General features: G+C 40.6%; 1 protein-coding gene across 1 annotated transcript; it reads right to left on the reverse strand.

The window, feature by feature from the left end:
• Nucleotides 1-16,577: 16,577 nt before the first annotated feature.
• Nucleotides 16,578-42,907, reverse strand: TGOLN2 (trans-golgi network protein 2). Its single transcript, XM_053718133.1, has 4 exons — nt 42,776-42,907; nt 29,018-29,712; nt 27,848-27,931; nt 16,578-22,680 (listed from the first exon to the last, which is right to left on the reverse strand). The coding sequence occupies exons 1-4, from the start codon at nt 42,864-42,866 to the stop codon at nt 22,675-22,677; spliced, it is 876 nt and encodes a 291-aa protein (XP_053574108.1). The 5' UTR covers nt 42,867-42,907; the 3' UTR covers nt 16,578-22,674.
• Nucleotides 42,908-72,089: the final 29,182 nt, after the last annotated feature.

The following is a 72,089-nucleotide window of genomic DNA, read 5'->3' on the forward strand; positions in this document are numbered from 1 at the left end:
GGCCACTGCAATATACCCAGCAGGCTGCATTAGCACTATAGTGTGCTTCCCACTGTGTGAGTATCCTTCCAAGGGGAGTTGTTAGTGGGAGAATTTAAAGCTAACTGATCTGCACTAGGAGTCGCCCTCTATATATCTTTCATTTCTACAGATTGCCATAACAATTTAACAGGAGGAGCTGCCCTGCCATCTGGTGCACAGTCAACTGGGACACTGCTGAGTTCCCAGAGTGTTTACCTTGGCATTATCTTTGCCTTCACAATTTGTGAGTATAAAATTTATATCTGATTATATCTGTCCAGTTCTATATTGGCTACACTAGGAGGCGCCCTTTCTTTTTTTTTCTTAATTTTGACTTTGCTATACATTATTTTCTAAAAATCTTAAACTCAAGGTTGAAACTCAAGGCCTTCGTGTTCAGTATTAGCTTTTTAACCCAATTAGCCTCTAGCCATATCCCAAGAAAGCATATTTTCCTAGTTTTAATATACAGAACCTGTTTTCGCTAGCAACCACGTAATCACGTGAGATTTATTATCCAATTAGCTCTCCGCTTTGTAAGGAACTGTAAGGGTATAAAAATGCATGTATATGAAAATGTGTTAGTTCTACGTTGCAGATTTTTTGCTGGGACACTGTTGCAACAATGTAATAAAGATCACCTCTCCTGGGGTTAGCCTTTGTTTGCTGAATTCCTGGTCTGTTGCGTCTTATTTCTCCACCTGAGACGAACACACTCACGACAGTTACTTGGCAACTCTGGTGGGACGTGCTTCAGGTCAACCTTCCGTGCCTCCCCGGCTGGGAACCAACATCTGTGCGCACCCATCTGATTCAGGTCTGTAGCTGACCTGTGGGAGGTTTTGTCTTGTTGGCTGGGGAGTCCCGGGGCGATAAGGGAGTACTTCCTGAGAAACAGACCACGAACAACGGACAACCCTCTGACATTCGCTGTACTCTGAGAGGAATCGGGCTTCAAAATGCTGAGAAGCGCAAATCAACGTAGAAAATCAAGCACAAACTTACTTCACCACCTCCATAGGAGGCAAAGTTTGTAACATTGAATTGTGGGTCTGGTGAGGGGTGTATTTATAGGCATTTTGAGGTTTGGGAAACGTTGCCCTTCCTGGTAGGATTTTATATCCCATATGTCACTAGCTCATGGACTCTTGCCAATTACAAGAAAGAAAACAGCCCTCCTTGCAGAGAAAGCACAGGAGCTTGTACAGGGATATCCTTTACACATTTATAAGCCAAACGCAGTACACAACATTTCTTAAACCAACGTCTCACTAGGTATGAGACATTGCTCCTTGTACCTTCTAATATCACTATCCTCCGCTGTATCCTCCGCTGTACCTCTCTCAACCAAGCAACTTTGTTACCTCTGCCTGATGATGGTACCCCACACCATAACTGTTAATCTGTATCTCTCTTTTCCTCCAAACCAAGGTATGACCTCTCTGATGTACCTCTACCTAGCCCGGATTGGACACTGTTCTGTGATGGAAGTTTGAGGATGGTGAATGGTTCTCGTCAATCCGGCTATGCTGTAGTGATGACAGATTCTGTTATAGAGGCCGAGCCCCTCCCATCTCACTACAGTGCCCAATTGGCTGAGCTCCATGCACTCACACGTGCTTTTTAACTGTCAAAGGATAGGGCAGTAAACATTTACACTGATAGTAAATATGCCTTTGGGATTGTACACAGTTACATGAATTAGCACTCCTGCATAAAAGACAAAATTCTGTATTCTTCTTTAGTATAAATGAGTGGGTGCTCAAACCTTCAGGGCCTCCCCCAAATTAAGGCCCAAATGAATATCCAAAAGTCACAAATGAAGGTAGCACTCCCAGATGGGAAACCTTTATTTGGAAGAGCAATGTTTCGGGGCAACTTGCCCCTTTCTCAAGCTAACACAAAATGACAAATTAAAACAATTTATACATAACACCTCACGGTTTCATAGGGTCATGTGCTTAAATTACATCATCATGACATCACCTAGCAATTAACATATTCTCTTATTTAACCCTTGATAGCCTGAATGAAAGGATGCATCCTTAAAAAACATGGGACGCAGCACATGAAATGAGGGGATTCTAAATAGAATCTAATGCTATCTACAGATAGTATATGTATAAACAAAGTATGTATCAATTTAAATAAGGGGCATGAGGTAAAACTCCCTATTTAGTCCCCTAGGAGCCATAATGTCCAAGAGCCATATCCACTTAGCTTCCCTATATAGTAGGCCCCTGATCCTATCACCTCCCGTTAACCTCTTTTTGGCATGGTCTTTGTCCTTTTTCTAGAAAATGGGAGGGGACAGGGAGATGGGCCATTTTATCGTTTCTGATGTTAGATCTGTGTTGGCACACAAGATCCTTGACTTTTTGGGTAGTTACCCCTATATATAACAGACCACAGGAAAATTTGAGCGCATAAACCACATATGTGGAATTGCAAGTAAAATAGCCTGGTATTTTTTACCACTTCCCAGTATGGGGGTGTGAAATCTCACCACCTTTAATCACGCAATTACACTGTGCACACCCCAAACATGGAAATGTGCCATTCCGGGGTTTGCCCAGAAACCGCTGGGTAGTGTCCTCACTAGTCCCTGTCTGACAGGCCTGTACTAGTCTCCTACTGGTAGTATTACCCTTCCTATAGGCAGCTCGAGGGAAATGCTCAAATTCCTTGATATTGGGGCATGCCTCCCTTAAAGCATACCAATTCTTCTTTAGAATTTTATACACCTGATCACTCATAGTGCTGAAGGTAGTGACAAATGACATCCTATTTGGATGTTGTTTCCTCCGTCTACTATTACTCTCACTGAGACTCTCCTGTATTGAGTCAAGTTCCTGTTTTTTATATCCCCTTTTGATAAATTTCTTGAGAATCTGCCCTGATCTTTCCTGTCTCCTCTCAAAATTAGAAACAATCCTGTTCACCCGAATCATCTGTGATTTTGGGACACTTTGAAACACCCTAGGTGGATGAAAACTATCCCTGTGTAATAGTGTATTGCGATCCGTAGGTTTTGTGTATAGATCAGTCTCTAACTTATTACCATTTCTGTACACTAAAGTGTCAAGGAACTCAATTTTCTGTGTGTCAATTTTACTGCTAAATCTAAGGAAGGGGACATCCCTCTCAATATCTTCCTTCAGCTGCATTAATGTTTCTGGGGTGCCCCGCCACAGGATGAACAAATCATCAATGTAGCGGAACCACCCCAGACAGAATACCTAGTAGAGACGATGAGGATACACAAACTTCTTCTTAATTACATCCATCACCAAACAGGCATAGGATGGGGCCACATTGGACCCCATCGCCATGCCGCTCTTCTGCAAATAGAAATTATTCTCAAACATAAAGAAATTATGGTTCAGAACTAGCTCTAACAGTTCAATCAGAAAATTACATTGAATATCATTATATTCCCCACTCTGGGCTAGGGCACCCCATACACTGCCAGCTCCTACAGAGTGGGGAATGACAGTATACAGGGATGTTACATCCCAGGTGGACAATAACACACCCTCCAGATCATCATATTGTTGGATCTTATAAATAAAGTTCATATATACAAATAGTCACCAGCACCTATTTTCTTAGTAGAAAGTTCTTAATTTAAGACATAAAAACAAGCAACGTTTCAGGGTTTAACCCTTTAGTCATGCTGTATGTTACATGTACATAAATTCCCTGTTTTTAAACACCATTTTTCGCGCCAGGCATCCCTGGGTACTTCTAGCACCATCTAGTGGTGATAAATACATATTCCACCTTAAAGTATACTTGTAACAATATTAAAAACACTGTTTATACCTATGACAGACAAATACAATTGTGTTATATTTTACATAAATTTGAACAGCAACATAATAAATTATCAACATCATGCTATACTAGTTATTACATTAAATACCTTTTAGATGGCATATTTGGTAAAAAAAATCCATTAAATTCTAACCCAAGTTTAAGCACATGAATCAATCTACAGACAGAGGTGATATCGATAAATATGGGGCAAAAACTACAGTAAGTTATGTTGATATAATCTATTAATTACCTCTTGTTTAGTAAACTGAGTTCATCATGTGTAAGAGTATGACCTGATATATTTACCACCGTTCCCTGGACATCGGTTATTTCTTTGTCCCCCTTCGTTGCGATTTCCTTGCCTGTTCTTGTTGCAGTGCTGTAGTTGACGATTTTTTGGCTGTGATGTTTGTGGCCTCCCCGGCAATATTGCTCTCGCCACCGCTCAGCTCCAAAGGGGAAGACGTTGCACCTTCCGATGACATATCTGATACGTTTGAACCACTTCCATCACGTGGTTGGTTGTTCCTCCTCTGGTTGGCTCTTCGCCGTGCTCCTAGTCTGGGAGCCGATCGGTAACCTTGGTTACTATAACGCCACTTATAGACTCTTCCCTGTCTATAATCTTCTTCATTCCTTTGGAACTTTGTCCTCTTGGTTTCCTTAATAACTTTTTGCTCAGCCAAAATTTTATCGTCAATCTTTTTTTTCCAAGTTTTCAAACTCGTCGGGTGTTAAAGCTGTAAGTAACTCAGCTTGATGCTTTTTTACGATATCCGCTTGTATCTCCATCTCTTTAAGTAAAAATTTGACGGTGCAAACCATCAGGTCATATGAACACTTATTTATGATCGCCTCAAATTTGTCACAGTAATCCTTATTTTCTTTTTATAGGGTAGGACAAGTGCTCATCCTTAGACCACAGGGTATTCTCCTGACTCTATAATACTCCGCCAGGGTAGTTGCATGCAAATCCCACTTCATTAGTTTAATTTTAAGTGCTTCATATTCCTTTCCAGTGGTAACCGTTCGAGCGGTTCTAAGGAAGTCCCTTGAACCCTTTGTGAGTGCCGTAATGCGCACTGCGTCCACATCACTATAGGCAAACATTTTACTACCGTCTGTCATGGTAATTTTGTCTTTTTCCAGTTGCATTATTGTAAATCAGTGTGCACGTATCTCGGCAGTAAGTAATATCCAAATTCAAGTATTGGGTCAGCACTACTGTGCAGTGCTCGAGTGACTGGGGTATACTGCCAAACCCCTCCTAATATCGATATATACAAATAGTCACCAGCACCTATTTTCTTAGTAGAAAGTTCTTTATTTAAGACATAAAAACAAGCAACGTTCCGGGGTTTAACTTCTTAGTCATGCTGTATGTTACATGTACATAAATTCTCTGTTCTTAAACACCATTTTTCGCGCCAGGAATCCCTGTGCGTACTTCTAGCACCATCTAGTGGTGATAAATACATATTACACCTTAAAGACGGATACAATTGTGTTATATTTTACATAAATTTGAACAGCAACATAATAAATTATGAACATCAACCCTTTATAGTACCCCCAGAGGCCCCACAGAATGTTGAAGTTTCCTTGCAACTCCCCTGTATGGCGGATCACCTACCCGATAACCCGGCTACAGATAAGAATTTACCGCCTATGGTTCTGGGATCAAGGGGCGCCTCGGCGCCTCAATGGATTAGACGATGCAGGCGGAGGATGAGACAGTTGGCCTTGAGGGCTCCGGTGTTTCACACAGTCACTGGCCGACAGAGGGGGTCACAAAGAAGGCGACCGGCTCAGTCAGGGGAAGCAGCAGTAAGTCGGGCTTCTCTTTCTCCCTGTGAACCGCGCAGAGCCCGACTTCCCTATACAGCAGAGGGTCACTGGCAAGAGTTTGTGAGTCGACCTGCTCTGAGGAAAAGAGCGTTAAGTACACGGGTGCTTACCACAAGGGGACATTCTCAGCTATGCAGGCAAGTTTATTCAGACCTTTATTGTGGCCCTGTATATCACCTGAGTGTTTCCTGTCTACATAAGCCTCCCGAGTATCAAGCCTCATGGAACATAGCCCCTGCAAAGACATGTGAGTTGCTTCAGAGACGCTCCGGTATCGGTTAATCCCGTGGAGCACTTTCAAGCCAAAACTGCTGTACTGGCTAGTCTGGCGTGCTATTTACCACTATACTCTCTGGACAATCTACTATTTTTGCAATTGTGGAGCTTCCTTAGATTTGATGCAGGTCACATGAGAAATGTGTTATCCCTAGAACTCCTTGATGTTTAGACTAATATGTTAACCCAATTTGGAACGCTACTCACTCACTTTTGTCTTGACTTTGTTCTAGTTCTAGAGTTTGCAGTGTTCATGCAATCTGTGTCTGTCCGTTTATTTTATAGCATCTGCACCTTTTAAGCCATAGTCATTGATTGCTGTATAATTAGTCCATCCCAATATACCTGGGCTGATCTTTGACTGTTTCTGAGCAGGATAGCCTCGCTTTTACTAGTAATGCTGCCATACAGATTATAGACACTTCCAATTTTATCCTTAGGTTATGATGGGTTTTATTTATGCTTGTTCTCTCCAATTGGGGAGTTATTTATATATGTGTTCATAAATAAGTGTGTATATGTGTTTATACTATTGAATAATATGTGGTTTCAATTTCACTTTTATTGTGTTTTTGCTGCCTGAGAACATTAGATCATAGTTATAACCCTTTACATAGTGCCCCTACAACCACTTCTTCATAGCCTGTAACCTATATATTGTGTACAAGATAATAACGGGATGTCTAGAGTTAAGGGTATACTCTGATATCTCTACAAAGTTAACAATATAACCTAACCGGTCTACAGATTATTCCTCTGCCCTCACCAACTGTTAAGTTTGTCAAAATTTACTTATATATAGTTAGATGCAATAGATTTACCTCAACAATATTTTATTCCTATAGCATTGGACTGTTTGCATAGATATCTTATTGTTGTATTACCGAAAAGGAGGTTAACTGCTAACAATCACTGTCCTTGCTTTGTTTGGAGTCTTTACAGCCTATTATTGTAATGCTGCCTAGCTTATCACGCTTCCCTATTCTCAGATCCCATACCATGTACTTTACAGAGTTATATATTCTACATATAATATACTAAAAGTTAGCGAGTACCATTTCTCTCCCTATTATATATTACTTTGGTCTTACTCAAATTAAGTCATATATAAATCCCCTTCCCAGAAAACTATAAAATCCTGAGGTGCACTAGTTGAGACCCAAGAGAGGTCTCTTTGTTTCAGATTACCTTCTATTATGTATATTCTTTTTTTTTTTGTACTAGAGGTCCAAAAGTGACCTATTGAGTCATGTTGGAAGGTTTTGCAAGGTACAGGCAATAAGTAGTAATATTGTTAACTAAATCTGTTAAATGTATCTTCTTTGTGCAGAAAAAAAAAAAAAATTATGAACATCATGCTATACTAGTTATTACATTAAATACCTTTTAGATGGCAAATTTGGTAAAAAAAAATCCATTAAATTCTAACCCAAGTTTAAGCACATGAATCAATCTACAGACAGAGGCGATATCGATAAATATGGGGCAAAAACTACAGTAAGTTATGTTGATATAATCTATTAATTACCTTTGTTTAAAAGAAACAGGTTAAATCAAAGTTCAGATTAAGGCCCTTTGGGATGAGAGTATCTAGCTTGTGGATCCACCACATCTCTTTTTGTTTTAACAATCTCTTTCTGTCCATACTGTTTCTAAGAATGTTTATTTGTTCTATGACCTGCCATCTTAATTGACTGATGCCATGGCCATGCTCTAGGAAGTGTTTGGACAGATGAGCTTCTAGATTCTTTCTCCTTGTTAGAGCGATGTTGGCTCATGCGTTCCCTAATCTTTTGTGTAGTCTCACCCAAATATATAAGTGAACAAGGACACTTAATTAGATACACTACATGTGTAGTTTCACAGGTATAGAACACGTTAATTTCATACCTTCTGCCGCTATGTGGGTGAAAAAAAAATTGCTCTTTTAATAATGGAGCTACAGCTCATGCAACCTAGGCAAGGGTAACTACCCTTTCGTTTACTACCTATGTAAGCTTGTTTGTTGCCCTTGCCTGGTCCTATATCTGTCCTTACTAGGTGATCTCTAATACTATTGACACGTCTATAGGCCATAAGAGATTAAGTACATACTGAATAAATCAATGGAAGTGGGTATTATAGATAAAAAAAATTGACAGATTATCTATATGTAGAGACACCTAGGAACCCCATGTTTTGCACGGTCTCCAAAGTCCACAAGGATATAAAAAAGCCTCCTGGGAGACCCATAGTCTCTTGTATTGATTCAGTATATACAAATATCTCGAGATTTATGGACAAATTATTACAGCCTGAAGTAGCTAAAATGTCAAGTTATTTGAAATACACTAGCCATTTTTTAAATAAGGCAAAACAACTAGAGTTTCCCACTGATAGATACCTGCTATTTACCATGGATGTCAAAAGCTTATATACCTCTATAAAACATGAAACCGGTATAGCAATCATTAAAAAACCACTCATGGCGAATGGCAGGTACTCACAAGCACATTGTCACTTTATAGAACAACTACTTATTCTCATACTCTATTGGAATTATTTTCTTTTTCAAGATGAGTGGTTTGTACAAGTTAAAGGCACAGCCATGGGTTCCAATGTTGCCACATCATAGGCCAATCTTTACATGAATTAATTCAAGGAGAGAATCGTGTATGAAAATAGTCTGTTTAGAGAACACGGAGAGGTGTGGTGGCGCTACATCGACGATGTGTTTGGCGTGTGGTGGGGTAACGTTGGAACCCTGGAGAATTTTGTTAATGAACTTAGCTCCATGGTTAGGGCTCTCGTACCCATCCCTCTGCCTCCTTCTACTCCTCTGGGCCCGCTAGCGTTGCATCTTGAGGTTGCTGAACCCCCCTCTAAAAAAAAGAGGATGTCGATGTAGCATCTGTACCTTGAGTCACGCCAGACATCGCATTGTCAGACCCTGTGGAGGATCCCGTATCTGAGCCGGCATTGCGTCTGGAACCTGTGTAAGGTCTGTGGACATATGTATTACCCGGTCGTCTCCTGCCTCGATTCAAGTGGTATACACTTCCGGTTGTGTAATCCTGTTCGTCGCGCCAGAACTTCTGGCGCTTGCGTTCTTCCACTTCCTGTTTGAAAGTTCCGGTCGCCTCCTTGATGTTGTGTACTGCCTTCTCATATTCCTCCTCACCTGCAGTATCACGGAGTTTATCCTGTTGTGCAGCTATCGAAGATCCCAGGGTATTGAGCTCCAAATTCGAGAATTCTATGTTTATAATCATAATGTCCATCAAGCTCTTGTTCAGTATCTGTTGATACTTTGTGCAAAACTCCGGGTTATCTGCAAAGGTTGGCTGGAGGGGGGATCGCATTCCTCTCGATATCCTTTTAACACGCCATAGTGGAGGACGGGAGTTGAAGGTTAACCTGCCTTTTCATAAGTCGCTACAATTCTCTCTTTTGAATTTCCTTATCAGGGGCTGTACTCTGGGTCCCACTGTGAGGGTAGCAATCCGTGCTGCTTCCTCCTTCATGTATGCAAATATGCCAGTTTCACTCGACATGATAAAGAAAGGTAAATCCCACAATCAATAAACAAACTTAGTTGCTAGCGGTGCTAGAATCCACAATGAGGGCACAATATATTAAAAGTTACATGAATTAGCACTCCTGCATAAAAGACAAAATGCTGCATTCTTCTTTAGTATAAATGAGTGGGTGCTCAAACCTTCAGGGCCTCCCCCAAATTAAGGCCCAAATGAATATCCAAAAGTCACAAATGAAGGTAGCACTCCCAGATGGGAAACCTTTATTGGAAGAGCAATGTTTCGGGGCAACTTGCCCCTTTCTCAAGCTAACACAAAATGACAAATTAAAACAATTTATGCATAACACATACACAGGGTGACCAATCCTCACGGTTTCATATGGTCATGTGCTTAAATTACATCATCATGACATCACCTTGCAATTAACATATTCTCTAATTTAACCCTTGATAGCCTGAATGACAGGATACACCCTGAAAAAACATGGGAAGCAGCACATTAAATGAGGGGATTCTAAATAGAAACTAATGCTATCTACAGATAGTATATGTATAAACAAAAAATGTATCAATTGAAATAAGGGGCATGAGGTCAAACTCCCTATTTAGTCCCCTAGGAGCCATAGTGTCCAAGAGCCATATCCACTTAGCTTCCCTATATAGAAGGTCCATGATCCTATCACCTCCCCTTAACCTCTTTTTGGCATGGTCTATGACAAGTCAAGGATTGTGTGTGCCAACACAAATCTAACATCAGAAACAATAAAATGGCCCATCTCCCTGTCTCCTCCCATTTTCTAGAAAAAGGACATCAGACCAATCAACTTAGGTTTATGGTCATAGACCATGGCTCTTGGACACTATGGCTCCTATGGAGTTTGACCTAATGCCCCTTATTTAAATTGATACATACTTTGTTTATACATATACTATCTGTAGATAGCATTAGTTTCTATTTAGAATCCCCTCATTTAATGTGCTGCTTCCCATGTTTTTTTCAGGGTGTATCCTTTCAATCAGGCTATCAAGGGTTAAATTAGAGAATATGTTAATTGCTAGGTGATGTCATGATGATGTAATTTAAGCACATGACCCTATGAAACCATGAGGATTGGTCAACCTGTGTATGTGTTATGTATAACTTGTTTTAATTTGTCACTTTGTGTTAGCTTGAGAAAGGGGCAAGTTGCCCCGAAACGTTGCTCTTCCAATAAAGGTTTCCCATCTGGGAGTGTTATCTTCATTTGTGACTTTTAGGATTGTACACATCACTGGTCAATTATGGAAATTAAGGTGTTTTCTAACTCGTGCTGGTACCCAAATTGCCAATGCACCACAAGTTTCTGCACTCCTTGACTCCATCCATTTGTCCACTTCCATCTCTGTCATGCATTTCACTTGGTAATAGTGTTGCTGATTGAATTGCTCAGCATGCAGCCTCCCTGCCACTTATTCTTCTCCCAGTCACCCCCACTCACAAACCTCACCCCCTTGACACTACATTGTCTTCTCTTTACACTTCTCTTCCTGAACAAACTGTTTGCCTTTGGACCAGTCTTGGTCTTACCTGTGACTCTTTCGGCATCTTGTCCACTCCTGATGGATGCCCTGGTTCTGCCTCAACCACACCTGTCTCTTATGCTCTCCTTTCTACATAACTAAACACACTGGGGTACCACACGGCTTGCTGAAACCCTTAACAGACACTGGTTTGCACCCAGTATCCATCAAGCTGCAAAACAAGTTGAAATTAATTGTGTGACTTGTGCTCAATTCAATCCAAGGGGGGAGCCTAAATGCCACCAGGCAGACGCCCATGGGCTTTTTTGTTGTTGTCGTCACTGCTAATCTTTTATCTGAAGTCATATGTGGGGATTTTTCTGACATGCCTCCCTGTAGGGGTTTCAAACATTTACTTGTGATAGTGGACCAACTTACTGGATGAGTCGAGGACTTTCTTACAAGAACTATGAAAGCCCAAGAAGTTGCCAAGTGGATTCTAAAAGAACTCATACCCAGGTTTCGCCTCCCCAGAGTAATTGAAACTGACAGAGGAACACATTTCACAAGTAATATTATTCAGCAACTGAAGGGGGACCCTCAAGCTCTCACTATATGAGCTGTTGTTTGGTAGGCCACCTCCTTTATATAGTGCCAACATCTTACACCTGCCTGACCTTGCGGTGGGTGATGCGCAACTCACTGCCTATATTTTGCAACTGCAAAAGCAATTAAATTCTCTCCACAGACATGCCTCCCTCTCACAGCCTTTGCCATTGGACGTGTTCTGCCCACACCTTCCAGTCAGGTGACTCCATCAAAAGAAGCCACTGCAGTCTCTCTGGAAAGGTCCCTTCCAGGTTTTGCTAACTACTCCAACAGCTATAAAAAGTTGCTGAGGTCGACTCTTGGATCCACTACTCCAGGTGTAAAAGATACAGCACAGACAAGGAAGCAGCCTGCAACAGACCAGAGCAAAAAGTAGCTGGGGCAACCAAGGCCTCTGAAGAAGGGGTAACCTAGACCCCAGACGACGAGTGGTTAATTCAGACCCTTCATGGTTTGAAACTCAGACTAACCAGAAATAGTAAAATCTCACTAACTGAATGAGTGAAACTGAAAGATTTCTGGAGGATACCATTTCCTTTGTCCTCTTTACTCTTATTATCATTGTCTCACTCCTCTGTTGGTATCTTGAGTAACTTTCCTCAATATGTCTCCTTTGTTTTGTGTCACACTTTTGACCATGCTCTCTTACCCTATTTCCCAATATGTGTCTCGTGGTCAGTGTGTTTGTCCTAACCCCTACTAAATACTCTTGTTCTGATAACCTTGTATCTGTGGCAGTTCTCCCTCCCACTACTAACTGCCTCCAACAGAAGATTATACTCAAAATTCGCAATAAAGGTCTTAAGGGTTTTGTTATCCAGTCTGTTTGCATAGCCCCCACTACTGAATGTGGTTTGATAATTTTGGGGTGGGTAGTTGAAAAACGAAAGTCATCAACACCTACTGATCCCCATGATTCTTTCCCCCATAATGATAGATTACCTAGTGTTCAATTGTCCTCGGAGGACTGTCCTTTAGGTGAATGGGGACTTAAGTCACATGTTGTCCTACTCCAAACTATAGCCAATCACACTGAGGGAAATTGTTATATTTCTGCTCACATTCCAACTCATGATAATGGGGGTATTCCTCTCATGGGTATTAATGTTTTGTTAACTTTTGATTCCTCTACTTTTATTCCTTCAGGTACACCATTGTTTAACCTATCAGGCAATTTTTTTCAGGCACCTCATATGGTAGTATCTGCAGGGAAATTGGCCAAGGTACGGTGCGGTTGGGTGCCTCCCTATGGGAGTATGTAATTTCCAGTAATGGCAATCATTTCTGGCTGGTAAATTCCTCTGGAATTATCCTAACTGTGAATCATAATCTCACTGCACTTTTTTGTTTCCTCCTGGGCGCCAATCGTACTTTTGTTTGCCCATCCCTTGTACAATCTTTCCTAAACAGACCACCTCCTGGGTTGTATTGGATATGTGGACAGACAGAGGTGTCAGTCCTCCCTGGTAACTATACAGCTATCTGCTTCCTGAGTTTGGTAACCCCAGCTGTCTGTGTTGTTGCCACGCTGCCCTTGGGCCCAATTCGCAATAAATGTGAATCTGGAAGCTCTCTGCTCCCCCTTGTCCAACAAGATGCTGGAGTCTCATGATGTGGTAGCTATATTGGATTGTACGATAATCACTATTATTGTATTCAATACTGACTCTTTTGTTTCCATTGCCCATAAAACATTAACTACTTATGCTAAACTCTTGAAATCAGGTATGCTGGTACCGACTAATACTGCCCTACTTTCTTTGCAACATTGTGATCATTTGTCACATGGTCTGGCAACCATATTGCTATTTGCAATAAATTTCCACAAATGTTTGAAAAGTGTCGTCTTTTTGTAAAGAAGCAATTTTTATATTGCTGTTTTTACGTTTACAATATTAATTTCAGGGTGTTAAACATAATATTATATACTAACGCATATAAAATATATTAAATTACTCATTTTTTGAGAGGGGCCTGGAACCTAACTCATTTACTTCCCTTTGACTTAATTTATATACCTGGGTTAATTTTACAACTGTTACTTCAGGAATAAGACCTCAGCATAAACTGAGAGCTTCCTGTACTTAGTGTAAGATTGTACTACTATATTATATCTATTGAGCAACAGAGTTATTGATGATGACATACAATTTATATGGAGCACACAGTGTTAAAGGGACAGTCTAGTCCAGAATTTTATTGTTTAAAGATAGATATACCCTTTATAACCTATTCCCCAGTTTTGTATAACCTTCATAGTTATATTACTATACTTTTTTGCCTCTGTGATTATCTTGTATCTAAGCCTCTGGAGACTGCCCCCCTTATTTCAGTTCTTTTGACAGACTGATTTTAGCTAATCAGTGCCCTCTCATAAGTAACTCTATGGCGTGAGCACAATGTTATTTATATGGCATACATGAACTAATGTCCTCTAGCTGTGAAAAACTGCCAAAATGCACTAGATAAGAGGCAGCCTTCAAGGACTTAGAAATTAGCATATCAGCCTACCTAGGTTTAGCTTTCAAATAACAATACCAAGAGAACAAAGCAAATTTGATTATAAAAATGAATTGGGAAGTTGTTTAAAATTGCATGCTCTATGTGAATCGTGAAAGTTTAATTTTGACTAGACTGTCCCTTTAAGTGTAGAAGTGGGTTACTATGGTTCTGTACAGGAGGCATACATACACACACACACACATATATATATATATATATATATATATATACAGGGAGTGCAGAATTATTAGGCAAGTTGTATTTTTGAGGATTAATTTTATTATTGAACAACAACCATGTTCTCAATGAACCCAAAAAACTCATTAATATCAAAGCTGAATATTTTTGGAAGTAGTTTTGTTTTTAGTTATAGCTATTTTAGGGGGATATCTGTGTGTGCAGGTGACTATTACTGTGCATAATTATTAGGCAACTTAACAAAAAACAAATATATACCAATTTCAATTATTTATTTTTACCAGTGAAACCAATATAACATCTCAACATTCACAAATATACATTTCTGGCATTCAAAAACAAAACAAAAACAAATCAGTGACCAATATAGCCACCTTTCTTTGCAAGGACACTCAAAAGCCTGCCATCCATGGATTCTGTCAGTGTTTTGATCTGTTCACCATCAACATTGCGTGCAGCAGCAACCACAGCCTCCCAGACACTGTTCAGAGAGGTGTACTGTTTTCCCTCCTTGTAAATCTCACATTTGATGATGGACCACAGGTTCTCAATGGGGTTCAGATCAGGTGAACAAGGAGGCCATGTCATTAGATTTTCTTCTTTTATACCCTTTCTTGCCAGCCACGCTGTGGAGTACTTGGACGCGTGTGATGGAGCATTGTCCTGCATGAAAATCATGTTTTTCTTGAAGGATGCAGACTTCTTCCTGTACCACTGCTTGAAGAAGGTGTCTTCCAGAAACTGGCAGTAGAACTGGGAGCTGAGCTTGACTCCATCCTCAACCTGAAAAGGCCCCACAAGCTCATCTTTGATGATACCAGCCCAAACCAGTACTCCACCTGCACCTTGCTGGCGTCTGAGTCGGACTGGAGCTCTCTGCCCTTTACCAATCCAGCCACGGGCCCATCCATCTGGCCCATCAAGACTCACTCTCATTTCATCAGTCCATAAAACCTTAGAAAAATCAGTCTTGAGATATTTCTTGGCCCAGTCTTGACGTTTCAGCTTGTGTGTCTTGTTCAGTGGTGGTCGTCTTTCAGCCTTTCTTACCTTGGCCATGTCTCTGAGTATTGCACACCTTGTGCTTTTGGGCACTCCAGTGATGTTGCAGCTCTGAAATATGGCCAAACTGGTGGCAAGTGGCATCTTGGCAGCTGCACGCTTGACTTTTCTCAGTTCATGCGCAGTTATTTTGCGCCTTGGTTTTTCCACACGCTTCTTGCGACCCTTTTGACTATTTTGAATGAAACGCTTGATTGTTCGATGATCACGCTTCAGAAGCTTTGCAATTTTAAGAGTGCTGCATCCCTCTGCAAGATATCTCACTATTTTTTACTTTTCTGAGCCTGTCAAGTCCTTCTTTTGACCCATTTTGCCAAAGGAAAGGAAGTTGCCTAATAATTATGCACACCTGATATAGGGTGTTGATGTCATTAGACCACACCCCTTCTCATTACAGAGATGCACATCACCTAATATGCTTAATTGGTAGTAGGCTTTCAAGCCTATACAGCTTGGAGTAAGACAACATGCATAAAGAGTATGATGTGGTCAAAATACTCATTTGCCTAATAATTCTGCACTCCCTGTACATATATATATATATATATATATATATATATATATATATATATATATATATATATATATCACACCCACAACATGGAAGCAATAATTGCTTATATGGGTTTAAAAACACACAGTGGAAGGAGGTATCATCTGCTGGTTGGTGTTACTACCCTTATATATATTTGTAAATATATAAATATATCAAATTCTCTTAATCAGAACCAACAGTAATATTAAATTAACATAAAAGTTTAACTAAGAAAATGCATTTTAAATCAGGGCACTGTTACTTGCATTTAACTATCTTACCCTCTGCAAATGGGTAAAACATTTACTTAAAAGGACAGACTAGTCAAAACTTTCATGATTCAGATAGGGGCTCTAATTTTAAACAACTTTCCAATTTACTTTATATTCAAATTTGATTTGTTCTCTTTGTATTCTTAGTTGAAAACTAATATATGCCAATTTCTAAGCTCTTGAAGGCTGCCTCTTAACTGAATGCATTTGACAGTTTTTCACAACTAGAGAGAGAGAGAGAGAACAGGATACTGAGGTGTAAAGACAAAAAAAAAAGGAAAAAAAGAAAGAGGGAATGAGCACAGGATACTGAGGTATAAAGACAAAAAAAAATCTGAAGTAAACCCTCAAAAAAATAAAAAAAATATCACTCCAAATGTTAATGACATACAAATTTGTTAACACAATAAGTACTTGGTTTCTCCTTTAAAAGGTGCAACATGGTGTTTATTGAGAACAAGAATAATAAAAAAAAAACATGTCATATAAACATTATAACCATTTAATACTTACACCAAACCCAAACTACTTTACTTCTGTATTTCTTCCCAACTTCACAATTTGTACTATAGAAATGACAAATAGGGATTTTTATAAGCTTGTATAATTTATAATAAAACAAACTATAAGCAGGAGTTGTATAAGGAAAATGGGTTGTCAGTATTGTTACAGAATATAAGGAAATACCTAGTTTAGATTACCCTCTGCTTTCATGAATCCAACACACCTAGCACACAATTCGTATATTCTGAAACCTTAAAGGGACATTTTGCTTTCCACAACACAAAAAAGCAGCAAACTGCGCAGCATTGCCCATGTACAGATGTGGTTTGTCTGCACAGTATGTGGAAATTTGGTACTTATCTAGATTGCTACCAATATTTTATCTTTTTCCATGTTTAACTGTACACAGCTAATAGGCAGCAATCCAGATAAACGGTAAACAGAGTAATTTGCAGACTTACTAACATATAGTCTGCCTGCAAGTGTGAGCGCACAAGAAGCACACCCATCGTCACATGGCGTGGTGAAAGCACATGTTAAGGATGTGATTGGGCAGTTCGTGATGTGTAACATAATTTCTGTAGAAGTCTGGGCCCTGAAAAAAAAAAAATTCTATTGCTGCAATACAGAAAAGGACAGCCAAGTTCCAAATTGTCTGCTACGCATTCAGAAAAGCAGGAAAATAACGGTTGGTCCCTTCTCTGGTTTCATAATATGGGCTTTGTTGCTTTACGCCAATGAAATCAAGAGTTCAGGTGCACAACAGCCCTGATTGGCTGGAAATATAAAAACCGTGAAGAGTAGGTTAGGGGATGGTTTAAATACAATGAATCAAATGTTTATAAACAACCAAAATATATTTTTTTGGTAATGATTAAACACCACTTTTTTTTTTTAGTTTTGCGTCCCATGAATCACTGTATTGTAGTGTGCTTGCAGCTCTTTGTAAAATAAAATAATTAACATTTGTTGTGCTAGACACATAAAACTTTTCCTGTCCCGCACTTGCAAAATAAATAATCTTTCTTCTATAAATAATATATAGTGGCACATTTATAGTTTCCTCTAATAATCCCTGAGCAGTTTAGCTCCTATAAATATATCATAACCATTCCCAAAGCGTCTTCATGCTGTAGGATTAGTTCATAAATGGAAAATAGAATCATACTCTGGACAAAAACCTGATGCCCTTTTAAATCCTCCTACGTCCTCCTCCTAACAATACTGGAAAAGTGAAAGGGAACCGTAGCTTTATATCGGTGCACCCTAGAAACACTCACCATTCCAATAATGAAATAGGACAGAAATGACACAGAAAACAGTAAAAATGAAAAAAACACTAAACTATAAATTAAATGTTGACACAGGATCGATACGTAGATCACAATACATATTATATAACATTTCTGCTAATAAAGGCATTAATTAATGCATAAACTACAGTTAAGTAGTGTCTCAGAAGGAAATTGATACATTTGTGTATCATGGATTTCAAGAGGAGACATCGGCCTCTGGTGGGATTTTTATCACAGATGGAAGGTAACCCCTTTTGATGATCCTGATGAATTATTAGAAGTCTGCGTCTGCTTTCTTTAGTTTTATATTAACTGGGAGTCAATGAACCACACAAGCAAAGATATTTGTGGTTCCCCATCCCCCCATAATTTAAAATGTTTCAAAATACCCAAAACAACTATTGACATGGATCCAGGAAACAGATGGAGAACCACATTGTCTTAATGACAAGCCTATATACTGTGATCAAAAAAAATGATGTCTGCAAATCATCCGCTTGAGAAACGTAAGTTATACCAACCAAGAATACAGTTTTCATGGTCTGGTTCTGCAGACATGCGTAATGTTCAACGATGGCTACATTAAAGCTTCAAGCACAAAATATATTAAAAAAAAAAAAAAAAAATCACACAAAATATGTATCTTATCTTGGCAGGAAATTAGGTATGGATTACAATAACTGCAGGATCACATATTTGTGGACCACAGCTAACAATGTAGAATCCTGCAGTTGTGCTAAAGCCCTTCAGAAAAGCACAACAGAGAAATTCCAGACTTTCTATAACTTCAGACTTTCTATAAGACTCCAGCCATTAGGAAAAATGTTCCAGACACAACAGTTGGTTGAAGCAGTTACCTTGTGGGCTTGTTAAAGGTTCGATAACCGTGCCAGAGAGCTTAGCTTTCTTGACTTAGCTAAATGTTTTATCAGTTGTCATGGTCAATACTTGTACATCCTAATGATTGATTAACTACAGTGGGCTTAAATTAGTATTATATGGACATAGTGGGAGAATTCAAGGAAAGACAAAATCCAGATTTTGAAAGCAAGGAAATAAAATCCATCATGGCTAGCATTACGGCACTGTGATGAATTCTGCTTTGTCTAACTTAATCTTTTGAAGCACTTCTGTGATAACAGGAAATGGAAAGAAAACATTACCCAACTGAAAAACCCACCAAAACATAAAGTTACCACGATAATTTATTTTCATTAATTTTGAAAAGCCATTATAGACCAAAAGTCCCACATATACAGACCAAGCATCAATGAAGTAGAATGAAATATTCACCTGGCTCAGATTGCATGTGTCGTAGAGGAAAGCCTTCTTATAAGACTCATCTTATGAGCAAGCTGGCATGGTCTGCAGAAACATACCAACCCTACTAAATAAGGGAGGCATTGATAACTTATGGTTAAAACAAGGGTAAAGTTTGCTTGTGAGAAAATCTGTGTCTGGTAGAAGAAAAACCAATGGTTCGTCTCCTGATTAAAAAAAATTATAAAAGCTCTGCCTCTACGTGAGCCAAAGAGTAATACTATGTAATGAAACACTTGTTTGCCCTTCACTCTAAACTGTAGTATTAGATCAGCACCTGTTGGCAAATAAGCAGTGATGAAAAGTAGGGAGCAGTGATGAAATGCTGTCACTTGAATATGCAGAAAGGCTTTCAACAGTGATTTCATCCTCAATTTATGAACAATTACTCTAATTTTAACTTGGCTAATTCAAAGAACCAATTTCAGGAACGGATTTAAAAAAAGGCACCTCTTTTTCTTGTTGACAAGGAATAGCTGTACATAAGAGGCAATTAAATAAAATCATGAAAGATACCCTGTTGGACAAGGCCAAATGGAAAAGAATACTTCATGAAATAATTCTATAGAAAAAGGGACAGAGCTCTTTATCATAACTTTCCTTAATTATGCACATCAACTGCACTCTAGCAGACAACTCCTTTAAATATAGTCTGTTAGGGTTCCTTAAAAGCGCCATTAATGTAAATGTTTGTATTTGTGCATCAAAAATTGTTCATGCATTGGCAAAACATCTGAATGCATGTTTTAAAGGCATGTATAACTGTCATTTTGTTATTCAGGCCTGTGGATACAACCTTTGAAAATCCTCTTGAATTTTTCAGTTTACTTCCCATGCTGTGGTCAAATAGAGCCAGCAATAGGGCAGGATTTAGAAGTGTCAAGGTTCTACATTCCATGAACTGCACTCCAGAATCTCTGATTTGGTGGTGGTGGTGTGGGGGAGGGGGGGGGGGGTAGTAGAAACACTAAATTTTTCTGACTTAAAATTTACATCCAATCCAGTTAGAGAGCAATCTAATTTGCTGGTGAGTGCTACTAGGATAAGCCACAACAAAAAGGTCCCTTTTTTAATTTAAAGGGACAGTAAAAGTAAAAAAATAAAGTTGTATGCTCTTTTTGAATCATGAAAGTTTTAAACAACTATCAAATTTGCTTTGTCCTCTTGATATCTTTTATTGAAGAGTAAAACTAGGTAGGCCCATAAGAGGAGTGTGCACGTGTCTTTAGTCCTCTATGGCAGCAGTGTTTTGCAACATTGTATAACAAAGCTACAAATAAATGTTGCAAAACACTGCTGCCATAGAGGAATAAGTTTTACTCTTCCATAAAAGATACCAAAAGAACAAAATTTGATAACACAAGTAAATGGGAAAGTTGCTTAAAACTGAACCAGACTATGGGGCCGTTTTAACAAAATGTCGGTCCGACTGATCCGCTTAGCGGATCATGTCCGACAGACATCGCTGAATGCCGACAGCATATGCTGTCAGCATTTAGCATTGCACAAGCAGTTCTGGTGAACTGCTTGTGCAATGCCGCCCCCTGCAGATTCGCTAGCAGGGGGTGTCAATTAACCCAATTGTAACTGATCGGGTTGATTGCTATCCGCCCCTCAGAGCAGGAGGATGAGTTAAGGAGTTAAGACCGCTGCTTAACTCCCGTTTCTGGCGGCGGGAACAGGGGACCATTTGGCCCTTGTTAAATCAGCCTCTATAATTGTGATTCTCAAACTGTGTTGCAAAATTTAAAAATGAATGGACTATGTGTAAGGTCGATACAGTGATGTATTTAGAGCATATTTCAATATCTGTCTTCATTTTGTAATGAAAATAATGCCTTAAAATATCACTTCCATGTCCCTTCAACTTATGATTTCCATCTCTTTTGAGTGTGGCAGGATTTGACACATTTACTACATCATCCGATTGTACCTTCACGGGTTTGTTGGGATATTAAAGTGGCAATCAAAAATACCAGGTTCAAAAATCATACCTGCTACAACTGGAAATATGTTTTAAAGATGTTGATTCCCATTTAAAGAGGTATTCCAAAATCTCTGTCATGCATTTAAAAATGTTAGTTTTTGACACAGAATGTTTGTTGTTTTGCAAAGAATATGAAAATGTACAACCCATATTTGTTATTTTTTAGTACAAATATAGAATTGCAGTAAGTCTCCAGTGGGTATTGGCTTCACGACTGTTGAACGCAATTTACAGCATAGAGTTGGAGGAGGGAGTGAATTCTTATGCTGAAATATGTATTTTATAACCATCTTCTATAATGTTACAACATACTCTTTAAAGGCATGACAAAAATTGTGATTTGTGTTGCTTACACTAAACAAAATAATCTAAAAAAATACACACATACATCGATGGACCTAGAGATATAACCCTTTTTCTTGAAACATACCTCAATTAAACTTATATCAGAATAGTACCTGAACAAAAATAATAAAAAATACAAATTAAGAAAGTGCTATTCAAATCACACCAAACATAACCAAATATTTTAAACCATACAACCACTTAAAAGGGACAGGATACCCAAATTTTGAATCACTTGAAAATTATGCAGCATATCTACAAAAAATTGACTATAAAATGTCTTCAGTACCCACATGCCATTGTAAATGGACTTAAGCAGCCAATCAGGAGGCTAGTCCCGGGACATGCAAAGGAGCACACTTCTGGAAAAAGCAGGCACATTCATGTTATCTCCCTTCTTTAAGGAAGTTTAGTATTAAATTTTGGTGAGATTTCTTTAAAATCCCATGAGGTCACAGTAAAGCAAAAGTGTGAACTCTGCACTGATAAAGGTGATTGGCTGTTTTTCAGCATGCAGATGACCGTAAAAAGGAGTAGCTCTGTTAAGCTGAAGAATATTTGAGGTACAGCATCTTCCTTTTTTACATATGATGTTCAAGCAATATTTTCTTTTAAAGTTATGTTGTATCATTTTCAAATGATGTAGCATATAAGTATTAAGTCCCCTTAAGTATTACGTTTAGAAATGCAGATTCAAAAGGTTCAGAGAATATAAGTGAGCACAGGAAATCAAGAATCATGTGATCAAGTAGACTCAGGTTGAAAAATATATCAAAGAGGTTTCAGAAGATAGTAAATTAACCTCTTAAGGACATATGACGGAATTTTTCCGTCATAAAACAATTGAGCAAACTGAAAGCTGTGTCCTTAAAGGGTTAAAAGAAAGGAATTATTTTGGTTACACATGCCATCTCTCATGTTTCCATGTGCATACATACAAACATACACACATACACGCTTGTCAGTGCAAAAACAGGGTTTCTCAAGACCCATGGAGAGGCCATCCTGTGATGTTAATCCTGAAGCAGCGGCCATTTCTCATTTTGTTGATTGGCAGAAGGAGCTCATATCTAAAAAAACAACAAAATTTGATGATTAAAAGGGTGCTAAAACTATCGCGTTTGCTTACTTCACCATTGCATGAACAATATCAGGCTGGTATTAAAACTTTAAATTATGCTTACCTGATCATTTTCTTTTCTTCAGATTGAAGGAGTCCACAGCTGCATTCATTACTTTTGGGAATTCAGAACCTGGCCACCAGCCAAAGGCTTAAATACTCCTCCCACTTCCCTCATCCCCCAGTCATTCTGCCGAGGAACAAGGAACAGTAGAAGAAATATCAGGGTGAAAAGGTGCCAGAAGAAAAAAATTAACAGACGCGCCACAGAAAAAATACAGGCGGGGAGCTGTGGACTCTTTCCATCTGAAGAAAAGAAAATTATCAGGGAAGCATAATTTATGTTTTTCTTCATAAATGGAAAGAGTCCACAGCTGCATTCATTACTTTTGGGAAAACAATACCCAAGCTATAAATGACACTGAATGCAAAAACGGAAGGGGAAACAAGAGGCGGTCCATTCTGAGGGCACCAGGCCTGAAAACCCATACCCAACAAAATCCTGCTGTGTCCGAAGCTGAGAACAACTTTGAAAAAAAGGCCCAAGGACACTGACCTGCAGATAGTCCACAGCCTTGCTAGAGACCGCAGGAATTAGACTCGACTGAGTCAATAGCCTCCAAGAGACACCGTCGCCCAGCAGTCGGTCTCCAAACAACACACCCCTTACTAAAGAAAGGGAACAAAACTACCGTATTCTTCCACCAAGAAGAAAAGGCACGGAGAAAACATGATTGTACTTGTAAAGCGTAGCTAATCCCCCTTAAGGGGCTCAAGGCGCTGCTCATTTTATCAACCTCGAAAGGAGGAAAGGCTGAGTAGACCTTGCCAGGGATCGAACTTGCAACCCTCTGTTTGCTACAGTGCAGAGTAGCCATGTGCATTAGTATGCTGAGCTAGCTGTCCAGCTAGCATAAGGAACTCCAGGAAAAAAAAAACTAAAAAGGGCACAAACACAGAGCAAAAAAACAGAGAAACCAGGTCAGGTTAACAGAGACCCAACCAGTCTCATAGAAACAAGGGGAGGCAATGCCCAGACCCCAGAAATACAGAAACCACAGGATAAGGACGGGAGTCTGAAAACAGAGAGAGGATCCTACCCTAACACAGTGCAACCGCACTCTAGAAAGCAACTGAAGACGGAGTTCCCCAAGTCGCAAAAAGGTAGCTCAGAATACAGAAATATTCAGAAACGAAACCTTGTGAAGCAAGCTCAGATAGGTCTGACAAACAACACCTGAAGCAAAAACACTGAAACTTAAATCCTTGTAGGGCAAGTAGAAAGCAGCTGAAGATAGGATCCTTCAGATTGCTAAGTATCCACTAACCAGCGGATAACGTCGCAGGCTATTGAAGAGCCACCAGTCCTACCAAAAAATCTTGATGGAGAAAGGAGAAACCTCGAAGAGGCTTACCGTACCTTGAATTCTCCAAGGACGAAATAGCAGAGCAACAGATCTCAGATCCTGCTCCAACACCGGACCAGCCCAAGCGACAGACATGTCCGATAGACAGGGAGGCCAGAAAGACCCCAACCACAAGCCTCCAGGGAATGGAAAGAAAAAGGGGGGACACAGCCACCGCAACAGAGCTCAGGTGCCAACCCAATTCGCTCCTCCAAAATAAGGCACTCCCAAGGAGAATCCCTAGGACATGGAACAGAGAAAAGTGCAATAGATCGGTAGGAAGACCTGTCACAACTCTCCTAGACAATCTCTACGTAGAGAGATCAATTTCCAACAGGTGGAACAGAGCCCACAAAGCAGCAGATGCTGCTCCTTACAGTAAAAAAAGCCACCTGATCCAACCTCCTACACACAGGGCAGGACAAAGACCCTCCAGAGAGGAAACCCCAGCTCATAATGAAGACAAACTATCCCCTCAAAAGGGAAGGGCACAGATAAGAACAGCGTACATGTCCACAATACATGAAGCCATAGTATGATCAAAACACGGACCGAATGAGAAAAAAAAAAAAAATCATCCAGACACCACTGTTAACCCAACAGATAAAAAACTCCCCATGAAAAGGAGCACACTTCGTCCGAAGGACAAGTCAGGCCTTAAAATTTATAACCAGTATCCGAAGGTGGATGTGAACTCTGGCCTTCCTGCTTGCAAGTCCAATGAAATAGCCCCTATGTCGCAAAATAGGGTTCCTGAAAAAATTGTTGTCCCGAACAAGTCCACAGAATCATAAGTCTCCAGACATCCAAGAAGGATCCAAGACAAGAACCCTGGAACCAGAATCGTCCTAGAATGAATGACACCCCCAGGGAACATAAGATACCCTGTCTGAAGCAATCAGACCTCACAGGGGATGATAACCGGGGAACCCAGAAAACGGGACTCACTCATAATTCCCAGCCCAAAGGGAAGAGAACACCCTTGGCCGGAGATCAACACCCCCCCAACAAGGTGCTAGACCGCTACAAAGTCACGCAATTTCTCTAAAGCCCAAAGGCCCCGTAGGGCAACAAAAGGGAAATGAGAACGAGAACAGAGTTACCTGAAAGGAAAGACTAGTCTCCATAATCCTTTCAGATTAACGTTCCAGAGGACCACACCCAAGGGAGAAGAACGCAAAGCATCCCAAAGCTGAAGGAAATCAGAGCCTCATGGCCTTCACTTCCTAATTAAGTGGCCAAAGCTGCCAGAAAACCCTAAAAAAGTCCAGAAAGTCTCGAACCAAAGGAAGAGAAACTCTAAAAAGGAACAAGTTCTAAAAGACACTTCCAAAGAGACCATGAAAGGCAAAACCATAAGAACGGGGGTATGAAGGATTTAGATCCCCAAGCCTCCAACCCACAACGGGAAGGGACACTCTAGTTCCCAGAAAAATCGGAAACGACTGAGTATGTCGCCACAAACTCAATGGACTCCTGGCCCTCTAGCTTGAAAGACGAATGAGGACTGAACCAATCCCCCATGCCCCTAAGCAACCACGGACCCTCAAGGTCCTCTCAGGATGCTAGTTGAAGCATGTAAAATAAAATAAGAAACAACACCAAATCATATTGTGAACACTAGGCGCCCTTACCGGACCAACCAGACATAAAAATGCGCCACGTGTCTGAACTAGGCCTCAAAGACAGAAGGATTTCTACCCAGTCAGGACCAGCCTGAAACCAAGGGCCCTAACACTGTCAAGGCCACATAGAGTCTCCCCCGAGATGTAGGGATAAAGAACAGCCAGACAGACTTTTGTAAACAGTGCGACCACAAAATTGCGAGTATCAATTCAAGAGAAGAAAGTTCCTGAAGGAAACATCACACCACAACATGTGCTTTAGACCAAAAAAAAAAAAATCATCCTCACCGGATGAAAATAAAAGATAAGGCAACCTGTAGGTGATCGCCCAGGAAGAACGGACAGACTCGCAGAACCAGCCCAACTGGGGTCCGAGACTTCCAAGCTCGGAACTGGAAAAGGATACACATATAACAAAGGACTATAAGAAGATTACTTCATCCCCTCATGTCTATGTATGAAAGCCAGTCGAAGAATAAGACTGAGAATCCCCAGACCCATTAAGTGTAGGATCCTCCAGCAACGCCAAAACGTGCCTTAGTAGAACATGAAGGTGCGCCAGTCTATAACGAAAGGCGCAACATACCTCCGCCGGGACAAAAGAAAACACCGGCCCCGAAAGTTGACCCCCTGAAGCCTCAGGGGCAGTCGCTACCCCAGAGGGCTGAACTGGACCAGGAGATCCCATGCCAGACAAGCCCCGGTTAACGAAACACGGACAATATCGTAAGCACACTCCAGGGAGGTGCAGATGCGCCAGCGCCAAAGAAATGGCCATGCGGAACCGTGTCCTAACCGCCGGTGGGAACAGACCACACTCCATAGAAAGGATAAGTAGCGTTTGGGTTACCTGCATGCGTAGTAAGAGTTGGTGGTAGGGAACTCGTCTCGTAAGAAGTAGAATCCCCAGAGGCGGATGGCTCAGTGGGCACCTGGTTCCCCGATCCAGAGGAACAGAGCACTCTAAAACGGCATTCGGAACATAACTAATGGGCATGTATCACCCGGGCCAATTCATATTCTTCGCAAGAAGTAGAGTCTGAATCAGAGACATCCGTCTCCAAGAATCCTTCCTAAATGGGACACTGCCACCTCCAGAAAACTAGACACCAGCAGACCAGGATTTCTCCGTCGCAACACGGTCAGGAAAGTGGAAATGGAGTCACAAGGTAAACCGTGCAGTCCATGCAAAAGCGCGCCCGACTGTTAAGGCCGCGTCACTAGACATAGGACATTATGTTCCAAAATAGCCATAAGCCGAAGCAACACTACACAGTAGCAGACAGAATCACATAAACATGATTATAAACCGCCCTGTTCAATAATCTCCCTCAGGAGATATTAACTCTTGATTCCTAGATACAAAAAGGAGCCTCACTGAGACCGTATGTTAAAGTTATCCCTGAAAGGTTGTAGCCCCTCTCGGATAAATAGTTGTAATTGCAATTCATCCATGATGAAAAGTAAAATGAAACTATCTTACCGGAATTTACGCGGTGGAACAGGAACACAGCCCTTCAAGTGTGACAGATAGCTTCTGCCATGTACTTGAGAGAAAAAAAAGCAGGCAGCGAAACTCGTCAACGCTGATTGCTTGTGGAGCTGTTAATATGAGTCGGGATGATTCTCCGGAAATCCCCCAAAAGTAATGAATGCAGCTATGGACTCTTTCCATTTATAAAGAAAATTACCTTTAAATACAGCAGAATTGCATAATTAACAAATGCATAATAAGTAACAGATTATTTTTTTCTGACAAATTTCTATATCATGTGACAGCCCCCAGCCAATCACAAATGTTTACATGCATATACTGTGAATTCTTGCACACGCTCATTATGAGCTGGTGCATCAGAAAGTCTCTCTCTCTTATATATAAGAAATGGGGAATTGGTAATAAAACGATTATCTTTTTAAACAATAAAAATTCTGGAGTAGACTGTCCATTTAATTATTTATACTAGGAATGCTATTACATAAAGTCTTTACCAGCATATGAGTGGAGAAAAAAAAATAATATATATATATTTTATTTTTTTTAAGTAGAGACTGCCAAATGGTGCGACTAAAAAAAAAAAAAACTTACCTTGTGCTCTAGTCGTTGATATTCCCCAGAGTTTGGCCTCCTGAAACCCTTAGCACGTCTTCCTTCTAGTGCAAATGCAATGATCTGGAATAGGAAAAAAAATAGAATGAACAATTATGATCCTGCATTTGCCTGTCCTCGTTTGGCAATAGCTCCATCTCTACCCTATTTCCTCAAAAAACTGTAATCCAGAACATATTTTCTTCCCATGTATTGATGAACTAAAGATGATATTTCTTAAATATTATGTTATCATTAGCTTTTTAATTCTTTCACTTCCTAAAAAGCAAAAAACCCACACATTTTTCTTTAGAGGGATACTAAACCCAATTTGTTTTCTTATTGGTGGCTAAATGTAGTCACCAATAAGCAAGCGCTATCCAGGGTGCTGAAGGAGGTAGGATTTACATTCCTGCTTTTTAAATAAAGATAGCAAGAGAACAAAGAAAAATTAATAAGAGTAAATTAGAAAAATTGCATGCTCTATCTGAACCATTAAAGAAAAACATTGGGTTTAGTATCCCTTTAATGATTAAGATTTTTTTATTTTTATTTTAAAACACAAATCCAATTTAGTTATATTCTCAAATTTACTTTGTACTTATGGTATTCTTTCTTAAAAAGCTAGATAGGTTCTCTTTGTAGTAAAACATACTTGGGTAGGCTAAGGAAGAGATATGCAGTACTAAAAACTAGCGGCTTCTTTTTCTTATTTGTGAGTTTAAACAACTTTCCAATGTACTTATTTTATCCAATTTGCTTCATTTTCTTGGTATTCTTTTTTGAAGGAGCAGCTATGCACCAATGAGAGCTATCTGAAGACATCTGGTGAACCAATGAAAAGAGGTATTTTTGTGCAGCCACCAATAAGCAGCTAGTACCCAGTAATGCATTGCTGCAACTGAGCCTACCTTGATATGCTTCTCAGCTAAAGATACCAAGAGAATCTAGCAATTTAGATAATAGAAGTAAATAGGAAAGTTGTTTAAAATCACAAGTTCTGTCTGAATATAGAAAGAAAAAAATTGGGTTTCATGTCCCTTTAATGCATAAGTCTGTATATTAATATTGCCCCTATATACTTTATTTTCCCCTATGCCTTTTAAAGCTAGTAAAATAAATGTGGAAGATTAGAACAGTGATGCTATGTTGTGAGTTGAAATAAAGTACCTTGCGTTTGTTGTGATATGCTATGTACAAGACAGCTACCAGGATTGCAGAAGTCACCAAGTAGGCAAAGAAATGGCTGCTTTCCGAATCATCCACAGGGGCAGGTTTGACTTGTTTGTTCTCATCATTTCCTTTCAATACATCATCTTCTGAATCTACTACTTTCGCTTCTTCATTTTTGTTATTCTCAGTTTGATCTCCCTCATCTTCAGTTTCTGTTCCCTGCTCATCGTCTGACTTGGGCTCTACCGCCTCTTCTGTAACCTCATCTTCCTCTGACAATTCTTTTTCTGTGACTTCCTTTGGATTTAAAATGGATTTCTGATTGGTCCCTGACTGGGACTCCTTGGACAATTGACCTGTCTTAGAGGGTTCAATCCTTGAAACTATCTTTGAAGTATTTTGCTTCTCTGTATTTTTATCTGGTTTCTGTTCTTGACTAACCACCTGTTTAGAGTCCAACTTGGGGGTAGTAGGATTTAGCTTGGAGGTCACCTGATCCCCCCCCTTTGTGACTGAATTGGAATGCTCATCTACTTTTGGTTTGGAAACCTGAGCAGTAGGTAACGTTGGCTTGGTCACAGGCTGAGTAGCCTTGTTTCTCGAGGTCACCAACTCCTGACTGCTAGGCTTCGTTTTATTGCCATTAACTTCCGTTGAATCTTTTTTATTTCCTTTAGAAGTGTTTTGTGCATCTGTAAACATAAAGCAAAACAAAAACAAATGGCATAATTGTATCCAACCCAAAAAAAAATTTGTCCTTTGCTATAGAGAAATATACACGAGAAGGTTTATAACTACCTTATTTTAAAGCAATATTTCATCATCAAAAGAAGAAGATGCATTTGCTTAAAAGGGACAGTGAACACAAAAAAAAATATTTTATAAAAGATAGATAATGCCTTTACTACCTATTCCCCAGCTTTGCACAAGCAACATGGTTATATTAATTTACTTTATAACATTTAAACCTAAATTTCTGTCTGTTTCTAAGTCCCTAAAGACAGCCCCATGGTCACTTGCTTTGGAATTTGCTTTTAACATCAGGGGAAGCTAGTTCATGTGAGCCATATAGATAACATTGTGCTGACGCCCGTGGATTATAACAACACAGCACTAACTGGCGTAAATGCAAGTCAATAGATAAAGTCATGTGATCAGGGGGCCGTCAGAAGATGCTTAGAAACAAGGTAATCACAGAGGTAAAAAGTGTTATAATATAACCATGGTTTCTGTGCAAAACTGGGGAATGGGTATTAAAGGGATTATCTATGTTTTAAAACAATAAAAAAATTGAGCTGACTATCCCTTTAAAGGCACAGGAAACCTCAAAATATCCTTACATGATTTGGATAGAACATACAATTTTAAACAACTTTCCAATTTACTTCTATTATCCTTTGCTGAAGGAACAGCACTGCACTACTGGCAGCCAGCTGAACACATGTAGTTAGCCAATCACAAGAGACAAATGTGTGCAGGCACCAATCAGCAGATACCTTCCACTAGTGTACAGAACGAAGCACATTGGAAAATAGAAGTCAATTTAAAAGTGTCTTAAAATTGCATGCTCTATATGATTCTTACAGGTTTCATTTTGACTTTCCTATTTTTATTTATAAAGCGCCAACAGATTCCGCAGTGCTGCCCATGGGTACAAGGATAAAAGTACAACGGAGAAACAATACAATAAGAGACAAAATTTTACAGACAAATACAGGGGGAATTTAGGGCCCTATTCCCATGGGAACTTACAATCTAGATGGGTGGAAGGATGGGAAACAGGAGGTCGGGACTGCAAAGGTGAGAATGATATTAGTGAGAGATAGATGAGGGCAACTGTTAGGTAAGTAAAGTTCATTTGTTAATGAGTCGGGTGATAAGATTCCCTGAACAAAAAGGTCTTTAGGGAATGTTTAAAGGAGGAGAGGTAAGGGGAAAGTCTGACAGAGGGTTGGTGCCGCACAAGAGAAGTCCTGTAGTCTAGCATGAGAGGAGGTGATAGTAGAGAATGCAAGAAGCAGGTCATTGATGGATCTTAGGGGGTGGGCTGGAATATATTTGTTGATGAGTGAGGACAGGTAGGGTGGGGCAGCATTGGTGAGGGCTTTGTAGGTCAGGGTGAGAACTTTGAATTTAATTCTGCTGTGAATGGGGAGCCCGTGAAGGGACTCACAGAGAGGTGCAGCAGAAACGGAGCGTCAAAAGGTGGATTAGCCTTGAAGATACATTTAGGATGGATTGAAGGGGAGAGAGGCGGGAGAGAGGGAGGCCAGATAGTAAGTTATTACAGTAATCAAGTTGGGAAATTACTAGGGAGTGGATTAGCTGTTTAGTAGTTTCAGCATTCAGAAACGGATGAATTTTGTAGGTGGTTGCGGCAGAATTAAGAGAGCAATTGGATGTGGGGAATGAAGGACAGATTTGAGTCAAGTGTCAAGACTCCGAGGCAGCGGACTTGGGGTGATGGGGAGATAGAGGTGCCGCCAACAGTGATGTAAAAATTAGAAACTGGAATAAAGTTAGAGAGGGGATTAGAAGTACTTTGGTCTTGGACATGTTTATTTTTAGGTGGCGAGAGGCCATCAAGGAGGAAATGCCAGATAAGCAGTCGCTGATGTGAGAATTGACAGAAGGAGAGAGTGAATGGGTGAAAAAGTAGATCTGGGTATCATCAGCATACAGGTGATAGTTGAAGCCATAGCTGTTAATGAGTTTACCCAGTGAAGAAGTGTAAATAGAGAAGAGTAGAGGACCCAGGACAGAGCCTTGAGGTACTCCAACAGACAGAGGCAATGGAGAGGAGGAGACACCAGCAAAAGAGACGGAGAATGATATGTTAGAGAGATAAGAGTGAATCTAGAAGAGGGCAGTGTCACAGAGCCCAAGAGAGCTGAGAGTCCATAGGAGAAGGGGATGGTCAACAGTGTCAAAGGCAGCAGAGAGGTCAAGTATGATGAGTATAGAGTATTAGCCTTTGTTTTTAGCAGAAAGGAGATCATTAGTAACCATGGTGAGGGCAGTCTCAGTTGAGTATTGGGCACGGAAGCAATGAGTTGAAGGACAGGAAGTGGGTTAGGCGATCAAAAACTAGTTTTTCAAGGATATTTGAAGCTAGCGGGAGCAGTGATATAGGGCGGTAGTTTGCAGGAGAGTTAGGGTAATGGGAGGGTTTTTTTGAGGATGGGGGTGACCTTTGCATGTTTGAAGGAGGCAGGGAATGAGCCGGTAGAAAGGGATAGGTTGAATATATGAGTAAGAGCCGGAGTGAGGGTGGGAGACAGAGAAGGTATTAGATGTGAAGTAATAGGGTCAAATGGGCAGGTAGTGAGGTTTGAGGAAGACAATAGGGAAGCCACTTCACTCTCAGTGGTTGGGAGGAGGGTGCAGAGAGTGGCAGAGGGGGTGAAAGGGAGCGAAGTTGGGAGATTGCAGGCTTGTGTTGGGATGTTTCTTCGGATGGTAAGTGTTTTATTGAAAAAGTAGTCAGCCAGGTCTTGAGCACTGAATGCAGATGAGGGGGGTGGTGCAGGTGGGTAGATGAGAGATTTTAAACTGGAGACGAGTCTTTTAGGGTTTGCGGAGTGAGTGGATATAAGAGAAGAGAAGAAGGTTTGCTTAGCTAGGTGAAGGGCAGAGGTGTAAGAGTGAAGAATGAACTTATAGTGCATGGAATCAGGTTTCGAGCGGGTAGAGCATGTTTGCTGGGAGTGCCAGGGCTGGAGCTGACGACGTGGAGCTTTGCGAAGTTGGGGCAGAGCGAGAGTGTCAAGTGCAGAGGAGAGGGTATTGTTATAGTGGTTTATAGCAAGGTCAGGGCAGGATATTGTGGAAGTGTGGGGGAGGTGTATTTTAATAAGGTTGGAGAGTTGGGGACGGTCTACAGTGTGCGGGGGGGGGGGGGAGTAGGTTTAGCCTGTATATTAAGATTAAAGGTGAGCAGGTGGTGATCTGAGATGGGAAACATCAGAGAGAGAGCAGAAATAGGAGAATACCAGATCAATAGAGTGTCCATCACGGTGGGTAAGGAATAGGGTGAATTGTGAGAGGCCGAAGGAGTTAGTAAGTAAGAGAAGTTTAGAGGCAGCAGGGGCAGATGGGTTTTCAATGGGGATGTTGAAGTCCCCTAGAATTAAAGTAGGTGTATTTGTAGAGAGAAAGTAAGGAAGCCAGGCAGCAAAGTTGTCAAAGAATTGGGAGGTTGGTCCAGGGGAGCGATAGATAACTGCCACTCTGAGAGAGAAGGGGGAAAAACAGTGGAATGCAGTGGACTTCAAAGGAAGAAAAGGAGAGAAATGGAAATGGAGATAGGTACTGATAGGAGCAGGAGGGGGAGAGTAAGATGCCAAGACCGCCACCATGTCTCTCACCTGGCCTAGGTGTGTGGCTAAAGTGAAGACCACCATGTGTGAGAGCAGCAAGGAAAGCAGTGTCAGAGGAAGATAGCCAGGTTTCAGTAATTGCTAAAAGGTTGTAAGCGTTGGAAACAAACAGGTCGTGAACAGTTGTAAGTTTGTTACAGACGGATCTAGCCTTCCAGAGGGTACAAGAAAAGAGAGGGGATAAGCACTATTTGTTAATGGAGATGAGGTTGTTGGTATTGCGTGACCTAGAATTTTTGCAGTGGGAGACAGAGCGAGAGTGTAAAAGTGTGGTGATTGCTGCAGGGCCAGGGTTAGGAGAGACGTCACCAGCAGCAAGCAGTAGTAGCAGTGAGAGTGACAGAAGGTGAGAGTGAGATTTGTAGGAGCATGTATGACTAGACACAGGAGAGTTAGAGGGGGAAGTGTTTCCAAGGAGACAGAGTAATTGATGAGAGGACAGCATATGGGATGAGAGAAGGGAGGGTGAGATATGGATAGTGTGGGGATTGTTGTTATAGGGACATGTAGTGAGTTTTATGATAAGGGCAGACAGAGACAGAAGAAAAGACAGAGAGCATTGTGTAGAAGTATTTAAAGGGACACTGTAACCAAATTTTTTCTTTTGTGATTCAGATAGAGCATGACATTTTAAGCAACTTTCTAATTTACTCCTATTATCAAATGTTCTTTATTCTCTTGGTATCTTTATTTGAAATGCAAAAATGTAAGTTTAGATGACAGCCCATTTTTGGTGAACAACCTAGGTTGTCCTTGCTGATTGGTGGATAAATTCATCCATCAATCAAAAACTGCTGTCCAGAGTTCTGAACCAAGAAAAAAAGCACAGATGTCTTCTTTTTCATATAAAGATAGCAAGAGAAAGAAGAAACATTGATAATAGTAGTAAATTAGAAAGTTGCTTAAAATTACATGCTCTATCTGAATCACGAAAGAAACGTTTTGGGTTCAGTGTCCCTTTAAGTTTACCTGTTAGTGGGACTGCAGTTTCCAACTCCAGTGAGTAACTCTGCAACTTGTAACAGAGAGCTACTTTTTAGTGATCAATTTATCATTCACATTCTCCTAGATGTTCTCCTAAAAGTTCTCATGAGAAATAAAGAAATAATTCTCCTATTATTCAAAAATGCTCCTAAAATTGGGCAAGTTTGACTGTAAAATTGTTCTCCAAAAAAAGGGTTAAATTAGATCTTTAGTCGTATTTCATATAGTTCTCATAATTCTCCTACTTACAAATGTATCATTTATATTCTCCTGTGGAGGACTGAAAGTTCTCCAGCAAGTTCCTGCATTAAAGTTCTCCATAGCTACAGTGGAGAACAGCATTAGAAATCTATTCTCTAAAAGTTGTAGAAGCAGTTACACAAAAAGGGCTCTACAAGGTGCAAACATAATCTATAACAAAAGCACAATAATAATGGTTATTGGAGCGCAATAATTTATGATGGAGTGAAAAAAATAGATATGTAATGGAGTGGCAAAACAATATATAACAGAGCACAAAAATGATATCTATTGGGGCATAAAAATAAGATATAAAAAAAAAAAGCGCTAAAATTGAAGCACAAAAACAATGAAAATGTAGATTCATAAGAGGGGCGTTAAAGCTACTAGGAAGGCTGTATACATATTTCTATTGGTTTATACATCACTGACATGGAGAATAGTTGCCTTTTTTTAGTGATAAATAAGGAGGAGATACTAATCCGACTGGAGAAATCAATATTTCTGGAGAGTATCAATATTTCTCCTCAGCTCTCCTATGGAGAAAAAACTACTTTTTTATGATGTGCGCCTCTCCATAGGCGAGCTGCGTAGAACTGATAGGAGAATTCTCCAAATGATTGATAAATTGAGCTCTTAGAATCAGAGAGCCACGGCTCAAAAGAGCCTAAGGGCTGGAGAGAAAGAAAGAGAGAGAAAAAAAAAAAGAGAGAAAGAAAGAAAAAAAAAAGAGAGAAAGAAAAAAAAAAAGAGAGAGAAAAAGAGTGTGAGAGTGTGAGAGAGAGAGTGAGAGAGTGAGAGAAAGTGAGTGAGAGTGAGTGAGAGAGAGTGTGAGAGAGTGAGTGTGAGAGAGTGAGTGTGAGAGAGTGAGTGTGAGAGAGTGAGTGTGAGAGACCTTAGAATCAGAGAGCCACGGCTCAAAAGAGCCTAAGGGCTGTTGTATGTAGCAGTCAGTGTAATGACCTGATTATATGACAGAGAGAGAGAGAGATCCCCTTTTACTCTTAGGGAGACCTAAGAGCAATTTACATAAAAGAGTAAAAGGGAAACCAGACGTGGACTCCTTGCACAAATGTCCTTAGAGAGATGCGACTGCACCTCACTGACGAGGCCCACAGAAGGCCGAAACAATCGTCTGGGGTTGTTGTTTCTCTTGTTCAGAGAAGAATTGCCTGGTATTTCGGTGCTGGACTGTCATTGGGCAGGGTCAGACTGATATGCTACAGGATATTTTTTATCTGTGAATGGGCATAATGTGCGAAAAGAGTATGCACCCCAAGTGGCACTGAAAATGAACAGGCACAGAAGTTTTTCTAGCTTTTGTTCTGTCTCAGCTGAGTGCATCTCTCTCTCTCTTTTTATATTTATGCAAATTGCTCTTGGGTCTCCCTAAGAGTAAAAGGGGAAACCAGACGTGGACTCCTTGCACACATGCCCTTAGAGAGATGTGACTGCACCTGACTGACGAGGTGCACAGAAGGCCGAAATGGTCGTCTTGGGTTGTTGTTTCTCTTGTTCAGAGAAGAATTGCCTGGTATGGGTGCTGGACTGTCATTGCGCAGGGTCAGACTGATATGCTACAGGATATTTTTTCTCTGTGAAGGGGCATAGTGTGCTAAAAGAGTATGCACCCTGAGTGGCACTGAAAATGAACAGGCACTGAAGTTTTTCTAGCTTTTTTTCTGTCTCAGCTGAGTGCATCTCTCTCTCTTTTTATATTTCTGCAACTAAACAGGTCATTTCTTTAGATCTAATAGACAACAACTACTAGTATTTATATAGCGCCTTTCTCCCAGTGGGACTCAAAGCGCTATTTCAGCGCTTGCTCTCGGAATTAACGAAATCGGGAGCTGAATAGTAATAGTTGTTATTATGCTTGATGTTCACTAAATCCATCTTTCACAGCCCTTGTTGTTTTATCTATGTAAGGCGGCAACCCACTGACAGGCATGGGATCACAGATACACCCTTCCCTGTGATCTAGCCTGGGGTGGCCTCCATTACATGAGGCATACAGAAATAGGACGGTATTGGCACTGTCTGCAAGACCAATGCACTAACAGCCCAGGACACTTGCGCCATACAGGGTACAGCACCTGTCCTTAAAGGGATACTAAACCCATTTTTTTTTTTTTTCGTGATTCAGATAGAGCATGCAATTTTAAGCAACTTTCTAATTTACTCCTATTGTCAAATGTTCTTCATTCTCTTGCTCTCTTTATTTAAAAAAAGCAGGAATCTAGGAGTAAATTAGAAAGTTGCTTAAAATTGCATGCTCTACCTGAATCATGAAAGATAAAATTTGGGTTTAGTATCCCTTTAACCATTTCACTACCGAGACTTCCAGACAAAAACGACCAAAATACCAGAGCATTTTTGCTATCACTCAGTTTAAACAGAAATGACAACCCAAGGTATTGATCTAGGCCCATTTTGAATTATTCCATGCCACCATTTCACCACCAGATGCCATCAAATAAAAAAAAAATTGTTACTTTTTTGTTTTGTTTTACTGCTTGTGCAATCATGGCACAAATGTTTGTAAAAGTTTTTCTGGGATCCCCTTTGTTTAGAAATCGCAGACATATATGCCTTTGCCATTGCTTTTTTGTTAATTAGAAGGCTGCTAATTGCAGCTGAGCACCACACTTCTATTATTCCCGGCAGTGAATGGGGTTAATTAGGTAGCTTAAAAGGTTAATTTTAGCTTTAGTGTAGAGATTACCCTGCCACTTCCCAACCAAACAGCTCTCTGCCCTCCCTCATCCCGCACTGGTCACCCCCATCTTAGGTATTGGCAGACAGTCTGCCAGTATGAAAATGTTATATATTTATATTTTTTATTTTATTTTTTTCTAAAGTGCAGGATCCCCCAAACAGCTCTCTAAATCTCCCCTGCCCTAACTACTGCCGCCATCTTAGGAACTAGCAGCTGTCTGCCAATACCTGAAAACCGTTTGGTTTTATATATATATATATATATATATATATATATATATATATATATATATATATATATATATATATATATATATATATATATATATATATATATATATATATATATATATATATATATCTTTTCTGTAGCATAGTGTCTCCCCCCCCTGAAGTTCAGGCATCTAACTACAATTACATAAACTAACTAAAGTACAAAAAATAAAAAAAGCTAAGTTACAAAAAATAAAAAAAATAAGTTACAAACATTTAAAAAATTATTACAACAATTTTAAGCTACTTACACCTAATCTAAGCCCCCTAATAAAATAACAAACCCCCCAAAATAAAAAAATGCCCTACCCTATTCTACATTAAAAAAGTTCAAAGCTCTTTTACCTTACCAGCCCTTAAAAGGGCCTTTGGTGGGGGCATGCCCCAAAGAATTCAGCTCTTTTGCCTGTAAAAGAAAAATACAACCCCCCCCCCCAACATTAAAACCCACCACCCACATACCCCTAATCTAACCCAAACCCCCCTTAAAATAACCTAACACTAATCCCCTGAAGATCATCCTACCTTTAGTCGTCTTCATTCAGCCGAGCCACCGATGGAACTGAAGAGGACATCCGGACCGGCAGAAGTGATCATCCAAGGGGCGCTGAAGAAATCTTCCATCCGGCCGATGTCATCTTCCAAGAGGCGCTGAAGAAGTCTTCTATTCGGGCGAGGTCATCTTCGAAGCCGGGTCTTGAATCTTCATCCCGCCGACGCGGAACATCCTTCTTTCCCGACGGACTACCGACGAATGAAGCCAATCGGAATTAAGGTAGGAAAAATCTGATTGGCTGATTGAATCAGCCAGATTCAAGTTCAATCCGATTGGCTGATCCTGTCAGCCAATCAGATTTAGCTCGCATTCTATTGGCTGTTCCGATCAGCCATTAATTGATTGATTAATGGGAGATGTCTGCACCTACCACCCTAACATGTACCCCGAGTCTAAACACCCCTAATCTGTCCCCCCCCCCCTACACCGCCGCAACTAAATAAAATGATTTTAGCTCAATGGGATGTCTGGCAGCAGCGAACTTGTACTTTCGCTATGGTCAGACTCCCATTGATTCCTATGGGATCCGCTGCCTCCAGGGTGGCGGATTGAAAACCAGGTACGCTGGGCCGTAAAAGTGCCGAGCGTACCTGCTAGTTTTTTGATAACTAGCAAAAGTAGTCAGATTGTGCCGCACTTGTGTGCGGAACATCTGGAGTGACTTAAGAATCGATCTGTGTCGGACTGAGTCCGGCGGATCGAAGTTTATGTCACAAAATTCTACTTTTGCCGGTCTGTAGCCTTTGATAACTAAGGCGAATCAGCCTCGCCACAAATACGCTGCGGAATTCCAGCGTATTTGAGGTTGACGGCTTGATAACTACCCCCCATGGTGCGGTACGATAGTCACCATTAAAAAGGGACAGTCTATAATGGCATTTTTATTGTTTTAAAAGATAGATAATCCCTTTATTACCCATTCCCCAGTTTTGCATAACCAACACAGTTATATTAATATACTTTTTACCTCTGTGGATACCTTGTATCTAAACATCTTTTGACTGCCCCCTGATCACGTGACTTTTTATTTATTATCTACTGACTTGCATTTAGTTCTGTGTTGTGCTAAATCTTAAATAACTCCCCGGGCATAAACACAATGTTATCTATATGGCCCACTTGAATTAGCAGTCTCCTGTTGCTAAAAGCTAATAAAATAGCATGTGATAAGAGGCTGTCTTTAGTGGCTTAGAAACAGGCAGACATTTAGAGGTTTAAGTGGTATAAAGTATATTAATATAACAATGTTGGTTCTCCAATCAAAGAGATGATATCTCTCACACCCATAAATTAACCTATCAGGTAAAAGCAGTCTAGGATTTGTTCAAATTGAGTAATTTATTAAAGGGACAGTATACACCAATTTTTATTTAACTGCATGTAATAGACACTACTATAAAGAATAATGTGCACAGATACTGATCATCCAGTATACAATCATTTAAAAACTTACTTAGAAGCTCCCAGTTTAGCTCTGTCAAAAAGGTTAGCTGGCACACCCACTGCAAGTGGGAAATAGACACCCCCTCCCCCTTCCTCTGCATATGAAAAGACCCTTTACACAAACAGGAGCAACAAGGAGTAGGTATACATCAGTATTCTCCTAAAATTTGTGGCATGGTTAGGAGTTTCAAAATCAGCACAATGTTATTTAAAAATAAGCAGCAAAACTATATATTTTTTATTTTTTTTAACTGTATGGGCTATATAAATGGATAATCTACAAAACATTTATGCAAAGAAAAATCTAGTGTACAATGTCCCTTCAATCCTTGCAACATGCTTATTTGATATTTGAGTTTGGATCCCCTGAAACAACAAGTTTTAATAATTGTGTGTGCACGGCCGGGAGATTAGTTAATTTATTGAGGACTGAGTCCTCATAGTTATATAGGTTTTTTTTTTTTAGTGGTGCTTACACAATGGGACAACAGCTGCTTATTGCTCCATAACCATCTCTGGTGAGTGGGGTATTGGTGATAGCTGTACCTTGATTGATTATTTATGCTGTAGGGCTGTATTATCCGTGTTGGATTTTTAAATGATTTTATGAGAAGATTACTCCCATGTTTTTATAATTTCTGATAAAGATGAAGTTTTATTTTGAGACCATAACCTCCTTCTGAGTATTATAGGATATATAAGTGAGTGCTGCTCTGTAAGAGCTACTTTCTTTCTATAATAATGATTTATAAATGTTACCCTATATGGGTGCATAAAAAAAAAAAAAGAAAACTGGGAAAAGAAAAAAAAAAATACAAATTTTTTTTTTGCAGGTGTCTTTAAAGAGAAATACTGCAAAATAGATGTATTATTTTGTTCTGATTTTAAGAATAGCCCATTTGTCTATGTAAGAAATGTATTGCAAATATAGTCCAAATTCCATCCATAGAATTTGCTATACTTGATCTGTAAGAGGGCACTTTAATGGGCATCACTGGGCTGCCTCACTCCTGAAGCATTCAGTGATAGCCCACTGAGCCTGATACCAGCATGCACTGCAGCATGATAGTATTTAGGCTCCATTCTAAGGGCTAGATTTATCAAAGCTGAGGCGGACAGGGGCACGTATACACGCCCCTGTACGCCTCAGCTCGCCTGTGGCGGGGCGAAATTACCCGCCGGTAATCACCATTGCACACGAGCGCAATTTTGCGCTCGCGTGCAATCCCACCCCCTGCCCGCGCACAATCACGCGCGGGCAGGAGCTGTCAATCTCCTGTCGGATTTGACCGCGGAGATTGAATTTCACCACCTTAGAGGTGGCGAAGAGGTTAGGGAAGCGGCGGTCTGGTGACCCCTGCTTGTTAAATTACGGCAAGCAAGTTCTTGTGAGAACTTGCAGCCGTAGGGCTTTGATAAATCGAGCCCTAAGTATACAAATCACTGTGATTCTTACTGCAGTTTCTAGATAGCCTCACATGCATGCATTCAGCAACATCATGAGGTATATGATGACCTCAGCATGTATCTCATGTAATAGAAGTACCCACTAACAGGCATGCAATCATTGTGCCATCCTGTCTCTGATTGCTTGTTGGGGGTGACCTCCACAACATTATTTCTGATGCTACTATTAAAAAGGACAGTAAATCCCAAAATTTTCTTTCATGATTTGGATAGAACGTGCAATTTTAAACAACTTTCCAATTTACTATTAGCAAGTTTGCTTCATTCTCTTGTAATAATTTGCTGCAGAAACAGCATTGCACTACTGGCAGCTAGATGAACACATCTAGTTAGCCAATCACAAGAGAGAAGTGTGTGCAGGCACCAATCGGTAACTAGCTCTCACTAGTGTAGAATATGTGCCTATTCTTTTTCAACAAAGGATACTAAGAGAACGAAGCAGATTTGAAAACAGAAGTGAATTTAAAAGTGGCTTAAAATTACATGCACTCTCTCTCACTGGTTTTCAAACCTGTCATCAGGCCTCCCCAACAGGCCAGGTTTTCAGGATTACCTTGGATGAGAGCAGGTAAAATAACCACGTTTACTAATCAGCTGATTATTTCACCTGTGCTCCAGTTTAGATATCCTCAAAATGTGGCCTGTTAGGGAGACCTGCGGACAGGTTTGAAAACCAGTGCTCTATCTGAATCATACAGGTTTAATTTTGACTTTCCTATTCTTTTAAGCCCTGTGTTACCCTAGAGCAGAAAGTGTCCTTAAAGGCTTAATTAACAACAAAGTACACTTTATGTCATCCATCATTAAGGGGTTAAATGCTAAGGCCTATTTTTGGTCTTAGTCAAGCCCTGCTTGGGTGGGCACTTATGCTATAACATCTCAAGGGAAATAAAACTGCAAAAAAAAAAATGAATGCTGTAAAGTGTTAAGAGCATGTTATTATTGCACTGTTGCCTGCATATAAATGTGTTTAACCTATGCAAAGGGATTGAACACATAGTGATACGGTCCAGAGCAGCAATGAACTGCTGAGAGCTAGCTAAACACATCTAGTGAGCCAATGGCAAGAGGCATATTTATGTAGCAATTCATTAGCTAACTCACAGTACTGCATTGCTGCTCCATAGCCTACCTAAGCATGCTTTTTAACAAAAGACACCAATAGATCAATGTCAACTTTATAAAAGAAGTGAAACGTCTGTTAAATTGCATGCTCTGAGCCATGATAGATTAATTTTGATTAGCAACCATGGTTATTTAAGCTGCTCTCATCCAAGGTAAACCTGAAAATCTGGCCTGTTGGGTAGTCCTAAGGACAGGTTTGACAACCAGTGGTGTACACCTTTTAACACAATATTAAAAATGTGCATTCTATTGCTGATCGTTTACATACTTTTTAATAAGTAGATCAATAAAGTCACTGTAAATGGAGGGGGGGATAAGACATATGTATATATTATTATAGATTAGTGGCTATGTAATACTTGGTTAATTACATAAAAATGCAAATCACATTATTGCGTAGATATATTTTGAAGAATGACACATAATAAAGTATAAATAGATGCTCGTCAGCGTCAAGTATAGTAGAATATATGATAAATCGCATTCAGCTACAGTGTTTATATATTCACATATGGCATTACATACAGTATCAGGTATGTTTAACAATAAAAACAAAGCATACTATCTCACCTTGGAGTGTAGACGGTTGAATAGTCACACTCAGCAAAATAAACAATAACAAAATGCACTGTGACAACACTGTCGCCATCCTTTCTTTCATGTAATGTACAATTCCTGCTTCCGGCTTTGCTTCCACCTCAGCTCAAGAACTGCGCATGCGCTATAGGTGACATAGAGCGCTTTGAATTTTTATATCAGAACACATTGCAACTTGGCACTAGGGTTTTATGCGGTTTCACATACACACACTATATGACTGTAATGCTTAATTTCCCCACAAGTTGGTGCTATAACACTTTCTTTTTTTCATAGAATTTCCAGCCTTTAGAATATACCCTTTCAAACTAGTAAAAAATAAATAGTGTTTATTTTATTAATTTGTTCTCATTATCGCACGAAAACTGTAATATTGTTATGACAACAGGAGTATAGTAGCACGAATATGCGTTTAATTCCTGTTTGCAAATAGTACTAACGTAATCAATAAAACTGGTTATTAGCAGTACTAACAGTATGGGTTTTATAGCAAAGAGTTAGCTATTTAGTTTAATTTTGCACAAATAACTAACATGTTACAAGGAGTTTTATTTTAAAATAAAATTTACATTTTGTTAGTGCAATTTTTATTCTGAGGAACACAGATGCGCCCGTTTGATGAGGGTCATTTGTTAAGATTAAATAACTGGAATATATATTTTTTTCTAAAGTTCTATTTTAGTCTAGGGGATTTTTGTAAATGTATATTTTGGGAAGCTTTCTAAATGGAAGGAAATATACCCCATATATCAAACAATGTATTCAGTGGTTCTGTAAACCCAAAAAAATAAACGTTTACATTTAAATTATGTTGGCAATGCTTGATTAGTACATCAGAATCAGTTCTAGCCTGAGAGGGCGTTAACTGGGAAACAGGTCCCATTATATAAATTTGACTTGAAATCTTTTGCTTCTGTCATTTAGACAAAGCACACAATATTAAAAAATAAAAATGTTTCCAATTTGTTTCTATTATCAAATTTGTTTAGTTCTCTTGGTATATCCTTTGATGAGAAGCAAATAGGTCAGCTCTAGAAGGTGCACACCCAGAGCCATATATAGCCGTAGTTTTGCAAGAATACTTTTAACAAAGTAAGTTATACATTTGGAACCTAACTAGGTATGCTCATTAACAAAGAATACAACGAGAACAAAGCAAATTTGATAATAGAAGTACATTAGATTTTTAGGAATTCAGCACAAGTTAACAGCTGCTAGGTTAGGTGCAGGTTGAGGGACCGATTTACCAAATGGCTGTAGCGAATCATGTCTGCCCGACATCACTGTATGCCAACAGCATACGCTGTCGGCATTTAACATTGCACAAGCAGTTCTGGTGAACTGCTTGTGCAATGCCGCCCCCTACCGATTCACAGCCAATCGGCCGCTAGCAGGGGGTGTCAATCAACCCTATCATATCTGATCGGGTTGATTGCTGTCCCCAGCCTCAGAGGCGGCGGACTAGTTAAGGACCGCTGCTTCTTAACTGTTGTTTCCGGCGAGCCTGAAGGCTCGCACAGAAACAGGGGCATCAGGGGCCATTCGGCCCTTGATAAATCGGCCCCTGAGTATCAGTTGTAGGGAAGACAGTAGCAGAGTTAAAGGGACAGTATACAGTACAATTGTGTTTCCTTTAATGTGTTTCCAATTACTTTTTTTTAATAACTGCAGAGTATAAAATATATGAAAATGTGTTTTTAATGTTTATTTGTGTATATGAAATAGCTGGGGGTTTTTTTTTTGGTTTTTTTTGACGCCACAACCTAATAAAATGGGTTGAGCTTGTAGGTATAATCAGATCTCATAACTTTGTCACATTGTGTACATATACATGCTTATTTATCTTATATCTGTCTGCAAAGCAAAGACCAATACTTGGAAAGAACATTGGAAAATTAAAATTGTATTACCTATGGTGGGAATACCACAGGCTAAATCAATTATTTTAAATGCCAATATAAAGATAAATGGAATACTTGTAAACAATTTTGGACACTCCAGAAGGTAAAGTGGATCATTGGAACAAATTAAAGGGGGAGAACATTTTTGAGTAAACTGTCCCTTTAAGTACAGCCTAAGGCCCTGCAGCAACATTATCAATCCAGTGGGTTGAGACAGCTGCAGATAAAGGCAAGGGGTCTGCAGCCATGCAATCAAACCAATAACATGAAACTGCTGCAGGGAAAGAACAGACAAAGGGTCAACCCCTAGGTGTTAAACCAGTAGCAGTGTCAGGGTCAGAAAAAGGTATGTAGTGAATTATCTGTCCAACAACAAAGTAGCACACCAATACATGGGCAGAGAAAAGTTAGCATATTATACCTTCAAATATAGAGTGTTCAAAGCAACTGTACGCTGAACCCGATGGGGACCACTCATACAGGTGGTACCCGACAGAGGACCCCATGCATATGAGTTTATTGACTAGTATATTAGATATTCGGAAGAAATATAACACTGGCTACTTTTATCATAAAGTCAAGTACATCAATATTGTATTAACTCAACTACAGTATATTTTTCTCTTCAAAGAAAAACTCTCCATTCTTGGGACATAAGCTGATGTCAAGGTCAGTACAAGATGGCATAGCAGAAGACAAAGAAAAATAACTTCATGTTTGCGTTAGTTTCTACCTGGTAGGCGACTGCGTTGACCCTGGACTTAATGAAGCACAGTGGACCAACACCAGCAGATGACGTAGCTCCCCAAATCAACACAGACTGTGGAAACTTCACATTGGACTTCAAGCATCTTGCAGTGTGTGCCTCTCCATTCTTCCTCCATATTCTGGGTCCTTGGTTTCCAAATGAGATGCAAAATTTGCTCTCATCAGAAAAGAGGACTTTGGACCACTGGGCAACAGACCAGGTCTGTTTTTCTTTAGCCCAGGTAAGATGCTTCTGACGTTGTTTGTTGTTCAGGAGTGGCTTGACAAGAGGAATACGACATTTGAAGCCCATGTCCAGGATCCGTCTGTGTGTGGTGTCTCTTGATGCACTGACTCCAGCCTCAATCCACTCCTTGTGAAAGTCCCCAACACTTTTTTTTTTTGTTTCAAAAGAGCTTTATTGATGCATAACCTAAGGTGGTACAACAGTTGCAGATCATACAGTGTACTTGGGTTCTGAAAAGAGAACTAGTATATAACCCCGTCCCCAATACTTTTGAATGGCCTTTTCCAGACAATCCTCTCCAGGCTGCGGTCATCTCTGCTGCTTGTGCACCTTTTTCTTCCACACTTTTCCCTTCCTCATAACTTTCTATTAATGTGCTTTGATACAGCACTTTGGGAACATCCAACTTATTTTGCAATTACCTTTTGAGGCTTTCCCTCCTTATGGAGGGTGTCAATGATGGTTTTCTGCACAACTGTCAGGTCAGCAGTCTTTCCCATGATTGTGATTCCTACTGAACCAGACTGAGAGACCATTTAAAGGCTCACGAATAGTGATGTCGGGAACTTAAAAATTTTGGTTCACGAACGGCGGACTCGAACTTCCGGTATTGTTTGCGAACCGGCGAACCGCGCGAACTGCCATTGACTTCAATAGGCAGGCGAACTTTAAAACCCACAAGGACTCTTTCTGGCCACAATAGTGATGGAAAAGTTGTTTCAAGGGCACTAACACCTGGACTGTGGCATGCTAAAGGGGGATCCATGTCAAAACTCCCATGGAAAATTACATAGTTGATGCAGAGTCTGCTTTTAACCCATAAAGGGCCTAAATCACCTAACATTCCTAAATTGTTTGCAATAACGTGCTTTAAAACATCAGTTATGATGTCGTATCGATCAGGTAGTGTAGGGGTTACGCCCGCTTCACAGTGACAGACCAAACTCCAAGTGTAACGCACCGCAAACAACCGCAAACAGTCCATTTGCACAACCACGAGATAGATAGATTTGATAGATAGATACATAGATTACATAGCTCAATCAATGCAATATACATATGATCGATACAAATTACATAGATCAATAGATGCAATATACATTTCATAGATACGAATTACATCGATCAATAGATGCAATATCCATTTGATAGATACGCATATTATCGATCCAAAGATGCAATATACATTTGATAGATATGAATTACATCAATCAAAAGATGTAATATACATTCTATAGATATGAATTACATCTATCAATAGATGCAATATACATTTGATAGATAAGTTTGATAGTTAGATCGATTTGATAGATAGATAAATAGATAGATTTGAAAGATATATAATTTCCCTGACAGAGTATAACAATAAGACATGCGGTCTGGGACCCGTGTTGTGTTAAGTAGTACTATTCTTAGCAGTTTACTACAACCTGTTACTCCCCCTATTGGGGGAGGTCTATATGGCCTGCATTTTTGGAACAGGGAGATGGAAGAAGATGATTGGTCTGTCCTCCTACTTCAAATTTTTCAAAAACACAAGTGGCTGTCTCAAAACAGTCCGGACACGAGATAGATAGATAGGATAGATAGATATACATAGATTGATAGTTAGATAGAATCGATAGAAGATAAATAGATAGATTTGTTAGATATATAATTACCCTGACAAAGTATAATTATTAAACATGCGGTCTGGGACCCATGGTAACTAGGTTGTGTTAAGTAGTACTATTCTTAGCACTTTCTTCCCTGTAACTCCTCCTATCGGGGGAGGTCTATATGGCCTGCATGAGTACCATGACAAAGTATAACAACAAAACATGCGTGGGGGGACCCATCGTAACTAGGTTGTGTTAAGTAGTACTATTCTTAGTACTTTAATCCCTGTTACTCCCCCTATTAAGGGAGGTCTATATGGCCTGCATGATTACCCTGACAAAGTATAATAACAAAACATGCGGTCTGGGACCCATGGTAACTAGGTTGTGTTAAGTAGTACTATTCTTAGCACTTTCATCCCTGTAACTCCTCCTATCGGGGGAGGTCTATATGGCCTGCATTATTACCCTGACAAAATATAACAACAAGACATGCTGTCTGGGACCCATGGTAACTAGGTTGTGTTAAATAAAACTTTTCTTAGCAGTTTAATCCCTCTTACTCCCCCTTTCGGTGGAGGTCTATATGGCCTTCATGATTACCCTGACAAAGTATAACAACAAAACATGCGGTGTGGGACCCATGGTAACTAGGTTGTGTTAAGTAGTACTATTCTTAGTACTTTAATCCCTGTTACTCCCCCTATTAAGGGAGGTCTATATGGCCTGCATGATTACCCTGACAAAGTATAATAACAAAACATGCGGTCTGGGACCCATGGTAACTAGGTTGTGTTAAGTAGTACTATTCTTAGCACTTTCATCCCTGTAACTCCTCCTATCGGGGGAGGTCTATATGGCCTGCATTATTACCCTGACAAAATATAACAACAAGACATGCTGTCTGGGACCCATGGTAACTAGGTTGTGTTAAATAAAACTTTTCTTAGCAGTTTAATCCCTCTTACTCCCCCTTTCGGTGGAGGCCTATATGGCCTTCATGATTACCCTGACAAAGTATAACAACAAAACATGCGGTGTGGGACCCATGGTAACTAGGTTGTGTTAAGTAGTACTATTCTTAGAACTGTAATCCCTGTTACTCCCCCTATCAAGGGAGGTCTATATGGCCTGCATGATTACCCTGACAAAGTATAATAACAAAACATGCGGTCTGGGACCCATGGTAACTAGGTTGTGTTAAGTAATACTATTCTTAGCACTTTAATCCCTGTTACTCCCCCTATCGGGGGAGGTCTATATGGCGTGCCTGATTATCCTGGCAAAATATAACAACAAGACATGCGGTCTGGGAACCACTGTTAACTAGGTTGTGTTAAGTTTTACTATTCTTAGCACTTTAATCCCTGTTACTTCCCCTATCGGGGGAGGTCTTTATGGCCTGCCTGATTATCCTGACAAAATCTAACAACAAGACATGCGGTCTGGGAACCACTGTTAATGTTAACTAGGTTGTGTTAAGTTGTACTATTCTTAGCACTTTAATCCCTGTTACTCCCTCTATCAAGGGAGGTCTATATGGCCTGCATGATTAACCTGACAAAATATAACAACAAAACATGCGTTCTGGGACCCATGGTAACTATGTTGTGTTAAGTAGTACTATTCTTAGCATTTTCATCCCTGTAACTCCCCCTATCGAGGGAGGTCTATATTGCCTGCATGATTACCCTGACAAAGTATAACAACAAAACATGCGGTCTGGGACCCATGGTGGTACTGGTATAACTAGGTTTTCTTAAGTATTACTATTCTTCGCAGTTTAATCCCTGTGATTGGTCTGTCCTCCTACTTCAAATTTGTCAAAAACACAAGTGGCTGTCTCAAAAGAGTCCGGACAGAAGATAGATAGATAGGATAGATAGATATACATAGATTGATAGTTAGATAGAATCGATAGAAGATAAATAGATAGATTTGTTAGATATATAACTACCCTGATAAAGTATAATAATTAAACATGCGGTCTGGGACCCATGGTAACTCGGTTGTGTAAAGTAGTACTATTCTTAGCACTTTCATCCCTGTAACTCCTCCTATCAGGGGAGGTCTATATGGCCTGCATGATTACCCTGACAAAGTATAACAACAAGACACGCGGTCTGGGACCCATGGTAACTAGGTTGTGTTAAGTAGTACTTTTCTAAGCACTTTAATCCCTGTTACTCTCCCTATCGGGGGAGGTCTATATGGCCTGCATGATTACCTTACCAAAATATAACAATAAGACATGCGGTCTGGGAACTAGTGTTAACTAGGTTGTGTTACAGGGATAGAAACGGACCAAGGCTGTGGCGGCCATTTTCCAAAAAACAGACGTTAGTGAAGGACACCAAGGTACATTTCAAATTAAAAACATCAAAAAACACTCTCTTTACAGAGGGTAGTGGATACATGGTGGAATAGCCATCCAACAGAAGTGGTAGAGACAGTGAAGTAGTTTAAACATGCATGGGATAGGCATAAGGCTATGCTAAGATAAGACCAGGAACTAATGAAAGTATTCAGAAAATTGGGCAGACTAGATAGGCCGAATGGTTCCTATCTCCTGACATATTCTATGTTTCTATAAGTCAGGAGAGCGACACTTTGCTGTCAAATGGGCTGCACGTTGGATGCCCCTGGTCTACTTCCACAAGTACAAATTAGTCATCTAATCAAAAAAGTTTAAAATAACATTTATATAAATACTGCTTGTGGTATTACCTTTTATTTATTTTTGATTATATTGAGAGTCTGTAACTCCTGACCAAGCCCACCCACCTTGTTGTTAATTGCATGATCATCATGGTTGGTTACTTACTTGGTTACGTAAGGTTTGTCAGAGTAGGCAGTGGTCTTCTACACACAGACACCAGCACCACGCTGCTGCACAGATCAATGAATTGGGATGGGTCACGACTCACAGTTAGTTGACTACAGGCAGCTTGCTTCTTCCCTCACTTTCCCGCTAATAAGCGTGGCGCCGCTTGGGTCAAGAAGGAGTGAGGACCAGCATTCATCTGTCCTACTCCTCCCTCCCCTCCAAAACGGGTGGCGGACACTACAAGGGCCAGTCACGGACACCAGTGTCCGTGTACGGACACCTTGCCTATCCCTGTTGTGTTAAGTTGTACTATTCTTAGCACTTTAATCCCTGTTACTCCCCCTATCAAGGGAGGTCTATATGGCCTGCATGATTACCCTGACAAAGTATAACAACCAAACATGCGGTCTGGGACCCATGGTGGTTCTGGTATAACTAGGTTTTCTTAAGTATTACTATTCTTAGCAGTTTAATCCCTGTGATTGGTCTGTCCTCCTACTTCAAATTTGTCAAAAACACAATTGGCTGTCTCAAAACAGTCCGGACACAAGATAGATAGATAGGATAGATAGATATACATAGATTGATAGTTAGATAGAATCGATAGAAGATAAATAGATAGAGTTGTTAGATATATAATTATCCTGACAAAGTATAATAATTAAGCATGCGGTCTGGAACCCATGGTAACTAGGTTGTGTTAAGTAGTACTATTCTTAGCACTTTCATCCCTGTAACTCCTCCTGTCGGGGGAGGTGTATATGGCCTGCATGATTACCCTGACAAAGTATAAAAACAAGACACGCGGTCTGGGACCCATGGTAACTAGGTTGTGTTAAGTAGTATTTTTCTTAGCACTTTAATCCCTGTTACTATCGGGGGAGGTCTATATGGCCTGCATGATTACCTTACCAAAATATAACAATAAGACATGCGGTCTGGGAACCAGTGTTAACTAGGTTGTGTTAACTTGTATTATTCTTAGCACTTTAATCCCTGTTACTCCCCCTATCAAGGGAGGTCTATATGGCCTGCATGATTAACCTGACAAAGTATAACAACAAAACATGCATTCTGGGACCCATGGTAACTATGTTGTGTTAAGTAGTACTATTCTTAGCATTTTCATCCCTGTAACTCCCCCTATCGGGGGAGGTCTATATGGCCTGCATGATTACCCTGACAAAGTATAACAACAAAACATGCGGTCTGGGACCCATGGTGGTACTGGTATTACTAGGTTTTCTTAAGTATTACTATTCTTCGCAGTTTAATCCCTGTGATTGGTCTGTCCTCCTACTTCAAATTTGTCAAAAACACAAGTGGCTGTCTCAAAAGAGTCAGGACAGAAGATAGATATATAGGATAGATAGATATACATAGATTGATAGTTAGATAGAATCGATAGAAGATAAATAGATAGATTTGTTAGATATATAACTACCCTGACAAAGTATAATAATTAAACATGCGGTCTGGGACCCATGGTAACTAGGTTGTGTAAAGTAGTACTATTCTTAGCACTTTCATCCCTGTAACTCCTCCTATCGGGGGAGGTCTATATGGCCTGCATGATTACCCTGACAAAGTATAACAACAAGACACGCGGTCTGGGACCCATGGTAACTAGGTTGTGTTAAGTAGTACTTTTCTAAGCACTTTAATCCCTGTTACTCTCCCTATCGGGGGAGGTCTATATGGCCTGCATGATTACCTTACCAAAATATAACAATAAGACATGCGGTCTGGGAACTAGTGTTAACTAGGTTGTGTTACAGGGATAGACACGGACCAAGGCTGTGGCGGCCATTTTCCAAAAAACAGACGTTTGTGAAGGACACCAAGGTACATTTCAAATTAAAAACATCAAAAAACACTCTCTTTACAGAGAGGGTAGTGGATACATGGTGGAATAGCCATCCAGCAGAAGTGGTAGAGACAGTGAAGTAGTTTAAACATGCATGGGATAGGCATAAGGCTATGCTAAGATAAGACCAGGAACTAATGAAAGTATTCAGAAAATTGGGCAGACTAGATAGGCCGAATGGTTCCTATCTCCTGACATATTCTATGTTTCTATAAGTCAGGAGAGCGACACTTTGCTGTCAAATGGGCTGCACGTTGGATGCCCCTGGTCTACTTCCACAAGTACAAATTAGTCATATAATCAAAAAAGTTTAAAATAACATTTATATAAATACTGCTTGTGGTATTACCTTTTATTTATTTTTGATTATATTGAGAGTCTGTAACTCCTGACCAAACCCACCCACCTTGATGTTAATTGCATGATCATCATGGTTGGTTACTTACTTGGTTACGTAAGGTTTGTCAGAGTAGGCAGTGGTCTTCTACACACAGACACCAGCACCACGCTGCTGCACAGATCAATGAATTGGGATGGGTCACGACTCACAGTTAGTTGACTACAGGCAGCTTGCTTCTTCCCTCACTTTCCCGCTAATAAGCGTGGCGCCGCTTGGGTCAAGAAGGAGTGAGGACCAGCATTCATCTGTCCTACTCCTCCCTCCCCTCCAAAACGGGTGGCGGACACTACAAGGGCCAGTCACGGACACCTTGCCTATCCCTGTTGTGTTAAGTTGTACTATACTTAGCACTTTAATCCCTGTTACTCCCCCTATCAAGGGAGGTCTATATGGCCTGCATGATTACCCTGACAAAGTATAACAACCAAACATGCGGTCTGCGACCCATGGTGGTTCTGGTATAACTAGGTTTTCTTAAGTATTACTATTCTTAGCAGTTTAATCCCTGTGATTGGTCTGTCCTCCTACTTCAAATTTGTCAAAAACACAATTGGCTGTCTCAAAACAGTCCGGACACAAGATAGATAGATAGATAGATAGATAGATAGATAGATAGGATAGATAGATATACATAGATTGATAGTTAGATAGAATCGATAGAAGATAAATAGATAGATTTGTTAGATATATAATTATCCTGACAAAGTATAATAATTAAACATGCGGTCTGGAACCCATGGTAACTAGGTTGTGTTAAGTAGTACTATTCTTAGCACTTTCATCCCTGTAACTCCTCCTATCGGGGGAGGTGTATATGGCCTGCATGATTACCCTGACAAAGTATAACAACAAGACACGCGGTCTGGGACCCATGGTAACTAGGTTGTCTTAAGTAGCACTTTTCTTAGCACTTTAATCCCTGTTACTATCGGGGGAGGTCTATATGGCCTGCATGATTACCTTACCAAAATATAACAATAAGACATGCGGTCTGGGAACCAGTGTTAACTAGGTTGTGTTAACTTGTACTATTCTTAGCACTTTAATCCCTGTTACTCCCCCTATCGGGGGAGGTCTATATGGCCTGCCTGATTACCCTGACAAAATATAATAATAAGACATGCGGTCTGGGACCCATGGTAACTAGGTTGTGTTTTAAGTAGTACTATTCTTAGCACTTTAATCCCTGTAACTCCCCCTATCAGGGGAGGTCTATACGGCCTGCATGATTACCCTTACAAAATATAATAATAAGACATATGCTCTGGGACCCATGGTAAGGTTGTGTTAAGTAGTACTGTTCTTAGCATTTTAATACCTGCTACTCACCCTATCGGGGGAGGTCTATATGGCCTGCATGATTATCCTTACAAAATATAATAATAAGACATATGCTCTGGGACCAATGGTAAGGTTGTGTTAAGTAGTACTGTTCTTAGCATTTTAATACCTGTTACTCACCCTATCGGGGGAGGTCTATATGGCCTGCCTGATTACCCTGACAAAATATTATAATAAGACATGCGGTCTGGGACCCATGGTAACTAGGTTGTGTTTTAAGTAGTACTATTCTTAGCACTTTAATCCCTGTAACTCCCCCTATCGGGGGAGGTCTATACGGCCTGCATGATTTCCCTTACAAAATATAATAATAAGACATATGCTCTGGGACCCATGGTAAGGTTGTGTTAAGTAGTACTGTTCTTAGCATTTTAATGCCTGTTACTCACCCTATCGGGGGAGGTCTATATGGCCTGCATGATTACCCTTACAAAATATAATAACAAGACATGCGGTTTGGGACCCATTGTAACTAGGTTGTGTTAAGTAGTACTGTTCTTATTAGTTTAATACCTGTTACAACACCTAATGGTGGGAGGTCTATATGGCCTGCATGATTAGCCGCACCAAACAAAATAACAAGACATTGTCAGCCGTATATAGTCAGCCCAGGATCTAACCCAATTGCTAGCGTGAAAGGTAGAACGCACGCTAGCACACTGAGGAATATCCAGGACGTGACCCACTCAGGAAACAAAAATAAGCAGGATACAAGGTTCTCCCAAAAGAAATAGTAACTCTGTATATCTTCTTGATTACAGGAAATACCAAAATAATGTCTTTTTAAGCAGGTTACCGGCAAAAATTGATAATTGGAAATAATGTCCCTTTAAGCAGGTTATCAGCAAACAATAGATAAATACTCCTTCTTTGCAGGTTTGCAACAAATAAGATTAATGTCCCTTTAATCAGGATATCAGCAAACAAACGATAAATGTACCTTCTTTGCAGGTCTGCAACAAATAAAGATAATGTCCCTTTAAGCAGGTTATTAGCAAACAAATGATTAATGCTCCTTCTTTGCAGGTTTTGCAACTTAATAAAGATAATGTCCCTTTAAGCAGGTTATTAGCAAACAAATGATTAATGCTCCTTCTTTGCAGGTTTGCAACAAATAAAGATAATGTCCCTTTAAGCAGGTTATTAGCAAACAAATGAGTAATGCTCCTTCTTTGCAGGTTTGCAACAAATAAAGATAATGTCCCTTTAAGCAGGTTATTAGCAAACAAATTATTAATGCTCCTTCTTTGCAGGTTTGCAACAAAATAATGATAATGTCCCTTTAAGCAGATTATTAGCAAACAAATGATTAATGCTCCTTCTTTGCAGGATTGCAACAATTGAGGCAAGCAATGTCAGAAATACAAGGTAGATTAAATTCAGAGATTGAGGTTTTTAGGATTAGAAAGGAATTCAGGCACAGGAACAAATCTCCAGAAGGAAGGGAGAGGAATATTAAAAAAAACAACTGAGTACTCACTGATTCAAAGACAGGATTTTACAAACGGGCCCCAAGCAATATCTCCCGCCGAGATTTAAAGGCTGAGAGAGAGGTCCGTGACATCAGAGGGAGTGTCAGAAAATACGTCACGTTGCTAGGCAACGTGACGTAAACACAAGAGGAGAGCTCCGGGAGCCGCAGTGAAGCGGCGATGAACGGAAATCGTGACAGTACCCCCCCCTCAAGGACCCCTCCGGGGAACAGGAGCAGGCTTGGAAGGATGAAGCTTGGGAAATGCCTTAACCAAGGCAGGGGCGTTCACCTGCCGAGCGGGTTCCCAGGATCGCTCCGTAACTGGATAACCCTTCCAATGAATGAGATAGTACAAATGTTTGCCACGAAGTTTGGAATCCAGAATGTGACTGACCTCAAATTCAGGTTGTCCATGAATCAAAAGAGGTGGAGGCTTTAACATAGGTTTAGAATACCTATTAGACAACATAGGTTTTAGAAGAGACACATGGAATACAGAATGAGCCTTGAGAGTCTTGGGCAGAGCAATTCGGTAGGCAGTAGAACAAACTTGACCCAGTATTCGGAAAGGACCCACATACCGTGGGCCCAATTTGGTGGAAGGCTGCTTGAGACGAAGATGACGTGAAGAGACCCAAACCTTATCGCCAGGCCGATATTTGGGAGCTTTCATCCGCCGAAGATCCGAAAAGAACTTATAACGTTTGGAAGCCTTGGAAAGAAGAAGACGTATCCTCCTCCAATGACGAGTTAATCTCCGGGCAGTTAGATCAGAAGCAGGATTTTCCGTGGAAGAAGTATGAAGAGGAAATGTTCTGGGTTGAAATCCATAGGCTGCATGAAAAGGAGATGTCTGAAGAGAGGAATTGTATCGGGCGTTATGGGCCAATTCTGCTAGTGGGAGATAGCCACTCCAATTAGAATGATGATGATCCACATAGTGTCTAAGATAAGTTTCCAGGCACTGGTTTACCCTTTCGGTTTGGCCATTAGATTCTGGATGATGTGAGGTAGACAAAGAGATCGTTGTTCCAAAGTGCTTGCAGAGTGATCTCCAAAACCGGGAAACAAATTGTACCCCTCTATCTGAGACGATATCCAGAGGGAAGCCATGTAATCTCACAATGTGTGAAAGAAATAGTTCAGAAAGTCTTTTGGCAGATGGTAAACCAGGTAAAGGAATGAAGTGTGCAGTTTTAGTAAACCTGTCAACAACTACCCAAATAGTGTTGTTTCCAGCTGAAAGAGGAAGGTCTGTAATAAAATCCATGGATAAATGGGTCCAAGGCTGATGAGGAATGGGTAACGGTTGGAGCAAACCAGAAGGAAGTTGACGAGGAGTCTTATTGGCGGCACACTGTGTGCACACTGAGACATAATCTTTGACATCCTGAGAGAGAGAGTAGGCCACCAGACATGTTGCTTGAGATTCCGAGCAGTGTTACTGATGCCTGGATGTCCAGAGAGAGGACTGTCATGAGCCCAAAATAGTATCTTGGAACGAAGACGTTCAGGAACAAAGAGAAGACCATCAGGGGGTTTACAAGACAAAGGAAGATTCTTCTGGGCAGATTGTAAATCTTGTAACCAAGTAGTTGATAACTGGGCTAAGACTTTATGAGGTTGAAGAATGTTGCCAGATTCAGGGGTTGAGGTATCTTGGAATTGTCTGGAAAGGGCGTCAGCTTTGATGTTCTTGGAACCGGGTATATAAGACAGATTGTAATGAAAACGTGAGAAGAATAAGGACCAACGTGCTTGTCTGGAATTCAGTCGTTTGGCTGTTTGAAGATATAGAAGGTTCTTATGGTCAGTGAGTATAGTAAATGGTAAGGAAGTACCCTCTAACCAATGCCTCCATTCGTCCAAGGCCATTTTAATGGCAAGCAACTCCTTATTGCCTACATCATAATTTAATTCAGAAGGGGTGAATTTCTTGGAGAAGAATCCAACAGGATGAATCTTTCCTGTGTCAGGTATTCGTTGGGAAAGAACAGCCCCAGCAGCAACAGAAGAAGCATCCACTTCTAGGATGAATTGAAAATCCGGATTTGGATGACGGAGGACAGGTGCAGAAGAGAAGGCTTCTTTGAGAGAATCGAAAGCGTTAACAGCCTCAGGAGGCCATACTTTACAATTTTGCCCTTTCCTGGTGAGAGACGTAAGAGGTGACGTAATTGTAGCAAATCCTTTGATGAATTTTCTATAATAACTGGCGAAACCCAGAAAACGTTGAAGAGCTTTAAGAGAGTCAGGTCTAGGCCAATCCAAAATGGCAGAAAGTTTAGTTGGATCCATCTCAAAACCTGATTCGGAGATTACATATCCCAGGAAGGGTATGGATCTTTGATGAAAAGAAGATTTTTCCAATTTGGCAAAAAGATGATTGGTTCTTAAGCATTGGAGTACCTGCCTGACATGATGTATATGATCTTGGTAGTCTTGAGAAAAAATTAAAATGTCGTCAAGATAAATGATGACAAAAATATTCAAAACATCCCGAAAAATCTCATTTACAAAGTGTTGAAAAACAGCAGGGGCATTACACAGCCCAAACGGCATGACCAGATATTCATAATGCCCAAATCGAGTGTTAAAGGCTGTCTTCCACTCATCACCTTCGCGCATACGGATGAGGTTGTATGCACCACGAAGATCTAGCTTGGTAAATATGGTGGAACCTTGAAGATACGTGAATAATTCAGGTATAAGGGGTAAAGGATAGCTGTTCTTGATGGTAATTTGATTTAGCCCTCTGTAATCGATACAAGGTCGCAGGCCGCCATCCTTCTTACCCACAAAGAAAAATCCAGCCCCTACAGGAGACGAGGAGGGTCGAATAAATCCTCTGGCCAGATTATCTTTGATGTATTCTTCCAGAGCTACATTTTCAGGTCTTGAAAGTGGGTAAGTCTTGCCTCGAGGATAAGGAGCTCCAGGGAGGAGATCAATGGGGCAATCAAATGGACGGTGAGGAGGAAGGCGTTCTGCTTCTTTCTTAGAAAACACATCGACAAAATCTTGGTAAGGCATAGGTAAAGAACCAGTAGTGTCGGAAGTGAGAGCAATAGTGAGTGATGCCTTGGTAACTTCTTGAAGACAATTAGTATGGCATGAAGACCCCCAAGAGGTGAGTTCCCCATGGGTCCAAGAAAAGGTGGGGTTATGCAATTGAAGCCAAGGAAGACCCAAAATTATAGGAAATCGAGGAGTAGAATTAGCATCAAAACATATCTTCTCACAATGAAGGACTCCGACGGAAAAAAGTATGGGTTTAGTAGTAAACTGGATGAATCCGGAACCCAAAGGATCTCCACTCACGGTAGTGACAGAGACTGAAAACTTTTTTCTTATCAAAGGAATTGTGTGAGTAGTCACAAAAGTGGAGTCAATGAACACTCCTCCTGCGCCAGAATCGATAAGAGCTTGGGTATGAATCTTGCTACCACCAATTAGAAGAGTCACTGGAACAAAAAGTTTATTATAGAGGGAATGAACTTCTTTATGGCTTAACTCAGTTCCCTGGACAGAAGTTAAGCCCTGGCTTTTACTGGCCTGGTAGGACAATCTCTCAGTAAATGCCCTTTAAGACCACAGTATAAACACAGGCCAAGAGACCGTCTTCTTAAACGCTCAGTTTCTGTTAATTTTATGGTTCCAACTTCCATAGGTTCAGTCTGATCAGGAGAGGAAGAAGTAGGCGTTACTGGGTTAGAAAAACGAGGAGCCAGACGAAAAGGGGTTCGAGTTGTAGACTTTTGATTTCTTTCTCTTTCTTGTTGGCGTTCCCGGTATCTAGAATCGAGACAGATACAAAGATTTATCAAGGCTTCAAGGGATTCCGGAAGTTCCCGGTACACCAATTCATCTTTGAGACGTTCTGAAAGTCCTTTACGAAAAGCTGCTCTAAGAGCTCCTTGATTCCAAGTAGTTTCAGATGCAAGAGTGCGGAACTCAATAGCATACTGGGACACAGGTTGACCACCCTGTCGTAGGTCTAAAAGAGAGGCTTCCGCAGCGGAAGACCTTCCAGGTTTGTTGAACACGTTAGAGAATACTGAAAGAAAGGTATCCACATCCTGAAGTAAAGGATCATTCTTTTCTAATAAAGGTGATACCCAGGCCAAAGCTCTTCCTTTCATTAAAGAAATGAGGAATGTAATCTTAGAAGAGGAAGTAGCAAAGAGGTTAGGACTGTTACCAAAGTGAAGTCGGCATTGATTCAAAAAACCCCTACAATCTTCAGGATTCCCATCATATTTGTCTGGAAGAGGTATCCTGGGACTCAATTGTCCTTGTAATTGGTTGTTGGGATTTGGAGGAGGAGTAACCTCAATAGGATTAGGATTGGGAGGGATAGGAGCAACCAAGCTCTGTAATAATGTAGTTATTTGATCTAGCTTAGAGTCCAAGGATTGCAAGTGGGTAGAATGAGATCCCAGTAATTGTCCCTGGTGAGCCACGGCCATGGATAATTCAGTGGGGTCCATTTATGGCCCGTTTGTAATGTCAGCCGTATATAGTCAGCCCAGGATCTAACCCAATTGCTAGCGTGAAAGGTAGAACACACGCTAGCACACTGAGGAATATCCAGGACGTGACCCACTCAGGAAACAAAAATAAGCAGGATACAAGGTTCTCCCAAAAGAAATAGTAACTCTGTATATCTTCTTGAATACAGGAAATACCAAAATAATGTCTTTTTAAGCAGGTTACCGGCAAACAATTGATAATTGGAAATAATGTCCCTTTAAGCAGGTTATCAGCAAACAATAGATAAATACTCCTTCTTTGCAGGTTTGCAACAAATAAGATTAATGTCCCTTTAATCAGGATATCAGCAAACAAACGATAAATGTACCTTCTTTGCAGGTCTGCAACAAATAAAGATAATGTCCCTTTAAGCAGGTTATTAGCAAACAAATGATTAATGCTCCTTCTTTGCAGGTCTTGCAACTTAATAAAGATAATGTCCCTTTAAGCAGGTTATTAGCAAACAAGTGATTAATGCTCCTTCTTTGCAGGTTTGCAACAAATAAAGATAATGTCCCTTTAAGCAAGTTATTAGCAAACAAATGAGTAATGCTCCTTCTTTGCAGGTTTGCAACAAATAAAGATAATGTCCCTTTAAGCAGGTTATTAGCAAACAAATGATTAATGCTCCTTCTTTGCAGGTTTGCAACAAAATAATGATAATGTCCCTTTAAGCAGATTATTAGCAAACAAATGATTAATGCTCCTTCTTTGCAGGATTGCAACAATTGAGGCAAGCAATGTCAGAAATACAAGGTAGATTAAATTCAGAGATTGAGGTTCTTAGGATTAGAAAGGAATTCAGGCACAGGAACAAATCTCCAGAAGGAAGGGAGAGGAATATTAAAAAAAACAACTGAGTACTCACTGATTCAAAGAAAGGATTTTACAAACGGGCCCCAAGCAATATCTCCCGCCGAGATTTAAAGGCTGAGAGAGAGGTCCGTGACATCAGAGGGAGTGTCAGAAAATATGTCACGTTGCTAGGCAACGTGACGTAAACACAAGAGGAGAGCTCCGGGAGCCGCAGTGAAGCGGCGATGAACGGAAATCGTGACAGACATGCAGTCTTGGACTAAGACCCATGGCTAACTCAGTTGTGTAAAGTAGTACTATTCTTAGCACTTTCATCCCTGTTACTTCCATGCCTCTCGGGGGAGGTCTACATGGCCATCATGATTAGCCTAACAAAGTACAACAATAAAACCTTGGCTCTTGAAACCCTGTTAATTAGGTTTATTTTGGTAGTACTGTTCTTATTAGTTTTTTTTTTTTTTTTTTTTTTTATATTTATATTTTTATTGAGGTTGTGCGAGAACAATACAACTTAAATTAAACAACACATCAGTAAAACAAATATAGATGTCACATTTCAATTTAACAATTTCTATATATGTTGAAAGATAAGATTCTCAATATGGAGTATCCTATTAAAAAAAAACAAAAAAAACTGAAAACTGGAACCTCGTTTTCTTAATTAGCAGTGTGAATGATCATATTTAAACCAATGAACTTGAATTAGTTTAGCAATTGACATGGTAAGTATAGACACAAGTGAAAATACAGTTCTACTATGTAGGTAATATGGTAAGATAGATAAATATAGATAGGTAGGTTGCGGCATAGACAAGAGAAGCCGCATGGTTAGACCTCCTTAATTAGGAGGTTCATTATGAGGGTGGGGGGGGGAGGTGGGAAATTGAATGCGATGGATAGGGTATGTAGCTAAGGAGGCATTTAAATTGTAGAATATCACAGGCAGGGCAGGTAAACCTCAAGTAATGGCTCATAAAACATTTTAGGTGAATATCAAGGCTAGTAACCTGGAGTCTAATGGGAAAGTTCTAACAATACTAGAGGTATATTATGGATTTTAGATCTGTTATTACCTTAGTAGACAATCAGGACCTTTATGGATGTAATTATGAGTATGAAAACGTAATAAACAGCCTGTGCTGATGCATTAAGAGAAGGAGCTAATTAAACGCTGGGCTGATGTCATACTTGGCATACTGAGGCATAGGATCTAAACTTAGAGATTGGGCACTATACATGCAGCTCAGTTAAAATAATGCGGGTAAGGAAATTATAGATAATACTAGTAGTGTAGGTCCAAAAAATAAGAGCGTTACTTATATACATTGAATTACATTACGGTGTAAAACTATGTCTAAAACTATGGAGCTATGTATTTATAAAATATGATTATCCCGCTGCCCCGGCCGCTGGCAGCAAGATGTCGTGTTTAGAAATCACAGTTAAACTCCAAATATATGCAGGAAGTATAATAAGCTATAGACATATAGGTGTTATACGATGAAGTGCTTAAATGCTATTTATATAACAATGGGTATAAATAATCAGAGAGGGACCTGTAAGTGTAAAGTAGTATCTATACATGATAACTAGAGAGGTGATGGTCTGGCCCCATTCAAATATACATCTATCACATAATACAGTAGACCACAAGTAGCTGGCTTTATAGCACATTAGACAACACCTGAGTAATGTATTCAACTTTTAGTGAGCTGCTACCTTGCAATGAGGTAATTCAACTTTGAAGGGCATAGCTGGATTAGAAGCCTATAAATGGACTGGTATAACAGTGAGCTCAACTTCTGTTATGGGTAGGTGATTTCTCTATAGTATATGATATCTAGTAACAAAGAAATAGAGTGGCGTATAGCATGTAAGGTGCAGCTTTAAATAAAATGGCATCAGCATAAATATAATTATCACACCTCATTGGTAAGATGGCTCTAGAAATAACCTATGGGGGATTTCAGAGCATATTGTAGAGTAAAGGTTAACAAATTACATATAGGCATAAAGATATAATCACTTAAAATAGTGAAGAGAAGATGGGTAATAAACAGTTCCATAGCAATGTTCTTTACATTTACCCCACACTAGTGGTTAATGATATATAACAGTCTCATAGCCTGTGAGGGATTTCTAACTGTAGAGCCTCAGGGGCAGCATAACACCAGTAGCAAAAGTGAATCACAGGGAGTTACAAACAATGACAGTGTATATTCAACATGACAGGGAAGCGTCTTGCTTTTAAATAACTTAGGGAATATCTTTGGAACAAACAGCCCTCCGCTTTTCTGAGTAACTGCAAAGTAACTGTTCATCATACTCAAGTCTAATGCCCTTCATGTAATGATAGGGGAGTCAAGATGGCAGTATTTAGATGAATAGAATACTCAGAGTCTCGTTATAAATGTTACAGCTGAAAGTATATGCTGTGTCCCTAGCTGTAGTATCATAAGTGTTAGTAAGAAAGTCATTCCACTCCAAAATCGGTACTGGAGTTACTCGCACAATATACATTAATTATGTCTATCCAATTCCCCTTTTAGTGGCTAGGATTACATACAAACTTTCTGGGCACTGCCATGGTAACAATCTGTAGGGCCGTTTTGCAAGGGAGCTCTCTTCTAAAGGCACAGATCTCCTCACACCCAGTACCACACTCTCCTCTGCGTTACATACTTGGGAAGCTCTGACGGTCAGAACCAAAGCAGCTGGTAAGGTCTTCTTTAATGTGAATACCGTAGCTTCTTGGGTCAGCAAACGCTCTGACCAATTTGTAGCAGGGATTCCGTCATATGGCACTATCTGTGGATGGCGGCTCTCCACGCTCCTTCTTGCACCTCCATCTAGAATCTCAGCCTTCCGTTCTGTGGAGTCCACAGCAGTGGGATCCCGTGCCAGTTGAGGTTTACCCGGAGTGAGTAGAAAGCGCCGGGGTCCTAGGGCGCTCCCACCCCCCCCTGCATTCAGAGCGAATTCAGGTTGAACGGGTTGTTCGCCATTATAGGCGTCGCCATGTCTGAGTCCTGCATATAATGCTGCCTCAAGGGCGGCATGGTGATCCTCAAGTAGGTAGTAAAGATCCTCTAGGAAACTCATGAGCTCCATACTGGGTGCCATCGGTAATTGTTAGGCAGGCGTTTGAGATAATATATCAAATTAAGAGCAGGACCCTAGCGGAGGAGCCTAGAGTTAATAAACGGGCCTCAGCTATAGATGCCATATCGGGGAAAGAGTGCGAGCAGCAATCTCAAAAAACCTTCTCAAGAAGCGTCCCGGATTACAGTCCCAAAGCTTGTAGATATATAGTTAGATCAGCTCTGATGTGGATACAGGCATTCAGATACTGGCCAAAGATTTTCCGTGCAAACTGAACAGGGTCACGTCTAGGAGGGCCGCATGGGCCCAAGCAAACAACATCGTTGTATAGTAATCCCAAAGATTATTTGATCCATGAGAGGGAAGTTAAGGGTTCTGCCGACCTCTCCCATAGTCATGCTTGTTATAAGGATCTTTTAAAGAAGGTTGTATAGCATTTTAGTTACTTGATATATTGAATATAGCAGGAGCCCTGAGTAGATGCGACTGCTTGCCTTGAGTGTTGGCTCCGCCCTGTTCTTATTAGTTTAATACCTGTTACAACACCTAATGGTGGGAGGTCTATATGGCCTGCATTATTAGCCGCACCAAACAAAGCAACAAGACATGCGGTCTTGGACTAAGACCCATGGCTAACTCGGTTGTGTAAAGTAGTACTATTCTTAGAACTTTCATCCCTGTTACTTCCAGACCTCTCGGAGGAGGTCTACATGGCCATCATGATTAGCCTAACAGAGTACAACAATAAAACCTTGGCTCTTGAAACCCTGTTAATTAGGTTTATTTAGGTAGTACTGTTCTTATTAGTTTAATACCTGTTACAACCCCTAATGGTGGGAGGTCTATATGGCCTGCTTGATTAGTCGCACCAAATAAAACAACAAGACATGCGTTCTTGGACTGGGACCCATGGCTAACTTGGTTGTGTAAAGTAGTACTATTCTTAGCACTTTCATCCCTGTTACTTCCAGACCTCTCGGGGGAGGTCTACATGGCCATCATGATTACCCTCACCAAAATATAACAACAAGACGTGCGGTCAGGGAACCATGGTAAGGTTACTTCCTTTTGCACAATCAAGTATACCAGTTGCAGACAGAGTTTCTGACCCTGCATTATGGCTGCAACTCTCCCTAAAAGAGGCTTCCGTTACAGAGTCTGTGGGCATGTATGCAAAGAGCTGTCCTGCCTAAAAGGAGCAGCAAGGCAGTACAGGTCGTTCTCCTTCAGCTGTTTTATATGATGTCCCACGACCCTCAACAGCCACAACAGCATGAAACACCACATATGCCATCCTTTTGAAAAATAGAGTACAGGTATGTCATTGATTTTAGGAACACGGAGATAATTTTTAGGAACCGTGAAATTGAACAAAAAACCATGCTTGGACACCCAGTACAGTACAGGTCATTCTCCTTCGGCCTTTTTATAAGAGGGTCCAGGACCTTCAACAGAAACAACAGCAGGAAAGAGGACATATGGCATCCTTTAGAACAATAGAGTACAGGTACGGCATTGATTTTAGAAACCCAGACATAATGTTTAGGAACCGGGAAATTGAACAAAAAAAATTATTGGACACCCAGTACAATTCGTTCTCCTTCAGCCTTTTTATAAGAGGGTCCAGGACACTCAACAGAAACAACAGCAGGAAACAGGACATATGGCATCCTTTTGAACAATAGAGTACAGGTACGGCATTGATTTTAGAAACCCGGAGATAATTTTTAGGAACCGGGAAATTGAACAAAAAAAATGATTGGACACCTAGTACACTTCATTCTCCTTCAGCCTTTTTATAAGAGGGTCCAGGACCCTCAACAGAAACAACAGCAGGAAAGAGGACATATGGCATCCTTTAGAACAATAGAGTACAGGTACGGCATTGATTTTAGAAACCCGGAGATAATTTTTAGGAACCGGGAAATTGAACAAAAAACATGATTGGACACCCAGTACAATTCGTTCTCCTTCAGCCTGTTTATAAGAGGGTCCAGGACCCTCAACAGAAACAACAGCAGGAAAGAGGACATATGGCATCCTTTTGAACAATAAAGTACAGGTACGGCATTGATTTTAGAAACCCGGAGATAATTTTTAGGAACCGGGAAATTGAACAAAAAAAATGATTGGACACCTAGTACACTTCGTTCTCCTTCAGCCTTTTTATAAGAGGGTCCAGGACCCTCAACAGAAACAACAGCAGGAAAGAGGACATATGGCATCCTTTAGAACAATAGAGTACAGGTACAGCATTGATTTTAGAAACCCGGAGATCATTTTTAGGAACCGGGAAATTGAACAAAAAAAATGATTGGACACCCAGTACAATTCGTTCTCCTTCAGCCTTTTTATAAGAGGGTCCAGGACCCTTAACAGAAACAACAGCAGGAAAGAGGACATATGCCATCCTTTTGAACAATAGAGTACAGGTACGGCATTGATTTTAGAAGCCCGAAGATAATTTTTAGGAACCGGGAAATTGAACAAAAAAAATGATTGGACACCCAGTACAATTTGTTCTCCTTCAGCCTTTTTATAAGAGGGTCCAGGACCCTCAACAGAAACAACAGCAGGAAAGAGGACATATGCCATCCTTTTGAACAATAGAGTACAGGTACGGCATTGATTTTAGAAACCCGGAGATAATTTTTAGGAACCGGGAAATTGAACAAAAAAAATGATTGGACACCCCAGTACAATTCGTTCTCCTTCAGCCTTTTTATAAGAGGGTCCAGGACCCTCAACAGAAACAACAGCAGGAAAGAGGACATATGGCATCCTTTTGAACAATAGAGTACAGGTATGGCATTGATTTTAGAAACCCGGAGATAATTTTTAGGAACTGGGAAATTGAACAAAAAAAATGATTGGATACCCAGGACAATTCGTTCTCCTTCAGCCTTTTTATAAGAGGGTCCAGGACCCTCAACAGAAACAACAGCAGGAAACAGGACATATGCAATCCTTTTGAAAAATAGAGTACAGGTACGGCATTGATTTTAGAAACCCGGAGATAATTTTTAGGAACCGGGAAATTGAACAAAAAAAATGATTGGACACCCAGTACAATTCGTTCTCCTTCAGCCTTTTTATAAGAGGGTCCAGGACCCTCAACAGAAACAACAGCAGGAAAGAGGACATATGCCATCCTTTTGAACAATAGAGTACAGGTACGGCATTAATTTTAGAAACCCGGAGATAATTTTTAGGAACCGGGAAATTGAACAAAAAAAATTATTGGACACCCAGTGCACTTCGTTCTCCTTCAGCCTTTTTATAAGAGGGTCCGGGACCCTCAACAGAAACAACAGCAGGAAAGAGGACATATGCCATCCTTTTGAACAATAGAGTACAGGTACGGCATTGATTTTAGAAACCTGGAGATAATTTTTAGGAACCGGGAAATTGAACAAAAAAATGATTGGACACCCAGTACAATTCGTTCTCCTTCAGCCTTTTTATAAGAGGGTCCAGGACCCTCAACAGAAACAACAGCAGGAAAGAGGGTTTCTAAAATCAATGCCGTACCTGTACTCTATTGTTCAAAAGGATGCCATATGTCCTCTTTTCTGCTGTTGTTTCTGTTGAGGGTCCTGGACCCTCTTATAAAAAGGCTGAAGGAGAACGAAGTGTACTGGGTGTCCAATCATTTTTTTTGTTCAATTTCCCGGTTCCTAAAAATTATGCAGAGGACAGGTACGGCATTGATTTTAGAAACCCGGAGATAATTTTTAGGAACCGAGAAATTGAACAAAAAAAATGATTGGACACCCAGGACAATTCGTTCTCCTTCAGCCTTTTTATAAGAGGGTCCAGGACCCTCAACAGAAACAACAGCAGGAAACAGGACATATGCAATCCTTTTGAAAAATAGAGTACAGGTACGGCATTGATTTTAGAAACCCGGAGATAATTTTTAGGAACCGGGAAATTGAACAAAAAAAATGATTGGACACCCAGTACAATTCGTTCTCCTTCAGCCTTTTTATAAGAGGGTCCAGGACCCTTAACAGAAACAACAGCAGGAAAGAGGACATATGCCATCCTTTTGAACAATAGAGTACAGGTACGGCATTAATTTTAGAAACCCGGAGATAATTTTTAGGAACCGGGAAATTGAACAAAAAAAATTATTGGACACCCAGTACACTTCATTCTCCTTCAGTCTTTTTATAAGAGGGTCCAGGACCCTCAACAGAAACAACAGCAGGAAAGAGGACATATGCCATCCTTTTCAACAATAGAGTACAGGTACGGCATTGATTTTAGAAACCCGGAGATAATTTTTAGGAACTGGGAAATTGAACAAAAAAAATGATTGGACACCCAGTACACTTTGTTCTCCTTCAGCCTTTTTATAAGAGGGTCCAGGACCCTCAACAGAAACAACAGCAGGAAAGAGGGTTTCTAAAATCAATGCCGTACCTGTACTCTATTGTTCAAAAGGATGCCATATGTCCTCTTTTCTGCTGTTGTTTCTGTTGAGGGTCCTGGACCCTCTTATAAAAAGGCTGAAGGAGAACGAAGTGTACTGGGTGTCCAATCATTTTTTTTGTTTAATTTCCCGGTTCCGGGAGATGGAAAAAGAAGCTTGGACAACCAGTACACTTTGTTCTCCTTCAGCCTTTTTAGACAAGGGTTCCGGACCCTCAACAGAAACAACAGCAGGAAACACCACATATGCCATCCTTTTGCACAATCGAATACAGGTATGGCATCCATTTTAGAAACCCGGAGATAATTTTTAGGAACCGGGAGATGGAAAAAGATGCTTGGACAACCAGTACACTTTGTTCTCCTTCAGCCTTTTTAGACGAGGGTCCCGGACCCTCAACAGAAACAACAGCATGAAACACCACATATGCCACCCTTTTGCACAATTGAGCACAGGTATGGCATTGATTTGAGGAACCCGGAGATAATTTAGAGGAACCGGGAATATTGGACAAAAAACGTGCTTGGACACCCAGTACAGGTCGTTCTCCTTCAGCCTGTTTATACGATGGCCCACAACCCAAAACAGGCACAACAGCATGAAACACCACATATGCCATCCTTTTACACAATCGAGTACAGGTATGGCATTGATTTGAGGAACCCGGAGATAATTTAGAGGAACCGGGAATATTGGACAAAAAACGTGCTTGGACACCCAGTACAGGTCATTCTCCTTCAGCCTTTTTATAAGATGGCCCACAACCCAAAACAGGCATAACAGCATGAAACACCACATATGCCATCCTTTTACACAATCGAGTACAGGTATGGCATTGATTTGAGGAACCCGGAGATAATTTAGAGGAACCGGGAATATTGAACAAAAAATGTGCTTGGACACCCAGTACAGGTCGTTCTCCTTCAGCCTTTTTATAAGATGGCCCACGACCCTCAACAGGCACAACAGCATGAAACACCACATATGCCATCCTTTTACACAATCGAGTACAGGTATGGCATTGATTTGAGGAACCCGGAGATAATTTAGAGGAACCGGGAATATTGAACAAAAAACGTGCTTGGACACCCAGTACAGGTCGTTCTCCTTCAGCCTTTTTATAAGATTGCCCACGACCCTCAACAGGCACAACAGCATGAAACACCACATATGCCATTCTTTTGCACAATAGACTACAGGTATGGCATAGATGGAACCCGGAGATAATTTAGAGGAACCAAGAGACGGATAAAGATGCTTGGTCGGTCCTCCTCCTTCAAATTTGGGGCACTGCGCGTGCAATCTACTGTGCCACCAGATATGAGTGGTGTGTTAAGTAGTACTATTCTTAACAGTTTAATCACTGTTATGTGCGTTTTTTTTTTTTTGCTTTGAGTTTTGTAGCCACAGTGCAGCAGCAGAGGCCAGAAAAATTAGGCATGTACAAATGCATGAAAAATTCGGTATTGATGTTTGTAAAACAGTTAGAAAGTGCCCTAAAACCTTGCGGCTTGAACACTAGTTGTTGGCGGATAATTCACGCAAGTCATCCTGCATTATAAGAAGCCAGCGTGTGTACCATTTGTAGCCCAATGCAGCTCATCTCATCATCAGGCCTTTTTTACTCAAATGTATCGCCCAATGTCAGTCCCTTCGGGATCCATCCCTCATTCATTTTAATAAAGGTGAGATAATCAAGACTTTTTTGACCTAGGCGACTTCTCAGTGACAAAACCTCCTGCTGCACTGAAGGTCCTTTCGGACAGGACACTTGAAGCGGGGCAGGCCAGAAGTTCAATTGCAAATTGGGATAGCTCAGGCCACAGGTCAAGCCTGCACAGCCAGTAGTCAAGGGGTCCATCGCTCCTCAGAGTGTCGAGATCCGCAGTTAAAGGGACAGTATACTGTAAAATAGTTTTTCCTTCAATGTGTTTACAATTGCTTTTTTTACCAACTGCAGAGTAAAAAATGTATGAGAATTAGCTTTTTAAGGTTTATTTGTGTATATTAAAGCTCTGATTTTGTGTTTTGAAGCCACAACCTAATAAAATGGGTTGAGCTTGTAGGTATAATCAGATCTCATTACTGTATCACATTGTGTACATATATTTGCTTCTTTATCTTATATCTGTCCATAAATCAATCACCAGTACTTAGAGAGAACAATGGAAAATCAACATTTTATTACCTTATCTCTGCTATATCTCACTGGGAGTGTAATTTCTTCTGCTGGCTGTGTTTACAAAGCTTATCTATAGCTTGGACCTGCGGCCACAAACTTTCAGAATAGGTGGGGATACCACATGCTAAATAAACTATTTCAAATGCCAATATAAGGGTAAAGGAGCTACTTGTAAACAATTTAATACACTCCAGCAGGTTAAGTGGATCATTGGGAACAAATTAAAGGGGAGAACATTTTTGAGTAAACTGTCCCTTTAATGCTAGGTAGTCTGCTACCTGTCGGTTGAGTCTTTCTCTGAGGTTGGATCCCGAAAGGCTCTGGCGATGCATAGGAGTTAAAAAGGTCTGCAATGTCCTCCATCAACAAGACGTCAGGAAAGCGTCCTGTCCTTGCCGCCGTGGTCACGGGAGGAGGAGGATTACTTTCATCTCTTCCCCAGTTAGATTCCCGTTGTGCTGTGACATCACCCTTATACGCTGTGTAAAGCATAGTTTTTAATTTATTTTTAAAATGCTCCATCCTTTCCGACTTGCGGGAATTTGGTAACATTTCAGGCACTTTATGCTTATACCGGGGGTCTAGTAGCGTGGACACCCAGTACAGGTCGTTCTCCTTCAGCTTTTTTATACGAGGGTCCCTCAACAGGCACAACAGCATAAAAGACCCCATTTGCACAAGGTTGGATGCCGAGCTAATCATGTCCCGTTCCTCGTCCTCACTGATCTCACTGAGGGTATCTTCTTCCCCCCAGCCACTTACAACACCACGGGTACCAGAGAGGTGACAACAACGAGCACCCTGGGATGCCTGTTGTGCTTGGTCTTCCTCCTCCTCCTCCTCCTCCTCAAAGCCACATTCCTCCTCTGACTACTCTTCCTCACAATCCTCTTCCTGCGTTGCCGCAGGTCCAGCAAGCGATACTGATAAGGCTGTTTGTGGTGGTGATGGACACCACAACTCTTCCTCTTCACGCTCATCTACGGCCTGATCCAGCACTCTTCGCAGGGCACTTTCCAGGAAGAAAACAAATGGTATGATGTCACTGATGGTGCCTTCGGTGCGACTGACAAGGTTTGTCACCTCCTCAAAAGGACGCATGAGCCTACAGGCATTGCGCATGAGCGTCCAGTAATTTGGCAAAAAAATCCCCAGCTCCCCAGAGGCTGTCCTAGCACCCCGGTCATACAAATACTCATTAACAGCTTTTTCTTGTTGGAGCAGTCGGTCGAACATTAGGAGTGTTGAATTCCACCGTGTCGGGCTGTCGCAAATCAAGCGCCTCACTGGCAGGTTGTTTCGACGCTGGATATTGGACAAGTGCGCCATGGCCGTGTAGGAACGCCTGAAATGGCCACACACCTTCCTGGCCTGCTTCAGCCTGGGTACTTATGCACAAAGCGTTGTACAATCAGATTACACACATGCCATGCACGGCACATGTGTCAACTTGCCCAATTTCAATGCCGCCACCAAATTACTTCCATTGTCAGAAACAACCTTGCCAATCTCCAGTTGGTACGGAGTCAGCCACTGATCCACCTGTGCGTTCAGGACGGTCATGAGTGCTGGTGCGGTGTGACTCTCCGCTTTCAGGCAAGTCAACCCCAAGATGGCGTGACACTGCCGTATCCGGGATGTAGAATAGTACCTGGGGGGAGCTGGGGGGGGTGCCATTGATGTGGAGCAAGACGCAGAAGCAGAAGAGGATTCAGCAGAGGAAGAGGTTATGGAAGAGGTTATGGAAGATGATGGAGTAGGAGTAGAGGAGGTAGCAGCAGGCCTGCCTGCAAGTCGTGGCAGTGTCACCAACT

This window comes from Bombina bombina, chromosome 6 (assembly GCF_027579735.1).
Source record: "Bombina bombina isolate aBomBom1 chromosome 6, aBomBom1.pri, whole genome shotgun sequence".
NCBI classification, from domain to species: Eukaryota; Metazoa; Chordata; class Amphibia; order Anura; family Bombinatoridae; genus Bombina; species Bombina bombina.

Excerpts from the sequence above, each read along its gene's own strand:
- TGOLN2 (XM_053718133.1), bottom strand. The coding sequence starts at position 42,866 with ATGAAAGAAAGGATGGCGACAGTGTTGTCACAGTGCATTTTGTTATTG. Across the intron at positions 29,713-42,775 it reads TCAACCGTCTACACTCCAAG|ATGCACAAAACACTTCTAAA; the intron begins GTGAGATAGTAT and ends TTATGTTTACAG. Across the intron at positions 27,932-29,017 it reads CATATCACAACAAACGCAAG|ATCATTGCATTTGCACTAGA; the intron begins GTACTTTATTTC and ends TTCCTATTCCAG.